The 71,299-nt window shown below is 43.9% G+C and overlaps 6 protein-coding genes across 10 annotated transcripts; all 6 read left to right on the top strand.

Annotated features, from left to right (window-relative positions):
• The first annotated feature begins 11,067 nt into the window (after positions 1-11,067).
• On the top strand, positions 11,068-11,601 carry LOC118634117 (keratin-associated protein 9-1-like). Its single transcript, XM_036268434.1, has one exon. It carries the CDS (start codon positions 11,068-11,070, stop codon positions 11,599-11,601), a length of 534 nt encoding a protein of 177 aa, XP_036124327.1.
• Positions 11,602-20,889: 9,288 nt separating this feature from the next.
• On the top strand, positions 20,890-21,408 carry LOC118634115 (keratin-associated protein 9-1-like). The gene has a single exon (XM_036268432.1). It carries the CDS (start codon positions 20,890-20,892, stop codon positions 21,406-21,408), a length of 519 nt encoding a protein of 172 aa, XP_036124325.1.
• Positions 21,409-30,672: 9,264 nt separating this feature from the next.
• On the top strand, positions 30,673-31,278 carry LOC118634226 (keratin-associated protein 4-3-like). The gene has a single exon (XM_036268609.1). It carries the CDS (start codon positions 30,673-30,675, stop codon positions 31,276-31,278), a length of 606 nt encoding a protein of 201 aa, XP_036124502.1.
• A 6,462-nt stretch (positions 31,279-37,740) lies between these two features.
• Positions 37,741-38,418, top strand: LOC118634225 (keratin-associated protein 4-3-like). Of its 4 annotated transcripts, none has more exons than XM_036268607.1 (2): positions 37,741-37,924; positions 38,084-38,418. In XM_036268607.1, the coding sequence occupies exons 1-2, from the start codon at positions 37,741-37,743 to the stop codon at positions 38,416-38,418; spliced, it is 519 nt and encodes a 172-aa protein (XP_036124500.1). The 4 variants fall into 4 exon arrangements, with proteins under 4 accessions (XP_036124500.1, XP_036124498.1, XP_036124501.1 ...); XM_036268605.1 differs by having other exon boundaries at positions 37,741-38,039; positions 38,139-38,418; XM_036268608.1 differs by having other exon boundaries at positions 37,741-38,056; positions 38,288-38,418.
• A 17,311-nt stretch (positions 38,419-55,729) lies between these two features.
• LOC118634114 (keratin-associated protein 5-5-like) lies at positions 55,730-65,296 on the top strand. Its single transcript, XM_036268431.1, has 3 exons — positions 55,730-56,323; positions 56,783-56,867; positions 64,659-65,296. The coding sequence occupies exons 1-3, from the start codon at positions 55,730-55,732 to the stop codon at positions 65,294-65,296; spliced, it is 1,317 nt and encodes a 438-aa protein (XP_036124324.1).
• A 5,078-nt stretch (positions 65,297-70,374) lies between these two features.
• Positions 70,375-71,022, top strand: LOC118633934 (keratin-associated protein 4-3-like). Of its 2 annotated transcripts, none has more exons than XM_036268178.1 (2): positions 70,375-70,558; positions 70,688-71,022. In XM_036268178.1, exons 1-2 carry the CDS (start codon positions 70,375-70,377, stop codon positions 71,020-71,022), a joined length of 519 nt encoding a protein of 172 aa, XP_036124071.1. The 2 variants fall into 2 exon arrangements, with proteins under 2 accessions (XP_036124071.1, XP_036124073.1); XM_036268180.1 differs by having other exon boundaries at positions 70,375-70,561; positions 70,778-71,022.
• Positions 71,023-71,299: the final 277 nt, after the last annotated feature.

The raw sequence follows: 71,299 nt of genomic DNA, 5'->3' as shown, positions 1-71,299 counted from the left end.
AGACTCACTAAGAAAAATAGTGATAGGACTCAAATGAACAAAATTAGAAATGAAAGAAACAATGCTACAAATGATATCACAGAAAACCTACCAAGAATAATTAATAAAAAAATAGAAAATCTAAACAGAATCATGCTAGTCATAAATTGGCTCCTTAAAAACCAAAAAACTCCCACAAATAAAAGTCCAGGAGCAGATGACTTCACTAGTGAATTCTATCAATCATTTAAAGAAGAACTAATGCCAATATTTCTCAAAATATTCCAAATAATAGAAGAGAGGAAAACACTTCCAATCCCATTCATAAGGACAGCATTACCCTGTTATCAAAACCAGGCAAGGACACCAAAGAAAGAAGTTACATGTTAATATCCCTGATGAACATAGATGGAAAATCCACAACAAAATATTGTCAAAGAGAATTCAATAAAAGATTAAAAGAACCATACACCATGGTCAAGTGGGATTGATTCCAGGGATATAAGGAGGATATGACATCCACAAATCAATGTGAGACACCACATTAACAGAATGAAGGATAAAAAATCATATTAGAGGCAGAAAAAGCATTAGACAAAATTCAATACCCATTTATGCTAAAAACATCAACAAAGAGGGTTTAGAGGGAACACACCTCAATATAATAAAGGTCATATATGACAAAGTCACAGCTAACTTCAAACTCAATTGTGAAAAGCTGAAAGCTTTCTCTACAAGATCAGGAACAAGACAAGAATGCCCATTCTTATTTAACATAGTGTTTTATTCAACATAATATTGCACTTCAAAAAATATCTTTTTTCTTTATTGATTTTGAGAGAGAGAGAGAGAGAGAGAGAGAGAGAGAGAGAAACATCAATGAGAGAGAACATTGATTGGCTGCATCCTGCATGACCCCCACTGGAGACTGGGACCACAACCTGGGCATGTGCCGTCACCAGGAATTGAACCTGCAACCTCTTGGTGCATGGGTCGATGATGCTCAACCACTGAGCCACACTGACCAGGCTAATATTGCACTTTTATTTAACACAGTATTGCAAGTCCTAGCCAAAGCAATTAGGTAAGAAAAAAAAAAAGTATCCAAATCAGTAAAGGAGAAGCAAAACTGACTCTATTTGCTGATGACATAATAGACATAGAAAAACATAAATACTCCACCAAAACACTGTTAGAACTAATCAACAAATTAAAAAAAAGTTGCAGTCATGAAATCGATATACAAAATGTTGCATTTTCACACACTGACAAACTATCAGAAAGAGAAATTCAGACAATAATTCCACTTACAATTGCATCACAGACATCATGCAGGAATAAATTTAACCAAGGAGGTGACACTGAAGGACATGAATGAACGAGATTGCAGATGGATTGGATAATGGAAGAATATTTATGCTCACAGAATGGAAAAATTAATATTAATGTCCACAATACTGAAAGAAAGCTAACATTCAATGCAATCATTATCAAAAGTTTAGTGGCATTTTTCAGAGAAATAGAAAAAAAAATCCTAAAATGTATATGGAACTACAAAATCCCTGAATAGCCAAAGCAATCTTGAGAAAGAAGAGCAAAGCTAGAGGCATCAGGCTTCCTGATTTCAAACTATGTTATAAACCTGTACTAATCAAAACAGTAAAGTATTGGCATAGAAAAAGAGACCCATAGATAAATGGAACAGAATACAGAGCCTAGAAATAAACCCACATATATATGGTCAATATCTTTATGATGAAGGAGCCAAGAACATAAATTGGGGAATGCAGTCTTTTCAATAAATGGTGTTGGGAAAACTGGGCAGTCACTATATACAATACATTACACAACATACACAAAAATTAACTGCAAACGAATTAAACATTTGAACATAAGACAGAAATACTTCGTTTATAGAAGAAAACATAGGTGGTAAGCTCCTTGACATGTGTCATGCTAATAATTTTTTAAAATATGAAACCAAAAGTGAAGGCAACCAATAAAACAAGTGAAAATATATTAAACTAAAAGCTCTGCAAAGCAAAATAATCCACCACAAAATGAAAAAGCAACCTACTGAATGAGAGAAAAGTTTTGCAAATCATATATCTGATAAGAGGCTAATTTCTAAATATATTAAAAAACTCATACAACTTTATCATAAAAACAAATAGACAAACAATTTAATTTAAAAAGTGGGCAGAAGGCCCTGGCCAGTTTGGCCCAGCGGTTAGAGCATTGGCCCTTGGACCAAAGAGTATTGGGTTTGAGTCTGGTCAAGGGCATGTAGCTCGGTTGCAGTTTGGTCCCCAACCCTGGTCGGGGTCATGCGGGAGGCAACCAATCGATGTGTCCCTCTCATCTCTCTCTCTCTCTCTCTCTCTCCCTCCCTCTCTCTCTCTCCCCTCTCCCATTCTATTTGAAGGTAAATGGAAGAGTATCCTCGGGTGAGGATTTTAAAAATTAAAATAAAATAAATCAAAAGTAGGCAGAGGAGTCGGAATAGACACTCTGCCAAGGAAGACGTACGATGGCCATGAGGCACACAAAGAGGTGCTCAACAACACTAGTGATCAGGGAAATGCAAATTAAAAACAAAATGAGATACCATCTCATGCCTATTACAATGAAAATAACAAAAAACACACAACCTAACAAGTGTTGGTGAAGATGTGGAGAAAAGGGAGCTCTTGCACACTCTTGATGGGAATGTAAATCAGAACAGCCACTATGAACACAACGGCGTTCCTCAAAAATCAAAAACAGAACTACCTTATGATCCATCAAATCCACTTCTGGGTATTCATCTGAAAAAAACAAAAACACTAACTCGAAAAGATATATGTCCCCCCATGTTCATTGCAGCATTATTTACAATAGCCAAAATATGAAAACAGTGATATTCGTTGATATGAATGGCTGATAAAAACCTAGCATGCATATATACAGAGGCCAGCAAAAGGAAGCTTACAGTTGTGAGTACATGAAACCCAGAATTTATTCTTGTGTTATTATTTATCATATTATCTTCCATACAATCACACACACACACACACACACACACACACACACACACAGAACACACACGAGTATTTTTCAGCCACAAATGAAAAAGGAAAACTTTTGTCTGCAACAACATGGACCTTCGGGGTATTATGCTAAGTGACATAGGTCAGACAGAGGAAGACAAATAGCATGTGATCTGACTTATATGTGGAATGTGGAAAACAAAACAAAACAGCTTATAGATACAAAGAACACACTGGTGCTGGCCAGAGGTGGTGGATGGGGGTGAGCGAAATGGGTGAAGGGGTCAAAAGACACAAATTTCGAGTTATGAAAATAATAGGTAGATGGAATAGATAGCATGGCAACTATAGCTAATAATACTTTTATGTACATGTCAAAGTTTAAGAGAGTAGATCTTACACGTTCTCACTCATCACAAGAATAAAATTTGTAAGTATAGATGCTGACGGATATGAACTAGAATCATTGTGGTGACTGAAATACATACAAGTACGAATCATTATGTCCTACACCTGAAACGATTATAAAGTTATACGTCAGAATACCTCAACAAAAAGACAAGCAAGCATAGATACATACCACCGGAATTCACAAGGCTCGAGATAGCAGAAGCAGCAGGTGGCCCTGTAGGCAGTGCGATGCTGAGACTGCTCCATTCCTTCCACGCTGTCGACCGTGCGTTTTCCCTGTGACGTGGCGATTTCCCTCCAACAGATTTACCTAGGAAGAGAGAATGGGGCACGACAACATTTAAAAATGTATGGCCAGCCCTGGCCAGTTTGGCTCAGCGGTTAGAGCGTTGGCCTGCGGTACAGAGAGACCCGGGTTTGGTTCCCGCTAAGGGCATGTACCTGGGTTGCAGTTTGTCCCCGGCCCTGGTTGGTTGTGCGGGTGTCAGCCACTCGATGTGTCCCTTTCACATCGATGTTTCTCTCTCTCTCTTCCTCTCTCGCCCTCCCACTCTATCTGAACAAAAAATGAAAAAAGATGTCCTCAGGTGAGGATAAAAAAAACAATGTATGGCCAATTTCCCACATTTGTTGAAATATATCACTTTACACAACAAAAACACTTTAACCATCATCTATTTCACCTGTTTGCCTAAACTTATAGAAGAAAGAATATGCCAGTTGGATCTCTCACCTGAGATACTGACCCAGTGAGAAAACTAGAAGGAACATGAATGGATCGATGCTCTGAAACCCAGGGTCGGCTTCTGCCTCTCTTCTCCTGTTTTCATGCTGATTTGCATTAGAAAAAATAAATGATATGTGCTCTATCCAAGAGCGTCTGATAGAGTAGGAAAGCAATTTCTAGTAGGTGCCCACAGACAAATATATGTTAGAGCCTTGAATTCGAATTCTGGAGATCAGAATTAGACACAGCAGGGCTCCAAGCATAAAGAACTCGTCGGCTCCTGCCATCCCAGGGCAGTTCCCAATCCAACACGGACAACAGCACCAGGCTTAGAAGAGACAACTGTTCTGACTTTCCCAAGACAGCACGGAGCATCACATGACCACACGATGGCAAATGACGACAAATGTGCCTGCGGAGGATTCCCGACTGTCTCATTTCTGAAAAAGGCTGTCAATTAGGATCCCCAATTAAGGAAAAGATCAAACAGTAATTTATAGAACCCTCAAAACACAAAGGGAACAAAACATAAAATTCCACAGTAATTACCCAAATGAGGAAAACAACAGAGAGGAAAGGCCTGCTTATTGGTCCCAACATTGGGGGTCCAGAGTATAAAAGGCTCAGAACAGAAAGAATCAACAGAATCTGAGAAACTCGCCTCTGAACAGAAACCCACCCTCCAGACCTGACAAAATGTGCTGCTCCTCCTGCTGCGGCTCTACCTGCTGTCAGCCCTGCTGCCGCCCATGCTGCGTGTCCAGCTGCTGCCGGCCCTGCTGCTGTAGCACTCCCTGCTGCGGGTCCAGCTGCTGCGGGTCCAGCTGCGGCGGGTCCTGCTGCTGCCAGCCGTGCTGCCAGCCAGTCTGCTGCTGCCCTGTGCACGTCCACAGAACCTGCTACCACCCCACCTGCTGCTGCGTGCCTGGGTGCATCACCTATGGCTGCGGATGCGGCTGTGGCCAGTCCTGCTGCTGCTGATCACCTTGCCAGACAGCCAGCATCTGCACACATCACTTCTGTTCACTGACTTGCCATTGTGGAAACACATGAGTCTTCTACACTGTGTGGACAACCAGCATGTGGGACCATAATTACTGTGACTCACCTGCCTGTTTGAAGATTCAGCTGGATGGAGTGCAGAGGACTCCCCTCAACCCTCTAGCTCCCGTGTGTGTGGCTCCTGTCCTCGATGTGCAGGCATGGTCTTGGCTTCGCTCTGAAGCCAGGATCAACGGCTCCCTCTAAATACTTAGTGAAACAAATCTTTATAACTTATTAATATGCTTCTGTAACTGAAAAACAATCTTTACAATCCTATTCCCTTACAATGTACTCATGATTCTTGTATAAGGCTTTCTTCTTTCAGGATACTTTGTCTGACTAGATGCAGGACTCTCCTCTCTGTGTTTCTTAATAAAGTCTAAACCAAAATTCACCCATATAGTGTGTTATTTCCTGCACAGCATTTCTGGTATCAGGATTTAAACACATTGCATACTTTATGCATCATCCATTCTGGGCATCATTATAGCAACCACAATTACTATCTAAAATTTAGGAAAAACAACTAGGTCATTGCAATGCCACGAGCTAGTGATGAACAGACTCAGGTTCAGGACTGGGTCTCTGTTCCTGCTCAAAGACACATTCACATGTGGAAGATGTAGAGTCTGAGCCTCGGGTTCCCACGCCCTTGGCAAGCTGTGGGGCTGTCACTGCTCAGTTGCGGTTGTCACCAGGCACGAACACAGCAGGAGACACTCCAGTACATCCCCACATCCATATGCTTTCTGTTCACGGTAATTATCACTCACCACATAGCAACTGCTTTCTCTGCCTGCTACTCTACTGATATGAGGAGTCTAAACTGACCAGATGATCCTTGTAAAATTAGCTTATGTCCCTGACAAATAAAGTGCTTTCATAGGAGCAAAACTACCAATCCAGAAGAGCCTATGGCATGATGGGAAAGGCAGCCCAAAGCCCAGGTATGTCACAGGGGGTAAGTGAGAGGGTCACCTTTACTTTTATTCATTGCATTGAATCCATGTATTCTAACTTTTATGGATATATATGGTACTACATCATGTCACCGTAGGAATAGTCATTGGTTCAAAACATATACCACATTTAGAAGACAATATGTCAAAGCCACAGGTTGTCACCTCTGTGCTGGTGTCTGCTACACACCTAAACCACTTTTGATTATTTATCAGGCCAGCAATTTCTCTGTCATGGGAGGTATGGTAGGACCAGCAGGTCCATAGGACAAGTAGGTCCATGGCTACATGCCCATTGTTGACCTCGTTCATCATAAAGTGGGTCCCTTGGTCCAAACTGTTGCTGTCCAGAATCCCATGGCCGTGTCCTGGAAGCTGGCGGATGGACTGCAGACGGGGACGACAATGCCACACGCCGAACGTGCGACCATAGGAAGGAAGACCTGCTGTGTGTCGATGTGGAAGTGCTACAGTGCAGAACACTGGTTCTGTGAGTGTTTGTTGTCCCGAGTGACATTACAGAGAAGGGTTCAACAGCGTTCTGTGCTTATGACAGCAGCACACAGCAGCGCAAGCTGTGGGCAGAGGGAGCCTGTGCTGTTGGTCCACACTAAGCCTCTGCCCCTCCACCGCGGCCACCTTGCTCATGCTTCCTGGGAAGGGTGGGCACCTGAGAAGGGACCCAGGACGCGCTGTATCCAAGTCATAGTTGTCAGTGCCTGCTCAGCGGTGGGCACTCTGCGGGGGGCATTAGAGTGGAACACAAGGAACCCTTCTGCCCACGGACCATCTCCACCTACATGGTATTCTCCAGAGGCCTGTATTCCGACCTTGCTCTTTCCGGGGCTCAGACCAGTCAGTCAAGCCTTTCACCACTTGCAAATAGCCAATTAACATTATTTCCTTAGGCCATTGTTTATTTGAAAATTACAAACATATATAAATAGTACTCCTTGTAGGACTCACAGTTCCTTTCATCAGGAATGTTTGCTCTGTCCACTGTCTTTCTAACCAGAAATTGATCTGTTGTTGTAAAAACTCTCCATCAGGCATAAAATCTGCTATTGGGGTGATCAATTGATGAATTTTAAGGTATTGCAAGTCCATATATAACATGAATTTTGTTTTTTCAGAAATAAAATGGAATGGTCCTACGAATTCTCAGCCTTGTGCTCATTCATCACGGAGTCAGCACTACACTCTGCTCGTCTCCCTGGATGTGCGAAGACACATCGTTATTCCTCGTTTTGGATGTTTACAATGAGTAAAGCAGAGGTCAGTTTGAGTGAAGTCAGGGTACAGAGATAAGCAAAGGAGACATACATCTTAGATTGTTAAAGGAAAGAAACTGTTCTCTACTAAAAATAAGGGTGATGAACTGGTTTGTGTTTGTGACATCCACTGAAAGTATAAGAACTGTGCTCTCTCCAAGAAGGTATCTGCCAGCAGACTGGCCGATCCAGTAAAAGAAGGGAAATAGAGGAAGAAATATTTCCAGATTAATCCATGTGTGGACATGATATATAAGAGGTAGTTGAAAAATAGAGAAATATTTGTAAGGCATGATCGCACCGTATGTGTGAGAAATGATTCATGAGTGAGCATAAGTGTACACTGTATTTCCCCCCAAATGCAAAGCTAGTGATGGGCGGAATAGGAATTTGAGAACTCTTCCTTATGATTTATATCCCACGACCAGAATCTATTGTACCCAAGTTCTACAACAGACAACTTATGTTTGATGATAAAATCGGAGATAAATAGATGCACAATCTTTGTACAGAAATTGGAAACTAAAAGAACCTTAGAAATCAGTACAGATGCAAATAGTAAGAATCATAACAGTTGTCCATACATCTCAAGGGTATTATTATATTCCACCAAACCGGAATCCAGGAACAACTAGAATAGTTAGAGAAATCACTCTTAACGTCATCTTCACAACAGAGATCTAATTGACAATGTCAGTTTCATGGTCCTTGAGAAAAACTGAGCACCGTAAAATCCATGCCGTCAATAGGGAAAGGCTGTCCTTAGTCAGAAGTGAGTCCCATGAGGCGGGGAAACACCTGGCAGAGATCAGAGTGCAGGGAAGGTGATTTTGCAGCGCGGACCACAGGAGACAAGGTGTCTGATGGGAGGGGGAGCTGCTGGGCAATGCCGTTCTGACTGTCCAGTCACAAGTGATCCCAATGGGCAAAAGGTGCAGGAGGCCCAGGAGGGCAGATGCTCACATCAGGAAGCTCTGTGTATGGGAGATGTTAGCAAATGGGATGGGCTGCCATGGGGTGGGTGCTCACATCACTGGAGGTATCGAAGCATCAACTAAACAACCAGTTGGCAGATATTGGTTATCATGTCTTTGATTTCCTGCATCTATGAGTGAATTCTATCAGGGGACTCTAAGGGTACCTTCCATGGCTGAGTCTCTCTGAGGTTCCTAAATTCTTTTTCTTGCTTAAGCTCTGTAACTGACTGCTTGCTTATTGCTATCATTCTCATCAGTTCATAAGCATCCAAGGGCATAACACTGAAACAATTATTACAGGGTACTATGAAAGCATGTTATCCATTCATCTAGGAGAACAAGAAGCTCTCTCCCAAAATGCTTTCAAGTTGGTTTTTATAACTGTGACCAGTTTATGAGGGGCTGGGTTTGAGATGTGCAGACTCAGACATCTGATCTCATTTACATACAAAGGATGAGCCTCCCGCCCCTGAGGCATAACAACTTTTTTGATTCTCATAGCCTGATATACCAATAATTAGTCACAATTATACTGTAGTAGCTGTAGTTTTCATAGTCTATTAGAGCAGTTGTTTCTCAGTACACAGATGCTTAGCAGGATAGTCCAATAAGAACTGGAAGGTTACCTTCTGACCAAAGAATCAGAAGAAACAATTTAGAAGAACAAAATGTTTAGTGGCACCTCCTGCATTCATGTCAAACACCTGCTCTGGCCTGAGGGACCAGAGACTCAGGGGCAGTGTCCCTCTCCCCTGGCGGTACTGGCTGGGCACTGCCCCTTCTCCCTGCGTGCCTCTCCTGACGCTGAACCCCCGGGGTTGACTGCCGCACGCCCAGATAAGAAACACATTCATTTGTCTATGGCCTCATCCAGGCCAGCAGGTCCTCTGCTCATCTGGTAACATGCTTCCTCTTTAAAGTGTCTTGTGTAAACCGGTTATACTACCAGTTGTGTCATGAAGGTCAGCTTTAGAAGGGCAAGGCTATCATATGTGGGCAATACTGCTGTGCATGTAAAATGTCCCCCAAAATTTATTAATAATAAGGGAGTTTGGTTTAAGATCAACATACAAACATGAGTTGTTTTTCTATATGTCAGAAACAGTTAAAAATTAACATTTCAAGCATAGCATACACTAAATAAATGAAATGCCCAGGATAAGCTCTGTTTGTTGATGTTTATCCAACTGAAATGTTTATGCGTGTTTTCCGAAGGACCTCCACAGCTCTGTTCTTACTAGCCCCAAACATAACCCACAGGCAGGGGTGGATAAAAGTAGGTTTACAGTTGTTCTTATAGAAAGGAACACAATAATTAATGAATAATAATATAATCAGAAAACTCTGTTTTGTGTATTCACAACTGTAAACCTACTTTTGCCCACCCCTGTATACATCAATATTGAACAAATTAATTGTGTCTCATTCATTCAGTGGAACATTACACAGCAAGGTGAATGAATGAACTAAACATGGGTCAGTCTTACAATCATTACGTAAAGAGAAGGTAGCCAGTTCTTTACTATTTCATTCATATAAAGTTTAAAAGCAACCTACACTGAAACATCACTGGGAATGAGTGAGCACTTTAATCTGAAGAAGATGGGATTCTATTCTCAACCCCGTGACACGGGTGTGTTCACTTTGATATCATCTATCAAGTTGGAAATAACAATTTACCAGTTTGAAATTATATATTTGAGCACTTTATAGGTAAATGTTAAACCATAGACATTTTTTTTTTCCAAGTTCTCATCAGTAGATGAATGGATAAAAAAGCTGTGGTACATATACATAATGGAATACTATGCAGCTGTGAGAAAGAGAGATCTCTTACCCTTTGAGACGACATGGAGGGACCTGGAGAGTATTATGCTAAGTGAAATAAGCCAGTCAGAGAAAGACAAGTACCACATGATCTCACGTATTTGTGAAACATAATCAACAAAATAAGGAGTCAACCAAAAGAGATCCAGAATCATGGAAGTAGGGAACAGACTGACAAACCTCAGAGGGATGGGGGGTGGGAGGGGAGGGAAGAGATAAACCAAAGAATGTATATGCATATATGCACACCCCAACTGACACGGACACTAGGCTGGGGAAGGTAAGAAGGGGTGGGAGCAGGAAGGAGGGGGCCAGTGGGGGAAAAAGGGGGACATCTGTAATATTTTCAACAATAAAAAATATTTTGAATTGGTTAACTCTCAAAGATACTTCAGGTATCATTTCTCCTCATCTAAATACTTCATTAAAAAAAAGAGTAATATAGTTAGTGGCTGATGTGACTCTCTAGTAAACAGATTAGGCAGAGTCACCAACTGCTCTGACCTGCCCAGGCCAGCAGGAACTACACAGATCACGGGACCCGACTATAGTTGACGCAGAAATATGCTTATAATGTGACCATTCCTTTTTATCTAAGAGTTATTTTCAATTCAGAAATAGATCAAGAACTTCATTTGAAAAGATTAATTACATGTATAAAACAACTTCCTCTTTTAAATTTCTAAGGAGATTGTGGAAAACAATGTAAACAAGAACAAGGAAAATCCTGGTCATTGGTGCCAACACTTGGGGTCCTATGTATAAAAGCCCCAGGATCGAGGGGGTCATCAGAATCTGAGAAACTCACCTCTGAGCAGGAGTCCACCCTCCACACCTGACACCATGTGCTGCTCCCCTTGCTGCCAGCCCACCTGCTGTGGGACCACCTGCTGTGGGACCACCTGTTGCCAGCCCAGCTGCTGCTGCCGCCCATGCTGCATGTCCAGCTGCTGCCAGCCCTGCTGCCGCCCATGCTGTGTGTCCAGCTGCTGCCAGCCCTGCTGCTGCCAGCCCTGCTGCCGCCCATGCTGCGTGTCCAGCTGCTGCTGCCAGCCCTGCTGCCGCCCATGCTGTGTGTCTAGTTGCTGCCGCCCGTGCTGCATGTCCAGCTGCTGCCGCCCGTGCTGCGTGTCCAGCTGCTGCCAGCCCTGCTGCTGCCAGCCCTGCTGCCGCCCGTGCTGCGTGTCCAGCTGCTGCCAGCCCTGCTGCCGCCCATGCTGCATGTCCAGCTGCTGCCAGCCCTGCTGCCGCCCATGCTGCATGTCCAGCTGCTGTCAGCCCTGCTGCCGCCCGTGCTGCGTGTCCAGCTGCTGCCAGCCCTGCTGCTGCTGCCGCCCATGCTGCGTGTCCAGCTGCTGCCAGCCCTGCTGCTGCTGATCATCTCGCCATAGAAACACCATCTGGACACAACACCTCTGTTAACTACTGAGCCATTTGGGACAATTTACTTCCTTGACTTTGATGAGAACCAGCATGTTATCACCAAAATTTCTGTTATTCATCTGGCTATTTAGAAACTTCTGAATCAGTGCGATGTGGTGCAGAGTGTCCCTCAGTCCTCTTCCTCCGGCGTCTGTGGATCACCCGCCAGTTTTGCACATCACCCTCGACGAGCAGTCACATTCTCGGCTACAAATTGGGGTCAGGATCTCCTGCTCCCTCTAAGTAACTTACTTCATAACTTTTTAATAGCGTCCTGCAATTAATCAATATCTTCACAATCACATTTTCTTTTTACTATACTCATAGTTCTTTATCCTTTTTCTTTTCATTATCACTTTGTAACCTCTCCCTGGATGGAGGGGTCGCACTTATATATTTATTAATAAAATCTATACCAGTTTTGTATATCCCACATTGTGTTCTCTTTTACTGGACAGTATTCCTGACGTAGGAACTCATATACCTATTGCACATCATGTGCACCATCCGCTAGAGCTGCTAAGTGGACCTCCCTGAATTAGCATTCACAGTTTTAGATGAGAAAATCGCATTCTGTAATGTCATGTAGCTCACAATGGACATGCTGGGATCAGGACAGGGACCCCTGCTCCCGCTCAAGGACCCCACTTTCACGTGTCAATACAAGCAGCACTGATTCCGAGTACTGAGGACTAGTGAGATGTGCAACTGATGTTCTCCCTCAGCAAGGGCAGGAATAGTCCCTCCTCTGTACAGACAATGTCTGTTTACGACACTCCTCCCAAGTCGGTCCCCACACCTCCACACCTGCAGCTGTACGCCATGGCAGCAGGGGCAGCAGGGAGCAGGGGCAGCAGGGAGCAGGGGCAGCAGGGGCAGCAGGGGCAGCAGGGAGCAGGGGCAGCAGGGAGCAGGGGCAGCAGGGGCAGGGGCAGCAGGGGCAGCAGGGGCAGGGGCAGCAGCGGCAGCAGGGAGCAGGGAGCAGGGGCAGCAGGGGCAGGGGCAGCAGGGGCAGGGGCAGCAGGGGTAGCAGGGAGCAGGGGCAGCAGGGAGCAGGGGCAGCAGGGAGCAGGGGCAGCAGGGAGCAGGGGCAGCAGGGGCAGGGGCAGCAGGGGCAGCAGGGAGCAGGCAGGGCGCAGGGCAGCAGGGAGCCGGGGCAGCAGCAGGGGTAGCAGGGGAGCAGGGGCCAGCAGGGGAGCAGGGGCAGCAGGAGCAGGGGCAGCAGGGAGCATGGCAGCAGGGGCAGCAGGGAAGCAAGGGGCAGCAGGGAGCAGGCACGCAGTGAGCAGGGCAGCAGGGGCAGCAGGGAGCAGGGGCAGCAGGGAGCAGGGGCAGCAGGGAGCAGGGAGCAGGGAGCAGGGAGCAGGGGCAGCAGGGGCAGCAGGGAGCAGGGAGCAGGGGCAGCAGGGAGCAGGGGCAGCAGGGAGCAGGGGCAGCAGGGAGCAGGGGCAGCAGGGAGCAGGGAGCAGGGGCAGCAGGGAGCAGGGGCAGCAGGGAGCAGGGAGCAGGGACAGCAGGGAGCAGGGGCAGCAGGGCAGCAGGGAGCAGGGGCAGCAGGGGCAGGGGCAGCAGGGAACAGGGGCAGCAGGGGCCGGGGCAGCTCTCCAGAGTGCAGGGAGCTTTCTAGTCTCAGGTGCGGCTCATCTGCATCCAGTGACTGTTAGCATCCTGTGTCCTCATGGCAGTCCCATCAGACTAAGTTCTCCTCAATTAAATACTCCTTCTCCTGAGTATCTATCAGCCGAGCAGGGAATTAAGTGACCCCCCGCCCAAATCAACTATATATAATATTCCTCCAATGTATGGCAATTTGACCTCTTGGACCAAATGATGTTTTTGTTTTTGTTTTGTTTTTTAATCGAGTGAGAAGAAAATCAGGAATTGAGAAACAACACAATGAATTTATGAATGTTAGCAACCCATAACCTTTGATGCCTATAAGGGAACAGAAGAACCGCTTGTTTCATTTATTTAGTTTTTGTGAGGCGACTATGAGACATCTGAGGAAACAGAAAACTTGTGATTTGAAGGGACTCTGAGGACTTTGAGAAAGAAGAAAAGGAGAAGATTCTGTGGGCTCACAGGAGTCATGAGACAGAAGCCGGCACTTTTTGCCCTGGGCAGTGGTGCTGCTGCATCATCCAGTGAGTTCAGGCTTCATTCTGCGTCTGAAAGGAATGTAAGCGTTGGGATCTGGCCTAACCCCTAGATGGTAACAGAGGGACCTTTGAGACCCTCACGGGGTCCTTGTCAAGGACACATGCCAACGTCTGGGACTGTGTATCTGACCTGTTCCGAAGAGCCTGCCAAGACCCAACCTGCTGACTGCCGGCTCTTGCTTATTTGGGTGACTGAGATGAAGAAGTAGCATGTTCTGGATCACCTACTATTTGCTAGATACTCATGAAATATTTGATGTCCACATTTTTAATTCTTGAAAAAGATTTCAAGAGTGGTACCTCTGTTCTCATTTTAGAGAAGAAGAAATTAAGACTGAGAGAGGTAAGTTAAAGTCATAGTGTGCCTTTCTCAGAAAATACATCCCGAGAAAAGATCCCAGTGAACACGGTTTATTTCGACGCGCAGCTCACGCGGGCAGAGGACTGAGCCAATGATGCAGGCAGAGGTCGCGTGAAGCCGGTATCACAGCTTGCAAGTAAAGCTTAAACTTCAGGGGAAACATTCAGAAATGCTTCAAACATGTACTTTGGGATTGTCCTACTTGATGAACAAGGAGCTGAAGTCTTTATTAAAAGGTCTGCAGAACCAGATGGATGTTTCCGTAGGCGACAGGCACGGACAGCATGCCTTTCTGCGGCTGCATGGAGAGAGCCCCAAACATAAAAGCTCCCAGGGCAGAAGGAAACTGGTCTGAGCACACTAAGTCCAAGACGTGTGGGTGGCTGTCTCGGTGAGTCTGTGGTGTGATAACAAACGACGGCAGAGTGGGTGGTTCAAACAGCAGACTCATTTCTCCGAGTTCTGCAGGCGGTGCAGTCCAAGATCCAGGTGCTGGCAGGTTAGGAGTCCGGTTGAAGGACCTCCTGGTTTGCAGATGGTCGGTTTATCGCTGTATCCTCCAATGGCAGAGGTGGGGGTGCTCTGGTCTCATGGGGTGGGGGGCTTGTCCTCGTAACCTTATCCAAACCGCAAAGAGCCCACTTCAGATGCCAACACACTGGGGATCATGGTTTCCATATAGGAATTTTGGGAGGAGACAAACATTCAGTCCAGAGCAGCGAGGGATTGAAAACTTTATGTATTATCTGCCCTTGGTCCTGTTGGGCCAATCTCTGCTGCTTCAAGGTGGTGGACAGCCACACTTTCTAAAATGGAAAGAACAGGCCTGGCCAGTGTGGCTCAGTGGACTGAGCGTCGTCCCATGGACTGAGAGGTGCTGGGTGGATTCCTGGTCGGGGCACACGCCCGAGTTTCAGGCTTGATCCCCAGCGGGCAGCCGATCGATGTTTCTCTCTCTCTCCTCGATGTTTCTATCTCTGTCTCCCTTCCTCTCTCTCTAAAACAATAAATAAAAACATATTTAAAAAAATTATAAAATGTAAAGAACAGGAGGCAGAGGAAGAGTAGGGAGGACAGAAATAGGAAGAAAGTACACCTCCAGGAACTAGAAGAGGAACAAGGGAGACCCAATCTTACTAACAGGAAGAACGTTACAAAGATCAGAGTGAAATAAACAAAACAGTGGCTAAAAAACAAGAGAAAAGATCAGGGAAACTATGCGTTGGTTTTTTGAAAGATCAACAAAATTAACATGCTAAACTCAGCAAGAAAAATCAAGAGAAGAGACAAATAAAATCAGAAATGAAAGAGGAAACTTTTTTTTTTTTAATCCTCACCCAAGGACATTTTTCCATTTTTTGTTCAGATAGAGTGGGAGAGAAAGAGAGGGAGAGAGAGAGAGAGAGAGAGAGAACATTGACGTGAAAGGGACACATCGAGTGGCTGCCACCCGCACAGCCAACCAGGGCCAGGGACAAACTGCAACTGAGGTACATGCCCTTAGCGGGAACCGAACCTGGGTATCTCTGGACCACAGGCTGACGCTCTAACCGCTGAGCCAAACCGGCCAGGGTGAAAGAGGAAAATTTTTAAGTAATACAGAAATACAAAGATCATAAGAGAATTCTACAGACAATTCTATGCCAACAAATTGGACGATGTGGAAGCTATAGATACATTTCTAGTAACATAAACCTACCAAGACAAAATCATAAATAAATACAAAATTTAAACAGAGTGTTTACTTGTAACATGATTGAATCTATAATCAAAAACCTCCCAACAAACAAAGGTCCAGGAGCAGATGGCTTCCCTATCAAATCCCTCCAAGTATTTAAATAAGAATTAATACCAATCTTTCTCAAACTCTTTCACAAAGTAGAGGAGGGAACACTTCTAAAACCATTTTCCGAGGTCAGTATTACCTCGCTACCAAAACCATACAGGGACACCACAAGAGAGGAAAATTACAGGCAAACATCCCTGATGAACAAAGATGCAAAATCCTTAAGAAAACCTTAACTAACAGAATTCAACAGCACATTAAAAAGATCAAACACCACGATCAAGTGGCATTTACTCCAGGAATGCAAAGATAGTACACTACGTATCTGCAAATCAGGGTGACAGCACATACACCAAATGAAGTACAAAATCATATAGGGTCACCTCAATAGACAAAGGACTGGACAAAATTCAACACCCAATTTTACTAAAAAGTCTCGACAAAATGGGTCAGAGGGAACGTACCTCAACATAATAAAGGCCACATATGACAGGCACACAGCTAATGTCATACTGGTGAAAAGCTAAGATCAGGATCAAGATAAGAATGCCCACTCTCGCCACTTTTATTCAGCTTAGTTTTGCAAGTCTTAGAGCAATTAGTTAAAAAAACCCCACAAAAACTTAAAGTTTAAAAAATAAAGGCATCCACATCAGACAGGAAGAAAGAAAACTGTTTGCAGATGACATATTATATATAGAAAAACCCAAAGACACCACCAAAAAAAAGTTATAACTATTGACGTAAGAATATCCAAACCTGTAGAGAAACTTTTAAGAGTTTATTTGAGCCAAATTAATGACCATGCTGGGAAGCAAGATCTCAAACGCTCTGCACAATGACACCTATAGTTATTTGGAATTAAGGAGGGAATTTAGGGACAATTATACGAAGTTGGGAGAAAGCAAGTTGGGGAAATCTCTGTGGTCAGAATACAGGATCTTTAAGATTATGTGCTTGCTTGAGGGTGGTCTCCAAGGGGTCTAAAAAGGGGGCTTACTCCGGCATTTCAAAGGTATGCTAATTACACGCACGAGAACAATGAGTAGGGCTTGCTTAAGGTAAAGATAAACCTTTTACTGAAGAAGTTGTAAAAGTGGAATGTGACTATCCACAGAACTAATCAACAAATTAAGAAAAGTTGTAAGATACAAAATCAACATACAAAAATCTGTTGTGTTTCTACACACCTATCATCAACTATCAGAAGGAAAAATTAAGGTAATAATTCCATTTATAATTGCATCAAAGAGACTAAAATGTCTACGAATAAATTTAATCAAGTTGGTAAAAGACATGTACACTGAAAACTAAGAGACATATACAAAAGAAATTGAAGGGACACAAATCATGGAAAGATATTCTGCACTCATGGATTTAAAAAATTAGTATTGTTAAAATACCCATACTACTCAAAGCCATCTACAGATTCAATGCAATCCCTATGAAAATCCCAATGGCATTTTTCACAGAAAGAGAAAATACAATACTAAAATGTATATGAAACCACAAAAATCCAGATTTGGAGCTAAAGCCATCTTAAGAAACTAGAGCAAATCTGGAGGCATCATGCTCCCTGATTTCAAACTAGATTACACATCTATAGTAATCAAAACAGCATTGTATTGGCATAAACACAGACACACAGATCATGGAAACAGAATTCAGAGCTAAGAAACAATTCCACACATATATGGTTCATATAGTTATGACAAAGGAGCCAATAACACATAATGGGGAAAAGACAGTCTTTTCAATAAATGGTGTTAGAAAACATGCAAAAGAATGTTACTGGACCACTAGTATGAACTATACAAAAAATTAACTAAAAATGGATTAAGGATTTGCATGTAATGCCAGAAATCATCAAACTCCAAAGAGAAAACAGGCAATAAGCCCCTTAACGCCAATCCTGCAAATGTTTTTCTTAGATATAATATCAAAAGCAAAGGCAACAAAATAAACAAATGGAACTACATCAAACTAAAAAGCTTCTACACAGCAAAGGAAAACATCAACACAATGAAAAGGCAACCTATTGAATGGGAGAATACATTTGCAAATCATATACTGATAAGAGGTTAATATTCAGAATATATAAAAATCTTATACAATGATAGAAAACAAACAATTTAATTAAAAGGTGGCAGAGGATCTAAATAGACATTTTGCCCAAGAAGACATACAATTGGCTAAAGGTACATGAAAAGATGCTCAACACCATTAATCATCAGGGAAATGCAAATTAAAACCACAATGAGATATCACCTCACAACTCTTATAATGATAATGATAATAATAATAATAATAATAATAATAATAAAGACAGGGGGTAACAAGTGTTGGTGATGAAGGAGAACTCTTGTGCACTGATAGTGGGAATGTAAATTGGTGCAGCCACTGTGGAACACAGTGTAGAGCTTCCTCAAATTTTAAAAAACAGAATTACCATATGATCCAGGAATCTCACTTCTGGGTATTTACCTGAAGAATAAATCTGAAGAAAACAAAAACGCCAACTTGAAAAGCTATCTGCATTCCATGGTCACTGCAGCAGTCTTTACAATAGCCAAGATATGAAAACCACCAAATGTCCACTGATGTATGAATGGATGTAGAAAATATGAAAAGAAATATTATTCAAACATTAAAAAAAAGAAAAACTTTTCATCTGGGACATCTAGACTTTAAGGGCATTATGCTAAATGATGCATATCAGACAGAGAAAGACAAATAGCATGCAATCTGTCTTATATATGGAATGTAAAAAACCAAAGCTGAGCTTATAGGTAGAGAACACATGGGTGGTAGCCAGTGGTGGGGTGTACAGGGGGGCAACGGGGGTGAAGAAGGTCATGAGATACAAAATCCCAGTCATGAAATGAATTAGTCACGGGGATGTAATGTACAAAATGCTGACTATGTTAAATAGTACTGCACTGCATATTTGAAAGTTGCTAAGAGGACACCGATGTTAACTAGACTTACTGTGGTGATCCCTTTGCAATACATACAAATATCAAGTCAGTATGTTCCACACCTGAAATTAAGACACGGTTATACTTCAATTATACCTCAATGGAAAAAAAACCTCAAGCTTCGATATATCCAGTGAGGGTTCAAAAGGCTCACGCTGTCAGGGAGAGCAGGAGACACCAGTGAAAGGCAGAAACTGCTGAATTCTTTCTACACTCCCCAGTGTGCTCCCTGTGACCCAGCAAGTTCACTCCTACAGATGCACGTAGAACAGGAAGAGATGGGGCAGAAAAACATTTTAAAATTTTGAGACGACATGAAGAGACCTGGAGAGTACTGTGCTAAGTGAAATAAGCCAATCAAAGAACGACAAATACCACATGATCTCACTAATTTGTGGAACATAATGAACTAAATAAGCTGATGAACAAAATCGACCCAGAGACAGGGAAGTAGGAAACAGACTGATGGACCTTAGAGGGAAGGGGAGAGATGAGGACAGCAAGAGATAAACCAAAGAACTTACATGCATATGTGCATAGTCAGTGGATACAGACAACAGAGCAGTGAAGGTGGGGGAGGGGTGGCAAGAGTGGGGAGGAAGGAGTCCATGGGGAAAAGAGGAGGGATATCTGTAATACTTTCAACAATAAAGATAACTTTAAAAAATTGATGGCTGGCCCTGGCTGGTTTGGCTCAGTGGTTAGAGTGTCGGCCTGCGGTCCAGAGAGACCCGGGTTCGGTTCCCGCTAAGGGCATGTACCTCGGTTGCAGTTTGTCCCTGACCATCGATGTTTCTCTCTCTCTCTCTCTCTTTTCCTCTCTCTCCCTCCCACTCTATCTGAACAAAAAAATAGAAAAATGTCCTCGGGTGAGGATTAAAAAAAAATTGATGGCTGGTAATTTTCCACATTTGTTGAAATATATACATTTACATATTTAAATATACCTTGCCCTGGCCGGTTTGGCTCAGCAGTTAGAGCATCGGCCTGAGGACAACCGAGGAGTTGCAGGTTCAATTCCTATCCCTGGTCCATGTCATGTGGTAGTCAGTCAATCAATGTGTCTCTCTCACATTGATGTTTCTTTCTCTCTTCATCCCACTCTATCTAAAAATCAATGGAAAAATATCCTCGGGTGAGGATTAAAAATAAATAAATAAATAAATAAATAAATAAATATTCCCTGGCTGGCATCTTAGCTCACCTGCTGGGCTCAGTTTATAAAAGATAGTATGTGTAAAATGAGATCTCTCACCTGAGAAACCGACCCAGTGAGATAACAGAGATGGAACAAGAATGGACTGATGCTCTGAAACCCTGGGACAGCTTCTGCCTCTCCTCTCCTGTTTGGGGGCTGATTTGCGTTACAAAAGCCAAGAGCCAACCGTCCTCTACCCAGGTGTCTCCGAGGGAACTGGGACACGTTCCAGTAGGAGGCCTCAGATAGGTACAGGCCACAGCCTTGACCTGACCTTCTGGGACCTCAGACGTACACTCAAGCAGGGCTTCATTCATCACAGAACCCATCAACCCCTGGCCGCTCAGGACATCTCCCAGTCTACAGGTGGCCAAAGGAACAAACCTGAGGAGAGACCGCGGCTCTGACCTTCTTCAAACCAGCAGGAAGTAATACAGGACCAGATGATGTCACATGACCAGAAATGCTGCTGGGGAGGATTCGTGAGAGTCTCATTTCTGGGAAAGATTATTAAGTAGTATTCCCAATTAAGGAAAGATCAAACAGTAATTTATAGAACCCTCAAAACACCAAGGGAACAACTTCCTCCTGGACAATTTCCCTGTGACTACAAACACAAGGTAAACAACAACAACAAAGAAAGTCCTGCTTATTGGTCCCAACATTGGGGGTCCAGAGTATAAAAGCCTCTGCACAGAAGACATCATCAGAACCTGGGAAACTCACCTCTGAACAGGAACCCACCCTCCAGACCTGACACAATGTGCTGCTCCCCTTGCTGCTGTCAGACCACCTGCTGCAGGACCACCTGTTGCCAACCCAGCTGCTGCTGCCGCCCTTGTTGCGTGCCCAGCTGCTGCCGGCCCTGCTGCTGCTGCCGCCCATGCTGCGTGTCCAGCTGCTGCCGGCCCTGCTGCTGCTGCCGCCCATGCTGCGTGTCCAGCTGCTGCCGGCCCTGCTGCTGTAGCACTCCCTGCTGCCAACCCAGCTGCTGCGGGTCCAGCTGTGGCGGGTCCTGCTGCTGCCAGCCCTGCTGCTGCTGCCGCCCATGCTGTGTGTCCAGCTGTTGCCAGCCCTGCTGCCGCCCATGCTGTGTGTCCATCTGTTGCCAGCCCTGCTGCCGCCCATGCTGCGTGTCTAGCTGTTGCCGGCCCTGTTGCTGCTGCCGCCCATGCTGTGTGTCCAGCTGCTGCCGGCCCTGCTGCTGCTGCCGCCCATGCTGTGTGTCCAGCTGCTGCCAGCCCTGCTGCCGCCCATGCTGCGTGTCCAGCTGCTGCTAGCCTTGCTGCTGTAGCACTCCCTGCTGCCAGCCCAGCTGCTGTGGGTCCAGCTGCTGTGGGTCCAGCTGCTGCGGGTCCAGCTGCTGTGGGTCCAGCTGTTGTGGGTCCAGCTACTGCCAGCCAGTCTGCTGCTGTCCTGTGCATGTCTACAGAACCTGCTACCACCCCACCTGCTGCTGCGTGCCTCGTTTCATCACCTATGGCTGCCGATGCGGCTGTGTCCAGACCTGCTGCTGTTGATCACCTTGCCAGACAACCACCATCCACATAAACCTTTTTGTTAACTGACTTTCTGATGGGGGGAATCAAAATTTCTTCCCAGATTTTGCTGACACCAGCACGCGGGATCCTAATTTCTGTGACTCTTCCACCTTTTTTAATGTTCTGAGTCATCCGGCTGGTGTGGCTCAGTGGTTGAGCATCGACCCGTGCACCAAGAGGTTGCTGGTTCAATTCCTGCTCAGGGCACATGCCCAGGTTGTGGGCCAAATCCCCAGTAGAGGGCATGCAGGAGGCAGCCAATCTATGTTATTTCTCATCTCTCTCTCTCTCCCTCTCTCTCTCTCTCTCTCTCTGCCCCCCACTCTATCTGAAGATAAAAATGAAAAAATGTATCCTCGGGTGAGGAATTAAAATAAATAAAAACAAACAAACAACAAACAAACTTGTTCTTTGCTATCATGTACATCAAATTCTTGTATGGCTTTTTTCTCTCTAGTATCTATTGACAAGAATAAAAAGAAATTAAATAATTTCCTGCACAGCATTTTATGTTCCCCAATTTTAAAGCAATTTGTCATTCTGACCAAAATATTATTAAGAGAATTCAGTTAAGACAAAGTTGGGAATGGAGGAACTAAGCAATAGGCACGTATGACTGTGAGTAATTCATAATACCAGGACCTCCTAAGGAAACACTTGTTGTGGGTCCAGCTGTTGTGTGTCCAGCTCCTGCCAGCCTGGCAGTTGGTGATTGCCCTGACTCAAGAAACACCATGTGCACACAACACCTTCTGTTAACTGACTTGCAATTTTGGAAACAAATTCAGTTTCAAATGTTGCTGAAAGCCAGCACGTGGTCTCGAAAATTTTTGTGAGTCGTCTGCCAGTTTAAAAGCCTGTCAATCAGTCTGACAGAGTGCGGAGGACTTCACCTGATTCTTTTCTTGCATCTTATTGATCATGAGTGCGTTTCGTGCACCCCAGATGTGCAGCGCCTCCCGAGTGTGTCTGATTCCACAGCATTCCTGATACGGAGACCTCGATGCCTACTGCACACCACATGCTGTCCCATTCTGAGCCTCACGGCCACTTCCGAGTCACATTCTCCACTTTTTCAGATGAGGACATTTCTCCGTGTCACGCAGCTAAACACACAGCCCCAGTGGAAGGGGGCCCTGCTCCTCTCAAGGACACTACATCTACATGTCGGGACAAGCAGAGAGGAGACCGGGACTGCACACCGCAGCACGTGCACTCGAGTTTCTCCTGTACCGATGGAAGTGCTAATCTCTTGCACACAGATCACCTTTGTGTTACAGATGTGCTCCCGCATCGCTGAGCAGGCGCCGTTTCAGTGAGGACAGCAGTGCATTTCAGTGAGGGGAACGCGGCGGCATCTGAGAGTCCTCGTGAATGCGGGGAACGTGTCTCCGGCTCCGACCAGCCCCTCATACAATCCATCTGCACCAAGCAGTTTGGAGCATCCGTGGTTGTTGATCAGGACTTGTTCTCGGCATCCTGCGAATACAATTCCTGCATGGTCTCCTCCTCCCGAGTACCGATTTCAGAACACAGAGGAATTGAGTAAGTCCCTGCAAAACACAGACCCTATATCGTGATCCCCAACTTTCAGCCAACTTGCTTCAGGTAGTTTTTAATGAGGGATGTTACCATCCTAAGGGCTTGACGTCTGTCCCTGCTGCTGGCAGCACTGTGGGTAGAGGCAGCGTGAGACAGAGCCCACGCTGCTGGTTCCGTGCAAAGCCTCGCACCGGCCGCTGTGACGGCGTCGCCTGGTCTATCATGCACATGCTGGGGCAGCCGAGGAAAGAGACGACATGAGTCATTCCAAACTCCTGATTGCCCAGTGCCTCCCAAGCGGCGATACTCTCTGGCAGGCATGGATGTGGCACCCCAGAGGGAACACTTTCTGTCCACATGCCTGGTTACATCTGCATGCTTCTTTTCCAGGTCTCTGCGTCTCTGATCTCTCACGCTTGCTCCTTACAGGTCCCTGATCAATCAACCATGCTCTCGCCACTTGCCACCAGCCCACGTCATCAATCCCCCGTCCACTTTTCTTCTAAACAAAATGTGTGACCAGGTGTCCCGCTCACAGTTCTCTTCGCTGGGAGTATTTTCACGTCCTTTTCAGGCCAGGAGCTGTTGATCTAGTTTAGTAAACATCCCATGTGTGGTATAATGGCTGCTACTGGGGCTATCCGGTGATAAAACTTAGGGACTTTCATGGTCAGGTGTCAGAGTCCATCAGGTTTCTGCAGGAATAGACGGAGCTGTGAACAAACACGCGTTCTTCAGTCACGTCCGTCCGCCCGGAACTCTGGGTGTGCTACAGCTCCTGGTCAGTGCCTCCCTCTGGGGGTCTCGTCTGCGAATGTGAGACACAGCTTATGCTGAGTTAGGGACGTGGGCGTAAACAAGAGAGGCAAACCCCAACTATGGAGGAAAAAGAAAAGGCAAATAAACTATTCTTTACTATTACAAATTATGAATAAAAGTTGTTTTGTGTTATCCCTTGAAAATATAAGAATCATGATCTCTTATGAAGGTATCTGCCCACAGACTGGCTGGTACAGTAAAGGGGGGGAATAAACAATTCCACGGGAACCCATGGGGGGAGGTGGGAAAAAGAAAGAAATACACAAAAGGAGGATGGCCCTGTGTATGGGACACTTTCATAAGGGTGCATACATACATCCTGTCTTTTTCTCCAAATACGGTTACTGAGTAGCAGAACGGGAATTTAAGGACTCTTCCATGTGATTTTAAGTCCCATAACCAAGATCTGTTGTCTTCTTTCCACAATAGAGAACATGTGGTTGCAGATGAACAGATGCATAGTCTGGGAGGGAACTAGTACAGACAGCAGATGATGCAAACTAGCAGAGACTTTACCAAACCGGCCCACACACAGGTAGGCTCGGTAATGGGGTGAGGTGGGAGCTAGACGTTCTATACAAATTTTCCTAGGTTTACCTCTAGAAGTTCCACAGTTGTAAGCTTTACATTTAGATATATGATCCATTTTGAGTTGGTTTTGTATAAAATGTGAAGTATGGACCCAAGTATTTATTTTATTTATTTTTTTTGCACATGGATATTTAGCTGTTCCAACCCATTTGGTCAAAAGATTACACTTTTTCTGCATATTAATTTGACAACTTTTCAAAAAATAAATGCATAATGTATGTCTGAACCTATTTCTGGAGCTTAATTTTGTTAAATTGGTCTATATCTTTAATATTTCACCAGTGCCCCCTACAAAACAGCTTTAATTTTGAAGTCAGATGGTTCATGCGATTCCATGCAAGTTACTTTGCTTCCCTCAACACTGATTTCCTCAGGTCTTATATGGGGGAGGCACACCCACTTTTCAGGCTGCATGAGAATGAGAGATAATGTAGAGAAATCATCTAGCTCAATTTTAGCATATAGTAGGATCTTCAACAAATGTCAGTAATTCTTCCCACCTATTTTCTATGTTGGAAAGTTTAGTAACCTGGCCGAGAATTCCAGGTACAGCCTCCAGACCACCGGTTCTCAACCTGTGGGTCGCGACCTCTTTGGGAGTCGAACAACCCTTTCACGGGGTAGCCTAAGACCATCGGAAAACATATATTTCCAATGGTGATTCATAACTAGCAAAATTACAGTTATGAAGTAGCAACAAAAAAAATTGTATGGTTGGGGGTCACCACAACATGAGGAACTGTATTAAAGGGTCGTGGCATTAGGAAGGTTGAGAACCACTGCTCTGGACAGATCACACTTTCTGTCACAACCAGTGTGCCAACTAACCCAAAGCATCTTCGCATCTCTTAAGAGGTGAGCATGAAAAAAACTTCTTGTTTTCCTCCCAGAGCTGTATTAACCCTCACTAGCTAATACAGCGATTCTCTTTGTTACTTTTCAACCTAAGACCCAGGTTTCCTTAGTTTGGAAAACAACCTACTGCCCATCTTGACTTTGAATAGTGCATCCTTCCTGGTTTCTTTTTCCTGAAAACTCTGATTTTTATTTCCACTAGCTTATGAGTCTTCATCTCAGAGAACATGGGGAGTTGTACTGTTTCCTTTTATGGCCTAGAGATTATGATTGGATCCAAGGGTTACATGCCCAGTGCATGGTGACCTCAGTTCTCAGGACTCTAGAAAGGTATCTTTCTTCAGCAATGTCCGGATCAAATTGCCTCAACATTGGGGAGCTTAGGAAATATGGCCTGAGCTGGGGTGCTTGGCAAGGGTGAATATGAATCCCAATTTCTTTTGGGATAAATGAAATAATCCCAATGCCTATTCTAGGCAAGGGGAGGGCCAGCAATACCAATCACACTCACATTTCTTTCTGCTCACAGGTTGCCCCAGTCACGGTGCAGAGCTTAGGACGCAAGTGTCTTGCAGGAACAGAAACGTTGGCAAAATGGTGGATGGAATATGTCTTGTCTCTGGTGGGCAAGTCGGTCGGCAGCAGGAAGGCAGGCAGCAGCTGGACGCACAGCAAGGGCAGCAGCAGCAGGTGGACTGACAAGAGGTTGGGCAGCAGCAAGGCTGGCAGCAGCCTGACCCACAACAGCTGGACCCACAGCAAGTGGGCTGGTGGCAGGTGGTCCTACAGCAGGTGGGCTGGCAGCAAGGGGAGCAGCATGAGTGGGTCATGGCATCAGGTGTAAAAGGTGGGCTTCTGAGCAGAAAATAATTCTCTGAAGGTAAAATCTCCTCTACAAGATCACCATACACTGGTTCCCAAATTTGGGACCAATGAACAAAACTTCCCTGGTTATTATTTCTGACATTTTTTTTTAATCCTCACCTGAGGACATTTTTTCATTTCTTGTTCAGATAGAGTGGGAGGGAGAGAGAGAGAGAGAATCATCGACGTGAAAGGGACCCATCGAGTGGCTGCCACCCGCACGACCCAACCAGGGCCAGGGACAAACTGCAACCTAAGTACGTGCCCTTAGCGGGAACCGAATCTGGGTCTCTCTGGACCGCAGGCCAATGCTCTCACCGCTGAGCCAGGGCATCGGACATATTTTTTTATGATCCATAGATAATTGCCCAAGGAGGAAGGGTTCCCTAAGTACTATGGATTTTCTGAAAATAAATGATTGATTTTCCCCCTCTTAATTAATAGATGACCTGTAAGAACTTATTTCCGGAAATGGGAGAGATAGTCAACATCAAAGGAATTACTAACAATCATTTTTTTTTTAAGACAGAGTACATCCTCTGGTCACGTGCTGCATTGGAGAAGAGGCCAGAACCATTGTCACAACTACTTTTTCCTTCTATGCTCCTTATATTGGAATGCATTTCCGAAGATACAACATGTTGTTGATGAAACAGAGATGATGACTTCAAACCATATTTTAACACATTTTGAATTAGTTACCAAGGTTTTCATCTGTGTTGCACAAAATTCAACAATAGAATCATTTTACTAGATAGATCAGCAACTCCACACGGGTACTCATTTCTGCAGCAGGGACCACGCTCAACTATAACTGACGTGATCTTTTCCACACGGGGCTCCAGGTTTGCTGGCTGACCCGAGAGCAAGCCTGCCCTGGGGACACTATTTACATTTACTGGTAAGGAAACAGCAGTTCACCTGACAACTAAAATAGTTTGCTTTGAATTGCAGTTTAAAACTACAAATGCCAAGGAGTGTATTAAATGGAGGAACAAAAGGGACAATGACTCATCACATGTGTCAGTGGGGCAAAGCAAAATAAGGTGCATATTATTTGAACACTTAGCAATTTCCACATTTGAGTAACTTTTAAAAAGAAAGAGCCCTTTCTTTCGCTGGCAACAAGGCGGCCCCTGATCCAGCTTCGCGCGCTCTGAATGAAGCCCTCCAAGGCTTCGCGGTGCCTGTGCGGCCGCGGCGCCGCAGCTGAGAAGGTGGAGAAGCCCGCGTTTGCAGGCGCAGCTTATGGGTAACGGCCTTTTCATCATCATGATTTCTGTTGCGTCATCCAGGTTGTTGAGTAGTATTCCGTTGTACGAGTGTGCCACAGTTAACCACTCATTCATTGAAGGATATCTGGGTTGTTACTATGCTTTGGCTATTATGGATAAAATTGCTATAAATATTCACGAACAGGTAATTGTCTGGACAAAGTCTTATTTCTCTGGTAGAAATGCCCAAGATCGCAGTTCTAGGTTATACGGCAGTTGCATGTTTCGTTTTTGATTTTTTTTTTTTTTAATAGAATGTTTCGTTTTTAAAGCACCTGGCAAAGTGTTTTTCTAGAACGGCTGTGTCATTTTATATTTGCACCAGCATTATACCTTGATGTCGTTTCTCCACATCCTCACCAGCATTTCGTGTTACCTATCTTTCATTTCAGCCACTATGATAGGTTTATAGTGATATGTCATTGTGGCTTTAATTTGCATTTCTCCAATGGCTAATGATATTGAACATCTTTTTGTGCGCTTGTTTGCCATCATCTTCTTCAGTGAAATGTCTCTCCACGAATTACTCATGCTCTGATTTGACTGTTTACTTTTTTTTCTGTTGCATTTTTTTTTTTTTCTGTTGCATTTGAGAGTTCTTTATTTATTCTAGATACTAGTGCTCTGTCAGATATGTCGGTTTTAAATATTTTCTCCCAATCTGTATCTTGTCTTTTCATCCTTTTAATAGCACATCTTGCAGATCAAAAATTTTAATTTCAATGAAATTCAGTTTAGCAATTTTTCCTTTTATGGATTTTACTTTTGATGTCAACAGTAAGAACTCTTAGCCTAGTCCAAGATCCTAAGGATTTTTTCCCCTATGTTTTCTCCTAAACGTTTTATAGTTTTACATTTAAGTTTGTGATGCATTTTGAATTAATCTTTTTATAAGGCATGAGACTTAGGTTGAGGTTTTAATTTTTTCTTCTTCTTTTGCTTATAGATATCCAACGTAATCCTTTGTCAAAAAATCAGTTGGGCATATTTGTCTGATTCTGAGCCATCACTGTCTTTTAACTTGAGATTTTATTCCATTCATACTTATTCTGATAACTAATATATCTACCCTTGATTTTTAAAGAGCTTTATTGAGATGTAATTTAAAAACCATCGAGTTCACCCATTTTAAAGTATAGTTTGATGTTTTTAGAATCTAAGCAGGTTGTGCGACTATTATCACACCTGATTTTAGAACCCCTCATCTCCCTGAAAAGATACTTCATGTCCATCAGGCAGTCACTCCCCATGTCCCCAGCCTCCACCCCAGCTGTAGGCAACTACTGATCTACTTTCTACATAGATTTGTCTCTCTGGACATTCCAAATACATGGACTCACACAGTATGTGGTCTTTGGTGACTGACTTCTTTCACTTAGTGTATTGTTTTCAAGGTTCACCCACAATGCAACATGCGTCGATACGTAATTCCTTTTTATTGGCAAATAATTTGTTGCATAGATATACTACAACTATATAAACAAAATTATAATGTGTATAAAGTTAGTATTCACATAATTCACTAAAGGAACTTAAATGTTATACTGGAAAATATCCACTTAATACATTAGAAGGAAATAAGGAAGGGATATAGGAGAATAAACTTGTATCCAGGATATATAAAGAGTTCTTACAGCTCAATACTAAAAAATAAAAATAGCACAATTAAAAATTTACAAGCAATTATATCCATTATACTATATTTTGTTTATCCAGTCATTAGTTGATAGACATTTGAGCTGTTTCCTCTGCTTTGAATATTTGTATACAACTTTTTGTGGGGGCATATGTTTTCATTTCTCTTCAGTATGTATCTAGGAGTGAATTTCTGGGTCTCTATGCACGATAACTCTGGTAAGTTTCTGAGAAATTGCCGAACTGTTTTCCAAAGCCGTGCACCATTTTATAATGCCAGCAGCAATACGTAAAGGTACCAACTTCTGCACATTCTTACCAACACTTGTTATCACCTATCTCTGAAGTCCTAGTAGAGATAAGGTGGTATATTGTGGTTTTATTTACATTTCTCTAGTGACTAATGATGTTGAGCAACTTTGCATGGGCTTATAAGCCATTTGTATATCATCTTTGTACACATGACTATTCAAAGTCTTCGATTCTCATTTGCTCCCAAGTCACTAAGCCTTTGTTGTAAAAACCTAGGCTTATTATGCCACAGAGAACTGCTCCTATTCTATCTTCTTGAGAAGACAAAGTCTCAGCGTATTTCATTTTAGGCTTATTCTTACTGATGAAATTGCACCAGCAAGGAGTTGGCATAGAAGGTCATGACCCTGGGCTCCCCTGGGCACCTTCCCAGAACATCTTAAGGCAGTTTCTAAGCATCACTATTGGGAAGCTGTGTCACTTGGTTATTTCATAAAGAAGAAATATGATAAAGAAAAGATATGATAATTTCATGTGCTAAACAGAGCGATACTGCCAATAAGAATCAGTAATGACATGAAGAAACATGCCGAAGTGCATTACCTGGACTCCTTTCCCCATGCACCAGTCTGCCCCTGGGGTCATATCCTTCCTCACTGCTCAGGAATCATGCGCAGTCGGGGGTGGGCCCTGCTCCTCCCCGGAATCCCTCAGTATATCATTCTGAGTGGAAATATGTCATTTCCATCGACTTTCCCCAGCTGCGGTCCCATTTGCTCTGTGTCCTGAACTCATGACTCACAGCTTCGGCCTAGGTTGAGTCATGGAAAAGAGAAACATATGGACTCTTAGTAACAAGTGGTCAGTCCCATCCCAGCCAATTGGAGGAGACAACTGCAGTCCTGAAAATTAGATGATACGAACGAGGAAGAAACAGAATTGATTTGAAGAAAATATTTGAGTGAAGAAAGGAAAAATGCATTCTATCTAATTTTGCAAGAAAAAAAGTGGTTATAATTATCTAATTGAATAATTACTTACCTATTAAGATAAACAATATCAAGGAAAAATCTGCCTCAATGGGGTATAAAAGGGGATCTGAGGAAGAGATTCAGGAAACTCACTCTCTTGGAAACTCACTCAGAACATCCACCCCCTGCCACTGTTCAACATGGTCAACTCCTGTTGTGGATCCGTGTGCTCTAATCAAGGCTGTGGCCAGGAGACCTGCTGCAGACCCAGCTGCTGTGTGTCCAGCTGCTGCCGTCCCAGCTGCTGTGGTTCCTGTTGCTGCCGCCCCAGCTGCTGTGTGTCCAGCTGCTGCAGACCCAGCTGCTGTGGTTCCTGTTGCTGCCGACCCAGCTGCTGTGGTTCCTGTTGCTGCCGCCCCAGCTGCTGTGTGTCCAGCTGCTGCAGACCCAGCTGCTGTGGTTCCTGTTGCTGCCGACCCAGCTGCTGTGGTTCCTGTTGCTGCCGACCCAGCTGCTGTGGTTCCTGTTGCTGCCGCCCCAGCTGCTGTGTGTCCAGCTGCTGCAGACCCAGCTGCTGTGGTTCCTGTTGCTGCCGCCCCAGCTGCTGTGGTTCCTGTTGCTGCCGACCCAGCTGCTGTGGTTCCTGTTGCTGCCGCCCCAGCTGCTGTGTGTCCAGCTGCTGCCGCCCCAGCTGCTGTGGTTTCATCTGTTGCAGGCCCTGCTGCTGCCGTCCAGTCTGCTGCCAGACCACCTGCTGTAAAACAACCTGCTGCCGCCCCAGCTGCTGTGGTGGTTCTTGCTGCTGAGCTTCCTGCTCTGAACTTGAACTTCCTTGATCCAGTCCTTTAGTCCACAGAGAGAGTGTCCCACTCAACAAAACACGTGGCGCTTCCTGATGTCATGAACTTGCAACAGACCCATGGGCCGATTCGGAAACCGCTGGCCTCTATATTATTTTTATTCTCTTTTGTAGAAACATCTGATTAATCAGAATTTACAGTCAGATTCTGCATCAAAATGTTTTCCAATTTTGATTCAAAATGTTTTATACTTTTTATTCAAAATGTAGGAGTTTTCAAGTGTTCCCCTTATAGATATTTTCATTCTAATGTTTTTCTGTGGAACCCATTTCCATGTAGAATTGCTTGATGTTCCCCAATAAAACTTTTCGCATTCAAAGGCACTAAAATTGTTCATCTCCCATTATTTCTTAGTAATGAAATGTTTAATGGATATTGCTGTTTCTTTTCTGCACAACACAGGAGTTCCCAGGGGGACCCACAACAGAAATGGAAAAAGGGCTAAAGGGAGGCATTTAACACATGTAATATGAGAGCTACGGGTTACAACTACTACCAAAAAAGAAAACATCCTTAGGAAGCCATAATCCATCATTGATTTAAACCAATCTAAGTAGAGGCAGCTCAGTATAGAAGGTAGCCCCCGGTCTTGGGAATTGACGTTAGATCTGAATTCTGACTGTATCGCACACCAACTGTGTTTTTTGTTTTGTTTTGTTTTGTTTTTTAATCCTCACTCGAGGACATTTTTATGCATTTATCTTCCGATAGAGCAGGAGGGAGAGAGGGAGAAAGACAGAGAGAGAAACATCGACATGAGAGAGACACATGGAGTGGTTGCCACCCACATGACCCCTACTGGCCGGGACTGGGGATGAACTGCAACCGAGGTACATGCCCTTAGCAGGAACCGAACCTGGGACTCTTTGGTCTGTGTGCTGATGCTTGAATTGCTGAGCCAAACCGGCCAGGACCCAACTGTGGTCTTAAACATGCTACTTAAACTCTTTCAACCTAACACTGCTTGTCTCTAGAGAAAGCATCACAATACCCACCTATCAAGACTGTCATATATTATCAATCATCATGGAAATGCACATCAAAGCCATAATGAGATAGTACATCATTAAGATAAAAACAAAAGATACAAGTGTGACAAGGATGTGAGAAAAAGGAAACCCTGGTGCATTGTTGGTGAGAATGTACATTGGTATAGCTCTTACGGGAAATAGTAAGAAGGTTCCTCAGAGGATTGTAAATAGAACTACCACTGAATCCAGCAACCCTATTTCTGGATATTTATCTGAAGGAACTGAAATCAGAATCTCTAAGGGATACCAGCACTCCCATGTATGGCAACATTATTCTCAATAGCCAAGATATAAAAATAGCCAAGTGTCCATCAACAGATGAATGGATAAAGAAAATGTGATATCTATACCTTGTATACAGCAATAAAAAGGAAGCAAATACTGCCATTTGCAACAACATGGATGGACCTGGATGGTCATGCTAAGTGAAATAAGCCAGATACAGAAAGACAAATACAGTATAATCTCACTTATATGTGGAATCTGAAATCCTCAAACTCATTGAAGCAGAGAGCACAGCAGAGGTGGCCAGGGGCTAAGAGAAGGAGGAAATGAGATGTGGTTAAAGGGCACCGAGTTCAGTGATGCGGGGTCAGTCCTGGAGACCTATAATGCAGCATAGAGCATAGAGCTGACAATACTGTGTTGTATACTTAAAATTTTCTAAGGGGAATATTTTATGTTGTGCTCTTACACTTAACACAAAATAATTTTTAAAAACCTATATGTTTCTGACTTCAAGGCAACAGACCAGGATTTTCAGATTTTCCATCCTATTTGTAAGAACCTCTTATTTCTCATATAAACTGGATTAAAGGGAAAAAAATTAAAGTTGTCATAAAGATTCAATGAAATAAAGGAGCATATGAGACAAATAAACTCACGCTCCCTGTTATATCCAGTTAGTCTCATTTGACTTTTTATTCTGAATTAACTATGAATTCACAGGAAGTTGGAAAAAACAGTACAACGAAGTCCCATGTACCCTCCACCCAATCTCCTCCAACAGTCACATTTTATATAATTATAGTACATATCAAATTTAGAAATTCACACTGGTACACTCCACAGAACTTGTTCAGATTCCACCAGTATTACCTGCACTTGGTGTAGTGTTATGTAATTGTGTCATGTGTACAGATCTGTGTAAACACCATTGCACTCGGGATACAGAGCTGTCTGTCTCCATAAGTCTCCCACATTTTATCCCTTTGCAGCCACACCCACTCCCTCCCACTCGTCATCCAGAACCCCTGGCAACAACTACTTTGTTCTCTATTTCCATAATTGTATTTCAAGCGCATTCTACAAATGGAATCTTACAGTAGGTAATCCTTGGTAATGGGCTTTACACTCAGCATCCTTTCCTTGAGATCATGCAAGCTGTCCAGTGTATCAGTAGTGTATTCCTTTTCATTGCTGAGTAGTATTCCACAGTATGGATGTATCACCGTCTGTGTGTTCTTCCATTTACCTGTGAAAGACATCTGGGCTGCTTCAAGTTAAGCTAAACTGTTCCTTCCTTCCTTCCTTCCTTCCTTCCTTCCTTCCTTCCTTCCTTCCTTCCTTCCTTCTTTCTTTCTTTCTTTCTTTCTTTCTTTCTTTCTTTCTTATTTGAAAATATTTATTGAGGCTTCCTACTTGCAGGCAAATACTGCTACTTTGCAGGTGCAAGGCACGCTGTCTGATTTTAATACTCTTGGATATAGTAAATTTATCTCTTTTCTTTTTCTTTTATGGCTTTTAAATTTTTATCATAAACCTAACTATTTTCTTCTATAACTAAAGGGTTCTGATATTTTAGTCTTCCTTGCAAGAGAATCACTATTTCTTTTGAAAATCTAAATGTAATTTTTGGATAATCACAGTTTATAACCCAGTTAAATTCTGAACTGCAGACAGGCATGGAGCAGGCGAAATGTGGTGCAAGAAGTATAGAGACACAGGTTGTACTGATGTCCATAGCCTACTTAGTTATGTGAAACATTTAGAGGGCACTGGTAGTTTTAGAAGTAACCTAGAAATATAGCTGTGGAGAAAAATAATTTCCAAGAGGTCATATCACTTTTCTAAGTCATAATTTATCTCAGCAAGATTATCATTAGCACATGTATTGCAGGGTGTTTTATTTTCAATTCTATGCTTCTTTGGATGAGCACAAAGGCACATTTCCTATATCCTATAGCAATAAATACAATAAAAATGTGATTTTACGTGACTAAGTCTGAGACCAATTATAAATTACAAAGCAAAAACATGAACATAAACAGGAGACAGAAAGGAGACCTAGGTGTAGTGAAGGAAAAGAGAATTTTGAATTTGAAACGGTCATAAATTAAGGATTTAGAACTGCCTTTTCAAACAGTGAGGTGTGCCGCTGAACAGAGTCCAGAAAGAGACCCAAAAGCCTATAGGAATTAAGTACCAAAAAAAGTGTCAGTTTAAAGTCACCCTGTCAGGGAGGAATTATTTTTTAAATGGTATATGTCAGCTACTTAAATTTAGGATAAAGAAAGAAGGAAACAAAGCAGAGATACTACTTCATTCATTTAACCAAAACAAACTTCATTAGAGTGAAAAACTCAACATAAAAACAAAACTGTTAAAGTTCTAAAGGAAATCAGGAGGGATTTCCAAACATAGTCTTAAGCTTATCCTAAGCAGCAGCAACAATAACAACACACACACACACACACACACACACACACACACACCATGAAGGAAAAAATTATAGCCAATTAAGACAAATATTCTCTGAACTGACTCATCAATAGGTCTGTCATCAGGACTTCTTGGGACATTCTTTCCCAAAACTCAAGGTCACACAGAAGTCTTAGAATTTTCTTCAGATTCCATAATAGGGCTCTCTATAGCCTTTACCCCACAACAACTTGCAATCTGCTTTTGTTCCCTCACCTTCCTGTGACAGAAAGGAGGCTCGGGACTTTCCCAATGAAATGTGCCTGGTTCACCAGAGTTATGTCAACGCAGACTCAGAACGCCAGCCACACCTCCCAGCAGAGGTCCAATCAGGAGCCCAGGTTGTCATCATCCTGGTTGGGTCCATCTAGAAATTTGAGCCAGAGCAGAACTGGAAACTGGCCAGGAATTTTAAAAGCAACACAAGGAGTTTGGTTTTATTAGACTTACAAGTTGCTTAAGGTAGTAAGGGATCCTCAAACCCACTTCATCCACTTACCTCCACTTGTTTCTTGATTCTTCCTCTGTAACCCCAGCTTATAGTCCAACCCCTCCACTGACTATCTGTGGAGGCAGCATGCCATGAACCACACTCACCATGGTGACTCAAGTATGATTCTCTCCGTGACACACCCACTCAGCCTGTATCAGCCCATTACAGCAATTTGGGGAAAGTCAATCTCTCACGTGCAGCAACCATATGACTAGCTGACTAGTGTTTCAAAAATGAGAGGTTCTGAGAGTTCAGTTGCCTTCATATACATTTTACTGTTTGGAGTTAAGAAAACACAGGAAAAAAAGACACATACTATCAAAACTGTTTTTGTATTATATCCTGCCAAACAGGTATCAGTTTCCACTGTACGATGGTTCTGGGTAGCCATGCCTTCTCGGATTAGTCATCCTGAGAACAGAGCCAAGGACATCCCAACTTGGTTGAGCACTTTCTCATAAATGTGGAAATGGAAAATATAATATGAGAGTCTTTTCATGAAATTATTTGGAGGCCATGAAGTAAGGGGAGAGTGAATACGTTGAAAGACAAAACCATGATTCGAAAAGCTTCAGACATCCTTGCACAAGACACGAAATCTCACAGGATGAAATGTCAGAGCCTTTCTGAGATCTAGATGAGTAGTTATTAATGCAACATGGCACCTGAGTTGGACTGGGAACATAGATATACTTGGGAGAATTGACTTGAACCACCCATACACCCCAGTGGGGTAGTGCCTTTCAGCACCTCTTCCCAGGAAGAGCAACAATAATCCGAGCCATGTGACTCCTGGTATCAGGTAGAAGAGCAGATTGGGAACAGCTGGACGACAGCTATCCCCTGCAAATCTGCAAGGAGTGAAGCAGTTTGTACTGAAAAAGACATACGTGTTTCACAGGCTCTAAGTCCACATTTACTGCCAACCAATATTGCCATTAAATTCTGATTGCTAATATAGATACATTAATAAACATGTCTATATGTCAGCCTTTGAAAAGGAAATTCTGCCATTTGTGATAACATGGATGGACCTGGAAGATATTATGTGAAGTGAAATAAGTCAGTCACAGAAGGACAATCACCGAACAAATCTACTCACATGAGACATCTGAGAGTCACATTCCTGGAAGTAAATAAAATGGTGGTTTCCAGGGGCGGGAGGAGGGAAATGAGTAGTTGTTCAATGGGGAAACTTTCAATTATACAAAAGAAACAAGTTTTAGAGATCTTCTGTGCAATATTGTGCTTATAATAACAATACATTGTGGTGCATTTGAAACTTAATAAGAGCCCTGGCTGGTTTAGCTCAGCAGCTAGAGTGTCCGCCCACAGAACAAAGAGTCCAGGGTTCAAATCCGGTCAAGGGCACATGCCTCATTTGTAGTTCAATCCTTGGCCCTATTCGGGATTGTATAGGAGGCAACCACTTGATGTGTCTCTCTCACATCAATGTATCTCTCTCTCTCTCTCTCTTTCTCTTCCTCCCTCCCTCCCACTCTATATGAAGATAAATAGAAAAAAGTACCCTCGGGTGAGGATTAAAAAGCGAAATAAAGCTTGTAAAGAGACTAGATCTCCTGCTAATGTTCCCCATCTGAATGTCTAGAAAAGGTACCATGATTCACACCCAGGAGGGGAAAGTCCTAAAATCCTCACTTTCATGCCAGTGATGTTGGTTCACATTCAAAACTTCTCTGCCCACCTGACCCACAATGAATGAGCCATCAAACTAACATGCAGCTCTATCCTCCCAAGTCATCAGAAAGAATGTGGCTTATTAGAGTCTTTATCACCCAAGGGGACACACGCTGGGCTGTGCAACATGAGACCAACACACACACCGGCTAAAGGCACAAACCACATGACAGATTTCTTGGAGGAAGCTGAAGCAAGAGGGACACATAAGAGGTGATTCGGGAAGAGCTGAAGTGATGGACCCTGAAACATCAGAAAAGGAAACAATGTTTCCCATCCATCTTCAAAAGGTTAAACAGGAAAACAAACTTGGCTGCTTTGATAATTGCCTGCTAATTAGGACAAACAATGACAAGGAAAGAGCTCTGCAGCTGATGACAGCAGCCCCTTAGCAGGGTATAAAAGGGGAGCTGGGGCAAGCAGACTTCCAAACCTTCCAAACCCACCTTCCTGAAAACTCACTCAGAACCTCTACCCTCTGCCACCATGGTCAACTCCTGTAGTGGATCCGTGTGCTCTGACCAGGGCTGTGGCCAAGGCTGTGGCCAGGAGACCTGCTGCCGCCCCAGCTGCTGCCAGACCACTTGCTGTGGGACCACATGCTGCCGCCCCACTTGCTGTGGCTCCAGCTGCTGTCGCCCCATCTGCTGCCAGACCACCTGCTGCCGCCCTAGCTGCTGTGGCTCCTGCTGTGGCTCCAGCTGCTGCCGCCCCTCCTGCTGTGGCTCCAGCTGCTGCCGCCCCTCCTGCTGTGGCTCCAGCTGCTGCCGCCCCATCTGCTGCCAGACCACCTGCTGCCGCCCTAGCTGCTGTGGCTCCTGCTGTGGCTCCAGCTGCTGCCGCCCCATCTGCTGCCAGACCACCTGCTGCCGCCCTAGCTGCTGTGGCTCCTGCTGTGGCTCCAGCTGCTGTCGCCCTTCCTGCTGTGGCTCTAGCTGCTGCCGCCCCATCTGCTGCCAGACCACCTGCTGCCGCCCTAGCTGCTGTGGCTCCTGCTGTGGCTCCAGCTGCTGCCGCCCCTCCTGCTGTGGCTCCAGCTGCTGCCGCCCCATCTGCTGCCAGACCACCTGCTGCCGCCCCACTTGTTGCATCACTACCTGCCGCCCCACCTGCTGCCAGACCACCTGCTGCCGCCCAGTCTGCTCCAGTGGTTCCTGCTGCTGACCGCCCTGACCTGTGCCCACTCATTTTTCATCAACCAATCATAATGTAGTCCAATGAACTGAGTCTTGAGAGGCCAATAGTAAAACCTCAGTTTTAACTGATTCTTAAACTGATTTGGCCTCCAAATATACTGCCCCCACCATGTTACTACCTCTTTCCCAAATGAACACAAAGTTAGAATTTTCTCTGAAATCTTTTAACCAATATGTATCCCAATTGATATATTCCTTCCCTGCCAGATTTTCTCATATGAAGCCAGTCCTAAAACTCAAATAAATCTTAGTTTGCCATGCATACAACTATAAGATCATTGTGTCTGATTATTCCTTCTTGACTCAAAATTCTTAGCTGTGAATTGCTCCACTGTTCTTCTCTGCAGAGAGCAGACTATAGCTGGTGATATTAGGATTTCTAACTGAATTCTCTTATTTTTTGTTTATAAGAAGATGATTTCTTCCAGCAAGCACCTGGAATTCTCTGAGAGCTTTCTCTGGATGGAGAGCAAGCTCAGGGCAGCCAGGGACTTAAGTCGGTAGGAGCAGGGCTCAGCCAGGGGACGGGAGCAGTGGATAAATGCTCCAGCATCTTTCCCCTGCAGTGGGGCAAGTCGTACCAGTCTCTAGAGGTCGTCAGTGGAATGAACCCCAGCTGCCGAAGAGTAAGCTTTTCCCACATCATTCTATACTGGCTCCTATCAATTGCCTGGGTCACTTCCCAGGTTCCCTGAAGTGCTTCTTAGTATTCTCTCCCTAATATACCATTGGATTTGAAACCATCTGGGGTCTGCTCCTGAGGGCACCCAATCTAAGACACCAGTGTTCCAAATATCATTACCAGGGCCCTGAAAACATTTTGTTACAGTCAAGTCTTGTCAACTAAACTGCTAAATCTTTGGGACCTTTACTATTTCTTGCCATTTGTGCACACTTGTTTGTAGATGACTAATCTTCCCTTGTTTTTCTCATATCATTATGTCTGAGAGACAGGACACAGCACAAGGAACATGGCTCACAATGTCTGCAACTGTCACCCTAAAGGAGACTGCAGTCATGAGTAACCACACCAACCTGTATGTCTTATGTTGGATTTATTATGAGCAGAGCCTGACACTAGGATTCTTGCACAAGTGATGTTGAAGGAAGTGTTTTCAGGAGAAATCAGTGAGAAGCAGAGTGAAGCAGGATAGGGTATTAAAAGAAGATAGGCCAGATCCATCCCCAGGCAGCAGCAGCACAGATCAGCAGCTGAGACCCATCCCTAGTGGCATCAGCAGAGGCTAATTAGGAGCAGGGCTCCAACCTAAGTAGCAAGACTCGGGCAGCTGAGACCTGCACCTGACAACTGCAGCAGCAGATTTGGAGTGGAGCCTTCCCCCAGCAGAAGCAAAGTCCCTGGAGCTGAGCATCCTCAGCCCCCAACAGCAGCAGAGGATTGGGAGCTGAGAGCACCCCCTGGCAATAGCAGCAGTAGTAGCAGTAGCAATGCAAACTGGGAGCTGACACTCATCCCCAGTAGTGACTGGTCAGGAGCTGAGACCCACCCCAAGAGTGCCTAACCCAACAGACCAATACCAGCCACCAGTTGTCAATCCTCCAGGACCCACAGCAGGCAAGAGGCACCACACATCAAAAGAGTCTGGGAGGCACAGCAGCCTTATGTGATACACATAGATCTGCCTACACATTCCAACATCCCTCCCTGGGCCAAGAACTGCCAGACTGCTAAAATAGTGAGACAAAGAAACAACACCCAAATGAAAGAAAAGGAGGTATCACCAAAAAAGGAACTACAGGAAATGAAAGCAATTTGTCAGATAAAGAATTTAAAGCAATGATTTTAAGGGTACTCAAACAATTTAGTGAGAACTATAAGCAACTTAATAAGAATTATGAAGACCTAGTAGGAACTACATCAGCCTAAAAAAAGAGGTAGAAGCTATGAATAAAAATAAAGAGGAAATAAAGCACGACATAGCTGTTATTAAAAATACCTTAGAAGGATCCAATAGTAGATTAGAAGAAGCTGAAGACCAAATCAGCAAGTTAGAAGACAAGGTAGAAAAAAATACCCAAATGGAGCAGCAAATAGGAAAAATAAATAAAAAGCAGGAGAAGAGTTTACGGGAGTTTTGGGACAATACAAAACATAACAGCATTCACATCATAGGGGTACCAGAAGGAGAAGACCCAGAGAAAGGAATAGAGAACCTGTTTGAAGAAATAATGACAGAAAACTTCCCTAAATTGGTGAAGGAAAGAGTCACATAAGTTCAGGAAACACAGAGAGTTCCAAGCAAGATGGACCCAAAGAGACCCACAGCTAGACACATCCTAATAAAAAGACCCAGAGCAAACATTAAAGACAAAGAAAGAATCTTAAAGGAAGCAAGAGAGAGACAGAAAGTTACCTACAAGGGAGTTTCCATTAGACTGTCAGCTGATTTCTCAATAGAAACACTGCAGGCCAGAAGGGAGTGACATGAAGTATGCAAAGTAATAAAAGGCAGGGGTCTGAATCCAAGACTACTCTATCCAGCAAGGCTATCATTCAAAATTGAAGGAGAAATAAAGAGCTTCACAGACCAAAAAAAGCTAAAGGAATTTACTACTACCAAACCAGCACTGCTAAAAATGCTAAAGGGACTGTTGTAAGAAGAAGAAGAAAGGGGGGGGGGGGGGACATGGGAATAAAATAAAAATGGCAACTAATAAGTATCTACCAATAATAACCTTAAATGTAATGGCTTAAATGTTCCAATCAAAAGACATAGGGTAGCTGATTGGATAAGAAAACATGACTCATATTTATGCTGTCTATAAGAGACCCACCTCACAACAAAAGACTCACACAGGATGCAAGTGAAGGGATGGAAAAAAATATCCCAATCAAATGGAAATTTAAAAAAAAAAAAAAAAAAAGCTGCTGTAGCAATACTCATATCTGATAAGATAGACTTAAAAACTAGAGCCATAATAAGAGACAAAGAAGGTCACTACATAATATGAAAAAGATCAATCCAACAAGAGGAAATAACCCTGGTAAACATATATGCACCAAATACAGGAGCACCAAAATATACTAAAAAACTTCTGGAGGACTTCAAGGGAGAGATCAATAGCTACACAATTATAGTGGGCGACTTTAACACCCCACTGACACCACTGGATAGATCTTCTAGACAAGAAATTAACAAGGACACAGCATCCTTAAATGACAAACTAGATCAGTTGGACTTAATTGATATTTACAGAACATTTCAACCCAAAGCTGCAGAATATACATTCTTCTCAAGTACACATGGGACATTCTTGAAGATAGACCATATGTTAGGACACAAAGTAAGTCTCTACATATTCAAGAAGATTGAAATCATATCAAGCATCTTCTCAGATCACAATGGCATAGAAATAGAAATCAATTATAATAAAAACATTTAAACACATGGAGGCTAAATAGCATGTTATTAAACAAAGAATGGGTTACCAAGGAGATCAAGGAAGAAATTAAAAACTTCCTGGAAACCAATGAAAACAAACACACAACGCAAAATCTAAGGGACACAGCAAAAGTGGTCTTGAGAGGGAAGTTCATAACACTACAGGCCTACCTCAAGAAACAAGAAAAATTCCTAATTGACTTTCTAACCCTAAAACTTAAAGAACTAGAAAGTAAACAAAAGGAAAAACCCAGAGCAAGTAGAAGAAAAGAAATAGTAAAGGTCACAGAAGAAATAAATGACATAGAAGCTAAAAAAAAAAAAATTCAAAAGATCAATAAAACAAAGAGCTGGTTCTTTGAAAAGATAAACAAGATTGATGGGCCTTTAGCCAGACTCACCAAGAATCAAAAAGAGAGGACCCAAATTAACAAAATCAGAAATGAAAGAGAAGTAATAACATACCACAGAAATACAAAAGATCATTAAGCCCTGGCCGGTTTGGTTCAGCGGTTAGAGCGTTGGCCTGCGGTCCTGAGAGACCTGGGTTCGGTTCCTGCTAAGAGCGCGTATCTCGGTTGCAGTTTGTCCCCGGCCCTGGTCGGTTGTGCGGGTGGCGGCCACTCGATGTGTTCCTTTCACATCGATGTTTCTCTCTCTCTCTCTGTTCCTCTCTCTCCCTCCCACTCTACCCGAACAAAAAATGAAAAAATGTCCTCGGGTGAGGATAAAAAAAACAAAACAAACAAACAAAAAACAAACAATAGATCATTAAAAAATACTATGAACAATTATATGACAACAAATTGGACAATCTAGGTGAAATGGGCAAATTTCTAGAAACACCGGTCTTCCAAAACTGAACTGGGAAGAGATAGAAAACGTTCACAAACCAATAACAAGAAGGAAATTGAAGATGTAATCAAGAAACTCCCAGCAAACAAAAGCCCAGGCCTGGATGGCTTCATGGGGGAGTTTTACCAAACAATCAAAGAAGATCTAACACCCATTCTCCTCAAACTATTCTAAATAAATCCAAGAAGAGGGAAGACTTCCAAACTCATTTTATGAGGCCAGCATAATCCTAATTCTAAAACCAGATAAAGACACGACAAAGACAGAAAACTACAGTCCAATATCACTGATGAACACAGATGCCAAAATCCTTAACAAAATATTAGCAAATTGGATCCAGCAATACATCAAAAAAAAATTATTCATCATGACCAAGTGGGATTCATTCCAGGGATACAAGGATGGCACAATATTTGCAAATCAATAAATGTGATACACCACATAAACCAAATGAAAGATAAAAACCATATGATCTTATTAATAGATGCTGAAAAAGCATTCAACAAAATCCAGCATCCATTTCCCATATAAGCGCTCAGCAATGTGGGAATAGAGGAATCATATCTTGCCATAATAAAGGCCATATATAAAAAACCTACAGCCAACATCATATTCAATGGCAAAAAACTAAAAGCATTTCCCTTAAGAACAGGAACAGGAAAGGGATACCCATTTTCGCCACTCTTATTTAACATAGTACTGGAAGTCTTAGCCACAGCAATTAGATATGAAGAAAGAATAAAAGGAATCCAAACTAGAAAGGAGGAAGTGAAACTCTCACTACTCACTGACAACATGATATTGTAACATAGAAAACCCTAAAGACTCCATCAAAATCTACTAGATTTAACAAATGAATTTGGCAAAGTAGCAGGATATAAAATTAATGTCAAGAAATCATTGGCATTCTTATACATCAATAATAAATTCACAGAAAGAGAAACTAAAAAAAAAACACAAAAAAAAATCCTATTTGCCATCAAAGCAAAACAATTAAGATACCTAGAAAAAACCTTAACCAAAGAAGTAAAGGACTTCTTTGCAGAAAACTACAGATCATTGAAAAAAGAAATAGAGGGAGATATAAAAAAGTGGAAACACATACCTTGTTCATGAATTGGAAGAATTAACATCATTAAAATGTCCATACTACCCAAATCACTCTATAGATTCAGTGCAATCCCTATCAAAATACCAACGACATATTTCATAGAACTAGAACAAATACTTGAAAAGTTTACATGGAACCAAAAAAGACCCCGAATAGCTACAGCAATCTTTTTTTTTTTTTTTCAAATCTTTATTGTTGGATGTAAAATGTATTACAGATGTTCCACATTTTTCCCCCATTGACCCCCTCCTCCCCCCTCCCGCCCCCCTCCCACCTTTTCCCGCACTATTGTCTGTGTCCATTGGTTATGCATATAAGTTCTTTGGTTTATTTCTTCCCACCCTCCCAATCCCTTTCCCTTTGAGGTTTTTCAGTCTAGCAATGAATTTGTGCTTCTTAATCCCTTCACCTTTTCACCCATTCCCTCAACCCCCCTCCCATCTGTCAACCAACAAAATGTTCTCTGTATCTATGAGAATGTTTCTGTTCTACCTGTTCATTTTGTTTGTAGATTCCATTGTTGATAGATATGTATTCATTGCCATTTTGTTTGTTCATACCTTTTATCTTTTTCTTCAAAAAGACCCTTCATCATTTCATATAATAACGGTTTGGTGGTGATGAACTCCTTTAACTTTTTCTTGTCTGGGAAAGTTTTTATATGTCCATCGATTCTAAATGACAGCTTTGCAGGATAGAATAATTTTGGTTGTAGGTTCTTGGTTTTCATCACTCTGAATATTTCTGGCCACTCCCTTCTGGCCTGCAAAGTTTCTTTTGAGAAATCAGCTGACAGCCTAATGGGAACTCCCTTGTAGGTAACTAGCTGCTTTCTCTTGCTGCTTTTAATATTCTCTCTTTGTCTTGAACCTTTTGCATTTTGATGATGATGTGTCTTGGTGTGGGCCTCTTGGGGTTCATCTTGTTTGAGACTCTCTGTGCTTCCTGGACTTGTATGTCTGTTTCCTTCACCAAGTTAGGAAAGTTTTCTGCCATTATTGTTTCAAACAGGTTTTCGATTTCTTGTTCTCTCTCTTCTCCTTCTGGCACCCTCAAGATGCGAATGTTGGCACACTTGAAGTTGTCCCAGAGGCTCCTTACACTATCCTCATTTTTTTGGATTCTTTTTTCTTTTTGCTGTTCTGATTGGGGATTTTTTGCTTCCTTATATTCCAAATCAATGGTTTGCTCCTTGGATTTACATACTCTATTATTGAAGCTGTGTAAATTATTCTTTATTTCAGTTAATGCCTCCTTCAATTCTAACTGTGTATCCATGATTTCTAACTGGTCCTTTTTTATGCTCTTGAGGCCCTCCCTAAGTTCACTGAGGTTCTCACTAAGTTCATTGAGCATCCTTATAAGCAGTATTTTGAACTCAGTATCTGTTAGGTTGCTTATCTCCATTTCACTTAGTTCTTTTATTGGGGTTTTGTTCTGTTCTTTCATTTGGGACCTGTTTCTTTGTCTCCTCATTTTGGCTGCCTCCCTGTGTTTGTTTCTGTGTATTACTTAATGAGAGGTATGGGGCTAGCTGAGACCAGATGCTGTTCGTTTGAAAGAATTTAGAAAAAACCTGAAGCAGGATCCTAGACCGGTCAATCCTATGGTTAAGCAAGTGGCAACAGCTTGGGTGGGCTTGAAAGTTGGGCGGGGCGGGGCCTCAGGGAGTCACCAGGGCGGGGCTACCAGTGTGAGCCAGGTTGCTGGAGTCCCAGATATGGCTTCTGTCTGCCGCCCCCGGGAAGGGCTCACCAAAGGAACAAAGGCCTCTTACAGCATGTTTGTCTCCGAGAAAGCCCCCTGTCCAGCCCTTGCTCCAGTGCCAAACAGCTCAGTTCTTCCCTGTATGTCTCTGGCGCCCCTGGAGCTGCCTCCCCTCCAAGCTTAGAGGGAGAGAGTCTGATAAGTCCGTGCGCGGGCCCTTTAAGGAGCTGCCTGGGACTCCAGCCGCCTCAGCCTCCCTGAGCCTCAGTTTCCGCTGGTTTTTCCAGCCAGAAGTTATGGGGACTTCTCTTCCTGGCACTGGAACCCTGAGCTGGGCACCTGGTGTGGGATGGGGACCCCTCAGTCCTCAGGAAGGACCTTCCCAGCCGCGGGAGCCTCCTGATTTTTATCCGCCACACTTGGGTGTGGGAGCAGCCTGTCCCGCCGCCTTCGCACCGCCGCCGCGCCACCCCTCACACCGCCGCCCCTCCTACCAGTCTGGATGTGGCTGCTGATTTAATTCCGTAGTTGTAGGACTTCCATTCAGCTTGATTTCAGGCGGTTTTGAATGATGGTTGTTCTGTAGTTTAGTTGTAACTTTGATGTGGTTGTGGGAGGACGCTATACCGCGTTTACCTGCGCCGCCATCTTGACCGGAAGTCGCTACAGCAATCTTGAAAAAGAAGAGCAAAGTAGGAGGGATCACATTACCAGATAACAGTTTATACAAAGCCACTGTAATAAAAACAGCCTGGTACTGGCACAAGAACAGGCATATAGACCAATGGAACAGAACAGAAAACCCGGAAATGGACCCAAGGCAATATGCTCAATTAATATTTGACAAAGGTGGCAAGAGCATACAGTGGAGTAAAGACAGCCTCTTTAATAAATGGTGTTGTGAAAATAGCTACATGCAAAAAAAAAAAAAAGAAACCAGACCATCAACTTACACCATACACAAGAATAAACTCAAAATGGATAAAAGCCTTAAATGTGACTCATGAATCCACAAAAATCCTAGAAGAACATGTAGGCAATAAAATTTCAGACATCATATGCAGCAGAAATTTCACTGATACGTCACCTAAGGCAACAGAAACAAAGGAGAAAATGAACATATGGGACTACACCAGACTCAAATCTTCTGCAGAGCAAAAGATACAATCATCAAAATGGAAAGGCAACCCACTGTATGGGAGAGTATAATTACCAATGATATATCAGATAAATGGTTAATTTCCAATATATATAGAGTGCTCATACAACAAAACAAAAGAAAGACAAAGAACCCAATTAAAAAACGGGCAGAGGAACTGAATAGACACCTCTCCAAACAGGACATACAAATGGCTAAGAGACATATGAAGAAATGCTCAACATCACTAATCATCAGAGAGATGCAAATTAAAACAACAATGAGGTATCACCTCAAACCTGTCAGAATGGCCGCCATCAACAAATCATCAAACAACAAGTGTTGATGAGGGTGTGGAGAAAAGGGGACTCTAGTACACTGCTGGTGGGAATGCAGACTGGTGCAGCCACTATGGAAAACAATATGGTGTTACCTCAAAAGATTAAAAATTGAACTTCCATTTGACCCAGTGATCCCACTTCTAGGAATATACCCTAAGAAGCCTGAAACACCAATCAGAAAGAATATATGTACCCCCATGTTCGTAGCAGCACTATTTACAATAGCTAAGATCTAGAAATAGCACAAATGTCCATCAGTAGACGAATGGATAAAAAAGCAGTGGTACATATACACAATGGAGTACTATGCAGCTGTAAGAAAAAAAGATCTCTTATCCATGGAGATGACATGGAGGGACCTGGAAAGTATTATCCTAAGTGAAACAAGCCAAGCAGAGAAAGACAAGTATCAAATGACCTCACTTATTTGTGGAATATAATGAACATAACAGTCTGAGGAATGGGGTAGTCCCAGAGAGGTGGAAGTGGGGTACAGACTGACAATCCCCTAAAGTGGAGGTAGGGGAAGAGATTAACCACAGAACTTATATGCTTGTATGTATGAACAATAGACATGAACAACAAAGGTGGGAACAGGGTGGGAAGGGGGGGAGGGGGGAGGCAGTGGGGGGAAAAGGAGAAACATCTGTAACAAAAATAAATTAATTTTAAAAAATTTAAAAAATTAATAAATAAAAGAAGACAAGGCAAAATATGGTCGCAGTGGACTTCTATGATCATCTGACCTCGCAGATGAGGGCGTGAACAGTACCACAGACCTTCCCTCCTGAAGGCCTGGTGCCGGGGGCTTTGCACTCCTACATCAGTTACCACTAGCTCTGCACCGCCCTGATAGGGAGAAGGGGTGTAGAGCCACACCAGCAGGTGGGAGGCTCCTTGAGGTCAGAACATTACCTGGAGAACACGGGCTTGACCAGTCTTAGCTACCAGCAGCCCATACTCACACTAACTTGGGCATGGGGTACTTATGGCAAAAGGATCTGTATAGGATCTTACATAGTCTATTCAGGGACCTGTTCAGGTCCATGTATTTTTCTCATTAAACTCACCCCAACTGGTTGGTTACGATTTCTATAGAAACTTACAAGATGAGGTTTGTGGGCAGCTGCTGTTCTAGTTGACCTGCCTAGTGGAGGGACCCACTCCAGTCCCTGAGGATTCGGGGTCCGTGGTTACCAAGTTCTCATGTGGCCACAGCTGTTGCACTTGCCCCAAATCAGTTAAAACTGGAACTAGAAACACCAGGAGTGCCGTCAGGAAATCACCTGCATGGAAGCGTCCTCCTGCTTGACCCCACTGCTCCTGTTTGCCTGCTCATCACCTGGCTCTAGAGGCTGAAAGAACTGGGGGACAGCCAGAGCGCTGTTCCAGTCTGACCTTCACTGTGTCTCCCGAGAGGTAGCTCTTTTTGCTCGAGCGAAGACATTTACATGCACAGAGCCTACGGTTATGGGGGAGGGAGGCATACATTCCCCCAAATGGATCCCTGGAAGTGAAGGTGAATGGGGCCACCCCTCCTTCAACCAGCATTTCTGGATTAGTGTGTTCTAATGAGGGACCATGTTGGCGTTCTGGGTGTCCACCTGTCATTTTACGCTGAGACCCTCTCTCCCAACAGCATCCAAATATAGGAGTATCAGTTTTTTTGAGGAAATGGCTGTCGATTCCTTTGGGAAAGGACTGGAGCGATAACTACTTCATATACTTCTGTGGTCCTTTATCTTGAAGGACTGGCCTCTTCTTTGGTGGGTCAGTGGATGGGGGTCTGAGAACTAGCTCAGATCTGGAAACTGGGTGAGGGATCATGATTTTCCCTTGGCGTCAATGACCTCAGCCATTTCTCCTTTATTCTGAAGTGTTTTAAACATACGCACACACACACACACACACACCCCGATATGCAAAGCTGTAACCTTCTTAGCTGTATATACCCTATTCTGAGGGACACCATGCTATGTTGTCCATATTGATAGATCACTGTGGGTCACACGTCACTCCCTGATTGTCATTCCAAAGTTGCTGCTCATTACACCTGCTATTTGGGGATATTATCATTCCTACTACTCCTATGGAGCTAAGTTCTGGGACAATACTCCCTATGAGAAGCTCCACCTTTGGAGAATAGACACTACTGAATTTCTCAATGTGCTGTGTCGTATACAGTGGACCCCCTGAGCCCTCCTAGGAAATATAGTCAGTGAGTTGGGTTTTGGAACTTATGACTAAATCTATTCTACCTTAGCCACTTCTCTGTATCTTTTGATCTCTTCCTCCTCATCACTGTTTGTGTGGTACAAGATAAAATGAAATGGTCATAAATACGAAAAGGAGATGAAGGTAAATGGTACACAAGTAAAACCATATTCCCTTTTACTGACAATGAACGTTATTTCACATTTCACTTTGCAATAACCACAGATGCACAGAATGCTGTAAAGAGCACAGCAGTGTCCCACACACCCCTACCCACTTTCCCCACTGGTCACATCTCATTTATAGTCCATATCCAACCTTACAACCTTACATAAGTACAACCCAGAGATCTTGTTCAGAATTTACCATTTTTCCATGCGTGAGCGTGTGTGTGCCTGTGTGTGTAGTTCTATGCAGTATTATCGTGTGTGCTGTATGATCTCATATAACCACCATCACAGTTAAGATACAGAGGTGTCCTTCTCCATAAGGCTTCTTTGTAGCCACACCCACTCCCTTCTCTCCCCTCGTTAACTTTTTGATAAAGAAAGGAGAGAACTAACACTTCATCTATTAAACCAAAGCATTCTGTTATTATGAAAAACTCCATGTAAAAATTAAATGGTTAGTGTACTAGAAGAAATCATGAAGAATTTTGAAACATAATTTTACGTTTATCCTAAGTAAAACAACACACATATACAGACCATGAAGAAAATATATATTCTAAATTAATACAAATAAAAATGATCTCCACTGAGTCATCAGTAGACCTAAGTCATCAGGGCTCATAGGGGACACGCTTCCAAAAATAGGTAGCCATATGGAATTCTTACAGTTTTTTCCAGACTCTATAGCCTTTACCCCACAACTTAAAATCTGCTTCTGCTCCCACCTCTTTCTGTGACAGAAAAGAAGCTCAGGACTTTTCAAGTGAAAAGCTGTATCCGATTCACCAGAGCCATGACAACGTAGACTCAGAACACCAGCCACGCCTCCCCGCAGAGGTCCAGTCAGGAGTCCAGGTTGTCATCATCCTGGCTGTTTCCACCCGGAAATTTGAGCCAGGGCAGAAGTAGAATCTGGCCAGGAATTTATAAAGCAACATGAGGAGTTTGGTTTTATTAGACAGATATGCTACTTAAGGTATAAAGATGATCCTCAAACACACTTCATCCAATCTCCTCCACCTGGTTCTTGATTTTTCCTCTGTAATCCCAGTTTATAGTTCAACTCCTCCATGGACTATCTATGGAGACAGCCATTCCATAAACCATACTCACCATGGTGACTCAAATTTGATTCTATGAGACACCCACTTATCCTATATTAGCCCATTACAGTAATTTGGGGAAAGTCGATCTCTCATACACAGCAATCATATGACTAGCTCACTAGTATTTAAAACAAAAACAAAAACAAAACACTGACAGATCATTGGTTGGCTCTTTATATACATTTCCCCATGGGAGTCAAGGAAAGTCAAGAGGGAGAAGGACACTAACTACCATATCTGTTTTTGTATTATGTCTTGCCAAGTAGGTAATAGTTTCTCCTTTAAGATGGTTCTGGGTAGCCACCTTCTTGGAATAGTCATCCTGAGAACAGAGCCAAGGACATCCCAACTTGGTAGAGAATTTTCTCATTAATGTGGAAATGAAAAATAAAATATGTGTGTCTTTTCATGAAAATATTTGGAAGCCATGGAGTAAGGGGAGAGTGAATATGTTGAAAGACAAAATCATGATTCGAAAAGCTTTAGACGTCCTTGCACAAGACACGAAATCCCACGGGATGAAATGTCAGAGCCTTTCTGAGATCTAGATGAGTAGTTATTAATGCAACATGGCACCTGAGTTGGAGTAGGGACATATATATCTAAATTACTTGGGAGAATTGATTTGAACCACCCACACACCCCAGTGTGGTAGAGCCTCTCAGAACCTCTTCCCAGGAAGAGCAACATTAATCTGAGCTATGTCACTCCTGGTATCAGGTAGAAGAGCCGATTGAGAACAGCTGGACGACAGCTATCCCCTGCAAATCTGCAAGAAAGATTGAAGCAGTGTGTGGTGAAGACATAGTTATTTACATGATACAATTTCAGCATGTCACACTTATTGCCAAACACTGTTGCCATTAAACTACCTCTGAATGCCAACATTGATACTTTGATGAAAGTGTGTATTATTCAGCCTTAAATAAATCCTGCCATTTGAGACAACATAATGGACCTAAAGGACATTTCGCTAAGTGAAAGAAGTCAGTCACAGAAGTACAAATACTTAATGATTCTACTCTTAGAAATATTTAAAACAGACAACCACATCAAAATGTCACCTAAACTACAGAACAACTATCTTGCAAAAACACCTGAAATCAGGCTGAATGGAAGCCCTACAACAAAATTAAATAAGCCACATAGAGACTGGTAGGAGGGGCGGAGGTGAGGACGGGCTGGTCCTACACCCATGTGTGGTGGACAAAAATCAGGAGGGACACCTCGGCTGGGAAGGTCCTCCCTGAGGAGCAAGTAGTCCCCACCCCACACCAGGTTACCAGCTCAGGGTTCCGCTTCCAGGAAGAGAAGTCTCCATCACTTCTGGCTGTAACAACCAGCAGGAACTGAGGTTGAGGGAGGCTGAGGCTTCTGGAGCCCCAGGCAGCTCCACTTAAAGGGCCTGCGCATAGATTTACTCAGACTCACTCCTTCTGGGCTCCAGTATTGGGGACACAGCTTGAAAAGCACCAGCCACAAACGGGGGGGTGGGGAGGACTAGAGAGGCAGCTTTCTCCTGGACAGACATGCTGGCAGAGGCCGATGTTCCTTTAGTGAGCCCTTCCCCCACTAGGTTGGCAGATGGGCACCATATCTGGGACTCCAGCAACCTGGCTCATACTGTTTGCCCCACCCTGGTGATTCCCTGAAGCTCTGCCCCACTCGACTGTCAGGCCCACCCAAGCTGTTCCCAGTGGCTTTACCATCATAGCAATGGCCTGTCTTGGCTCCTGTTTCAGATTTTTCTAAAATCTCTCAAATAAGCAGTATCTCAGAGAGTCCCATACCTCTCCCTGAGTGGCTCCAAGCCTGGCACTAGAGCAGCCAGCCTTGGTTCACAACTTGGCTTTGCCTGGGCACCTCCAAGCCCAGCACAAGAAGCAGCCATCTGCAGATCACTTTGTAGCTTATGCCTGGTGGCCTCAGGTAGAACACAGACAGTGGCTGACCTTGCCCCAGACGCAGTACACCCAGTAGACAGCTTCAGACCACATCAAAACACCACCACCAACCACCTCCACAAGTGACACACTCAAGGAATGGACTCAGTGGTACCAGAACCTTGTTGAAGTAAGTCTAGATCTGTGTGGTGGGCCCCTGCACAGCTGATCACCCAAGGTAGTCAGAGATCAATGGATAGTGAGCACAGTCAGTTCTTGAAGCTGATCAGCCTGAGTAAAACCCTCCCATTGATGTGCCAACAGCATTCAAGACTCAATTACAACAGAAGGGTGTAAAGTCCACATGAGTGGTGTACCTCAAGGGCCCAGGTGGGTGACCAGAGAGGTTGTGCCACTGGACTCTACAGGACACCTACTACAATAGGCCACCCTAGGAAGCTTAGGAAACATAGCAACTCTACCTAATACATGGAAACAAACACAGGAAAGCAGCCAAAATGAGGAGATAAAAAACATGTCCCAAATGAGAGAAAAGAACAAAACTCCAGGAAAAGAACTAAACAAAATGGAAATAAGCAATCTAACAGATGCAGAGTTCAAAACACTGCTTATAAGGATGCTCAATGAACTTAGTGAGGGCCTCAAGAACATAAAAAAGGACCAGTCAGAAATAAAGGATGCACAGTCAGAAATGAAGAAAGCTCTAACTGAAATAGGAATAATTTTGCAAAGATTCAATAGTAGAGTAGGTAATGCCATGAAGCAAACCATCGATTTGGAATACAAGGAAGCAAAAAAACATCTAATCACAACAGCAAAATGAAAGAAGAATCCAAGAAAATGAGGATAGTGTAAGGAGTCTCTGGGACAATTTCAAGCATACTAACACTTGCATTATGGGGGTCTTCGAAGGAGAAGAGAGCGGGTAAGAAATTAAAAACCTATTTGAAACAATAATGACAGAAAATTTCCCTAACTTAGTGAAGAAAACAGACATTCAAGTCCAAGAAGCACAGACAGTCCCAAACAAGATGAATACCAAGAAGGCCACACCAAGGCACATCATAATCAAAATGCAAACTGTTCAAGACAAATAGAGAATCTTAAGAGTAGCAAGACAAAAGCAGTTAGTTACCTACAAGGGAGCTTCCATGAGACTGTCAGCTGACTTCTCAAAGGAAACTTTGCAGACCAGAAGGGAGTGGCAAGAAATATTCAGAGTGATGAAAAGCAAGAACCTACAACCAAGAGCATTCTATCCTGCAAAACTGTCATTTAGAATCGATGGACATATAAAGAGTTTCCCAGAAAAGAAAAGAAAAAGGAGTTCATCATCATCAAACCAGTATTACATGAAATGTTGAAGGGTCTTCTAGAAGAAAAAAAGATAAAAAAATGAACAATAAAATGGCAATAAATACATATCTATCAACAATTGAATCTACAAGCAAAATGAACAAACAAAACAGAAAGAGATTCATAGATAACAGAGAACATTTTGTTGGTTGCCAGATGAGAGGGGGGTGGGGAGAATGGGTGAAAAAGGTGACTGGATTAAGAAGTACAAATTGGTTGTCAGACTGACAAACCTCAAAGGGAAGGGGTGGGGGAGAGAAATAAATTAAAGAACTTCTATGCATATGTGCATAACCAAAGGACACAGACAACAGTGTGGGGAAAGCAGGAGGGGGCCGAGAGCAGGGAGGAGGGGGTCAATAGGGGAAAAGGGGGAAGATCTGTAATACATGCAACAATAAAGATAAGTTTTTTAAAAAAGATTTATTGGATAAGCTCTAAAAAGGCTGAAACAGCCCTGGCCAGTTTGGCTCAGCAGTTAGAGTATCAGCCCACGTACCAGAGAGACTCGGGTTCAGTTCCCACTAAGAGCACGTAACTTGGTTGCAGTTTGTCCCCAGCCCCACATGGGGTCATGTGGATGGCAACCAGTTGGTGTGTGTCTCTCACATCGATGTTTCTCTCTCTCTCTCCCTCCCTCTCTCCTTCCCACTCTATCTGAAGATAAACACACACACACACACACAAACACACGCACACAAAAATGTCCTCGAGTGAGGATAAAAATAAGGCCAAAACTAACAGGAATGGACTTTGCCACAGTTATACATATTCAAAATGAAAGTTATTTTGAGAACAGTGCAAGTCGCTATATGCTTTGATACCCTAGAGACTTGAAATGCCTAATAGTATGTTGGAATCTTAAAGAAGCACTGTGGGTGCATTAGAGGAAGGGGAATTATAATTCAGACCTGTTATTAAAAAGGTCGGCACAAACTAAAAAAATAAATTTAAAACAGTCAAATTCATAGAGGCAGAGAATAAAATGGCAGGTGTAAGGAACTTGGGTAGGAGGAAATGGGTAGTTGTTGGTCAGTGGGTATAAAGTTAAAGATGTAGAAGATGAATGGATTTTAGAAATCTGCTCTACAGCATTGTGCCTATAGGTAACAATAACAGTGTGATGAACGTACAAACTTGTGAAGAGGGTAGAGCTCGTGCTAAGTGTTTTTAAGACACATGAAACAAGGGGACATAAAAACTCTTCAGTGGTTTCTCCCTTAATTATGGAAATAGTATTACGGTGCATGCATAAGTCCAAATTCATCAAAATGTATATATTGGACTTGCAGTTTTGTTTTGTTTTTTCATATTAAGTATAACTCAATAAACATGAGGGAAAAGAAGAAACATCAAATTTCATGACTTAGATTTTCTCCTGGAACTGTTGTTTCCTTGTTTCCCATCAATGGGCCATGATTCACAGTCGGGAGCGGAAAGTCCTAAGTCTCATGCTCATGCCAGTGACTCCGTTTCACATTCAAAACTTCTCTGCCCACCTGACCCACAATGAATGAGCCATCAAACTAACATGCAGCTTTATCCTCCCAAGTCACCAGAAAGAATGTGGCTTATTAGAGCCTTTATCACCCAATGGGACACACGCTGGGCTGTGCAACACGAGACCAACACACACACCGGCTACAGGCACAAACCATGTGACAGATTTCTTGGAGGAAGCTGAAGCAAAAAAGACACATAAAAGGTGATTCGGGAAGAGCTGAAGTGATGAATACTAACACATCAGGAAAAGGAAACAATGTTTCCCATCCATCTTCAAAAGGTTAACCAGGAAAACAAACTTGGCTACTTTGATAATCGCCTGCTAATTAGGACAAACAATGACAAGGAAAGAGCTCTGCTGACAGCAGCCCCTTAGCAGGGTATAAAAGGGGAGCTGGGCCAAGCAGACTTCCAAACCTTCCAAACCCACCTTCCTGAAAACTCACTCAGAACCTCCACCCTCTGCAACCATGGTCAACTCCTGTAGTGGATCCGTGTGCTCTGACCAGGGCTGTGGCCAAGGCTGTGGCCAGGAGACCTGCTGCCGCCCCAGCTGCTGCCAGACCACCTGCTGTGGGACCACATGCTGCCGCCCTTCTTGCTGTGGCTCCAGCTGCTGTCGCCCCATCTGCTGCCAGACCACCTGCTGCCGCCCTAGCTGCTGTGGCTCCAGCTGTGGCTCCAGCTGCTGCCGCCCCTCTTGCTGTGTCTCCAGCTGTTGTCGCCCCATCTGCTGCCAGACCACCTGCTGCCGCCCTAGCTGCTGTGGCTCCTGCTGTGGCTCCAGCTGCTGTCGCCCCTCCTGCTGTGTCTCCAGCTGCTGCCGCCCCATCTGCTGCCAGACCACCTGCTGCCGCCCTAGTTGCTGTGGCTCCAGCTGTGGCTCCAGCTGCTGTCGCCCCTCCTGCTGTGTCTCCAGCTGCTGCCGCCCCGTCTGCTGCCAGACCACCTGCTGCCGCCCTAGTTGCTGTGGCTCCAGCTGTGGCTCCAGCTGCTGTCGCCCCTCCTGCTGTGTCTCCAGCTGCTGCCGCCCCGTCTGCTGCCAGACCACCTGCTGCCGTCCAGTCTGCTCTAGTGGTTCCTGCTGCTGACCGCCTTGACCTGTGCCCACTGGTTTTTCATCAACCAATCATAATGTAGTCAAATTGAACTGAGTCTTGAGAGCCCAATTTTACAACCTCAGTTTTAACTGATTCTTAAACTGATTTGGCCTCCAAATATACTGCCCCCACCATGTTACTACCTCTCTCCCAAATGAACACAAAGTTAGAATTTTCTCTAGAATCTTTCAACCAATATGTATCCTAATTGATATGTTCCTCTCCTGCCAGATGTTCTCATATGATGCCTATCCTAAAATTTAAATAAATCTTAACTTTTCATGCATACAAATATAAGAGCAACGAGTCTGATTATTATTCCTTCTTGACCCAGAATTCTTAGCTATAAATTGCTCCACTGTTCTCTGTAGCTGGCGATATCAGAATTTCTAACGGGATTCTCTTATCTCTTGTTTATACTAGAAGCCGGTTTCGTCCAGCAAGCACCTGGATTTCTCTGAGAGCTTTCTCTGGATGGAGAGCAAGCTCAGGGCAGCCAGGGACTTAAGTCGGTAGGAGCAGGGCTCAGCCAGGGGACGGGAGCAGTGGATAAATGCTCCAGCATCTTTCCCCTGCAGTGGGGCAGGTCACACCAGTCTCTAGAGGTCGTCAGTGGAATGAACCCCAGCTGCCTAAGGAGTAAGCTCTTTCCACATCTTTCTATACTGGCTCCTATCAATTGCCTGGGTCACTTCCCAGGTCCCCTGAAGTGCTTCTTAGTATTCTCTCCCTAATGTACCATTGGATTTGAAACCATCTGGGGTCTGCTCCTGAGGGCACCCAATCTAAGACACCCGTGGTCCAAATCTCATGACCAGGGCCCTGAAAACATTTTGTTACAGTCAAGTCTTGTCAGCTGAACCACGAAATCTTCGGGACATTTTCTATTTCTTGCCACTTTTTCACACTTGTATGTACATGACTAGTCTTCCCGTGTTTTTCTCCAGTCATTGTGTCTGAGAGACAGGACACAGCACAAGGTACATGGCTCACCATGCCAGCATCTGTCACCCTAAAGGAGACTGCGGTCATGGGGAACCACCCCACCCTGCATGCCTCGTGTTGGATTTATAACGAGCAGAGCCGGACACTAGATTCTTGCACAAGTGATGTTGAAGGAAGTGTTTCCAGGAGAAACCAGTGAGAAGCAGAGCGCAGCAGGATAGGGTATTAAAGAAGACAAGGCAAAACATGGTCGCAGTGGAATTCTATGATCATCTGACCTCGCAGATGAGGGCGTGAACAGTACCACAGACCTTCCCTCCTGGAGGCCAGGCGCCGGGGGCTTTGCACTCCTACATCAGTTACCACTAGTCTGCACCGCCCTGATAGGGAGAAGGGGCGGAGAGCCACACCAGCAGGTGGGAGGCTCCTTGAGGTCAGAACATTACCTGGAGAACACGGGCTTGACCAGTCTTAGCTACCAGCAGCCCATACTCACACTAACTTGGGCATGGGGTACTTACGGCAAAAGGTAATATAGTCAGTGAGTTGGGTTTTGGAACTTATGACTAAATCTATTCTACCTTAGCCACTTCTCTGCATCTTTTATTTTTTTTAATCCTCACCCGAGGACATTTTTCCATTTTTTGTACAGATAGAGTGGGAGGGAGAGAGAGGAAGAGAGAGACAATCATCAACGTGAAAGGGACACATCAAGTGGCTGCCACCCTCATGACCAACCAGGGCTGGGGACAAACTGCAACCGAAGTACGTGCCCTTAGCGGGAACCGAACCCGGGTCTCTCCGGACCCCAGGTCGACGCTCTAACCGCTGTGCCAAACCGGCCAGGGCCTTCTCTGCATCTTTTGATCTCTTCCTCCTCATCACTGTTTGTGTGGTACAAGATAAAATGAAATGGTCATAAATATGAAAAAGAGATGAAGGTAAATGGTACACAATTAAAACTATATTCTTTTTATTGACAATGAACCTTATTTCACATTTCACTTTGCAATAACCACAGATGCACAGAATGCTGTAAAGAGCACAGCAGTGTCCCACACACCCCTCCCCCTTTCCCCACTGGTCACATCTCATTTATAGTCCATATCCAAACTTACAACCTTACACAAGTACAACCCAGAGATCTTGTTCAGAATTTACCATTTTTCCGTGCGTGAGCGTGTGTGTGCCTGTGTGTAGTTCTGTGCAGTACTATCGTGTGTGCTGTATGATCTCGTGTAACCACCATCACAGTTCAGATACAGAGGTGTCCTTCTCCATAAGGCTTCTTCCCCGAGCCACACCCACTCCCTTCTCTCCCCTCGTTAACTTTTTGATAAAGAAAGGAGAGAACTAACACTTCATCTATTAAACCAAAGCATTCTATCATTAAGAAAAACTCCATGTAAAAATTAAATAGTTAGTGTACTAGAAGAAATCATGAAGAATTTTGAAACATAATTTTACGTTTATCCTAAGTAAAACAACACACATATACAGACCATGAAGAAAATATATATTCTAAATTAATACAAATAAAAATGATCTCCACTGAGTCATCAGTAGGCCTGAGTCATCAGGGCTCCTAGGGGACACGCTTCCAAAAATAGAAAGCCATATGGAATTCTTAGTTTTTTCAGACTCTAAAGCCTTAACCCCACAACTTCAAATCTGCTTTTGTTCCCTCATCTTTCTGTGACAGAAAAGAGGCCCAGGCCCAGCCGGTGTGGCTCAGTGGTTGAGCATAGACCCATGTACCAAGAGGTCGCCGGTTCGATTCCTGGTCAGGGCACATGCCCAGGTTATGGGCCTGATCCCCAGTGGGGGGATTTCAGGAGGTGGCCTATCAGTGTTCTCTCTCATCCATGTTACTATCTCTTCTCCCTCTCCATTTCTCTCTCTCTCTAAATATCAATAAAGAAAAGAAAAGAGGCTCAGGACTTTTCCTATGAAAAGCTGTATTCGGTTCACCAGAGCTATGACAATGCAGACTCAGAACACCAGCCACACCTCCCAGCAGAGGTCCTGTCAGGACCCCGGGTCGTCATCATCCTGGTTGTTTCCACCTGGAAATTTGAGCCAGGGCAGAAGTAGAATCTGGCCAGGAATTTAAAGAACAACATAGGAGTTTGGTTTTATTAGACTTACAAGTGGCTTAAGGTAGTAAAGGATCTTCAAACCCATTTCGTCCAATTACCTCCACCTGGTTCTTGATTCCTTCTCTGTAACCCCAGCTTATAGTCCAACCCCTCCACTGATTATCTGTGGAGGCAGCCATGCCATGAACCACACTCACCATGGTGACTCAAATATGAGTCACTCATGTATCCTATATTTGCCCTTTACAGTAATTTGGGGAAAGTCAGTCTCTCACATACAGCAATCATATGACTAGCTCACTAGTGTTTAAAACAAAAACAAAACACTGACAGATCATTGGTTGGCTTCTAATATACATGTTCCCTTTGGGAGTCAAGGAAAACCTAGAGAGAGAAGGACGCTTACTATCATATCTGTTTTCGTATTATGTTTTGCTAAATAGGTATCAGTTTCCACTTTAGAATGGTTTGTGGGTAGCCATTCCTACTCGGATTAGTCATCCTGAGAACAGAGCCAAGGATATCCCAACTTGGTTGAGAATTTTCTCATAAATTTGGAAATGAAAAATAAAATGTGTATCTCTTTATGAAACTATTTGAAGGCCATGGAGTAAGGGGAGAGTGAATATGTTGAAAGACAAAATCATGATTCGAAAAGCTTCAGACATCCTTGCACAAGACATGAAATCTCAGTGGATAAAATGTCAGAGCCCTTCTGAGATCTAGATGAGTAGTTGGTAATGCAACATGGCACCTGAGTTGGAGTGGGAACATAGATATCTAAATTACTTGGGAAAATTGATTTGAACCACCCACGCACCCTCATGTGGTAGTGCCTCTCAGCACCTCTTCCCAGGAAGAGCAACATTAATCCGAGCCATGTCACTCCTGGTATCAGGTAGAAGAGCCGATTGGGAACAGCTGGACGACAGCTGTCCCCTGCAAATCTGCAAGGAAGATTGAAGCAGTGTGTGGTGAAGACATAGTTATTTACATGATACAATTTCAGCATGTCACACTTATTGCCAAACACTGTTGCCATTAAACTACCTCTGAATGCCAACATTGATACACTGATGAAAGTGTGTATTATTCTGCCATTTGAGACAACATAATGGACCTGAAGGACATTTCGCTAAGTGAAAGAAGTCAGTCACAGAAGTACAAATACTTAATGATTCTACTCTTAGAAATATTTAAAACAGACAACCACATCAAAATTAAAACTAAACTACAGAACAATCATCATGCAAAACCACCTGAAACCAGGCTGAATGGAAGGCCTACAACAAAATTAAATAAGCCACATAGAGACTGGTAGGAGGGCAAAGGTGAGGACCAAGGTCCTGCTGCTCCTACACCCATGTGTGGCAGATAAAAATCAGGAGGCATATCTCAGCTGGCAATGTCCTCCCTGAGTAGCAAGGGGCCCCCACCCCACACCAGGTCACCAGCTTGGGGTTCCAGTGCCAGGAAGAGAAGTCCCCATCACTTCTGGCTGTAAAAACCAGCAGGAACTGAGGCTAAGGAAGGCTGAGGCTTCTGGAGCCCCAGGCAGCTCCTTTTAAAGGACCTGCCTACGCACTTACTTGGACTTGCTCCTTCTGGGCTCCAGCATAGGGGAGGCAGCTTGAAAGGCACCGGTAACATACATGAAGAACTGAGTTGTTTGGCATCGGGGTGAGGGCTGGAGAGGCAGCTTTCTTCTGGACAGACATGCTGGCAGAGGCCGATGATCCTTTGGTGAGACTTCCTCCATGAGGCTGGCAAACAAGTGCCATATATGGGACTCCAGCAACCCGGTTCACACTGTTTGCCCTGCCCTGGTGATTCCCTGAGACCCTGATCTATCCAACTTTCAGGCCCACCTAAGCTGTTCCAAGTGCTTTACCATAGAAAGGGTTTGTCTTTTCTCTCGTTTCAGATTTTCCTAAATTCTCTCAAACAAGCAGCATCTGACCTCAGAGAGCCCCATACCTCTTCCTAAGTGGCTACAGGCCCGGCTCTAAAAGCAGGCAGCCTTGGTTCACAACTTGACTTTGCCTGGGCATCTCTAAGCCCAGCACAAGAAGCAGCCATCTGCAGATTGCTCTGTAGCTTATACTTAGTGGCCCCGGATAGAACACAGGCAGTGGCTGACCTTGCCCCAGAGCCAGCACACCCAGGGGACAGTGTCAGACCACAGCGAGCATCACCACCCAACCACCTCCACAAGTGACACACTCAAGGAATGGACTCAGTGGGTACCAGAGTTTGCTGAAGTAAGTCTAGCTCTGTGTGGTGGGCCGCTGCATAGCTGATCCTCCAAGGTAGTCAGAGGTCAATGGATAGTGAGCACAGCCAGTTCTTGCAGCAGATCAGCCTGAGTTAAACCCCCACTTTGACGTGCAAACAGCATTCAAGACTCAATTATAATAGAAGAGTGTAAAGTCCACATGAGGGGTGCACCTCAAGGACCCAGCTGGGTGACCAGGGAGGCTGTACCCCTGGACTCTACAGGGCACCTATTACAATAGACCACCCCTAGGAAGCCTAGGGGACATAGCAACTCTACTTAATACATAGAAACAAACACCGAGAAGCAGCCAAAATGAGGAGACAAAGTAACATGTCCCAAATGAAAGAAAAGAACAAAACTCCAGGAAAAGAACTAAATGAAATGGAGATAAGCAATCTAACAGATGCAGAGTTCAAAACACTGATTATAAGGATGCTCAATGAACTTAGTGAGGGCCTCAAGAGCATAAAAAATGACCAGTCAGAAATAAAGGATGCACAGTCAGAAATGAAGGAAGCTCTAACTGAAATAAGAATAATTTTGCACAGATTCAATAGGAGAGTAGATAAAGCCATGAAGCAAACCATCGATTTGGAATATAACGAAGCAAAAAATACCCAATCAAAACAGGAAAATAAAAAAAGAATCCAAAAAATGAGGATAGTGTATGGAGCTTCTCAGACAATTTCAAGTGCACCAACATTTGCATTATGGGGGTGCCAGAAGGAGAAGAGAGAGGCAAGAAATTGACAACCTATTTGAAACAATAATGACAGAAAAATTTCCAAACTTGGTGAAGAAAACAGACCTACAAGTCCAAGAAGCACAGACAGTCCCAAACAAGATGAATACCAAGAAGGCCACACAAAGACACATCATATACAAAATGTAAACTGTTCAGGACAAATAGAGAATCTTAAAAGTAGCAAGACAAAAGCAGTTAGTTACCTACAAGGGAGCTTCCATATGACTGTCAGCTGATTTCTCAAAGGAAACTTTGCAGACCAGAAGGGAGTGGCAAGAAATATTCAGAGTGATGAAAAGCAAGATCCTACAACCAAGATCACTTTATCCTGCAAAGCTGTCATTTAGAATCGATAGACATATAGAGTTTCCCAGACAAGAAAAAGCTAAAGGAGTTCATCACCACCGAACCAGTATTACATGAAATGTAGAAGGGTCTTCTTGAAGAAAAAAAAGATTAAAAATATGAACAATAAAACGGCAATAAATACATATTTATTGACAATTTTATCTACAAGTAAAATGAACAAGCTGAACAGAAAGAGATTCATAGATACAGAGAACATTTTGTTGGTTGCCAGGTGAGAGGGGTGTTGGGGCAAAGAGTGAAAAAAGATGACTGGATTAAGAAGTACAAATTGGTTGTTAGACTGACAAACCTCAAAGGGAAGGGAGGGGGAGAGAAATAAACCAAAGAACTTCTATGCATATGTGCATAACAAATGGACACAGACAACAGTGTGGGGAAAGGCAGGAGGGGGCGAAGAGCAGAAAGGAGGGGGTCAATAGAGGAAAAAGGAGGAACATCTGTAATATATTCAACATAAAAGGTAAGTTTAAAAACAAAAGATTTATTGGATAAGCTCTAAAAAGTCCAAAACTAACAGGAATGGACTTTGCCACAGTTATACATATTCAAAATGAAAAGTTATTTTGAGAACTTTTTAAGTCGCTATATGCTTTAATACCCTAGAGACTTGAAATGCCTAATAGTATGTTGGAACCTTAAAGAAGCACTGTGGGTGCATTAGAGGAAGGGGAATTATAATTCAGTCCTGTTATTAAAAAGGCCGGCACAAACTCGACAGCCAGAAAGAAACAGAAAGATACAAAGAAAGACAGAAAGAAAGAAAGAAAGAAAGAAAGAAAGAAAGAAAGAAGAAAGAAAGAAAGAAAGAAAGAAAGAAAGAAAGAAAGAAAGAAAGAAAAAGAAAGAAAGAAAGAGAAATATTTAAAGTCAAATTCACAGAAGCAGAGAATAAAATGGCAGGTGTAAAGAACTGGGGTAGGAGGAAATGGGTAGTTGTTGGTCAGTGGGTATAAAGTTAAAGATGTAGAAGATGAATGGATTTTAGAAATTTGCTCTACAGCATTGTGCCTAGAGGTAACAAAAACAGTGTGAAGAACTTAAAAACTTGTGAAGAGGGTAGAGTTTATGCTAAGTGTTTTTAACACAACTAAAACAAGGGGACATAAAAAATCTTCAGTGGTGATGAACAGGTTTTTCCCTTAATTATGGAAATGATATTATGGTGCATGCATACGTCCAAACTCAACAAAATGTATACATTGGACCTAAAACTTTTTTTTTTTTTTTTTTGCATATTAAGTATAACTCAATAAACCTGAAGGAAAAGAAAAAACATCACATTTCATGACTTAAATTTTCTCCTGGAACTGTTGTTTCCCATCAATGGACCAGGAGGGGAAAGTCCTAAGAGTCTCATGCTCATGCCAGTGACTCTGTTTCACATTCACAAATTCTCTGCCCACCTGACCCACAATGAGTGAGCCATCAAACTAACATGCAGCTTTATCCTCCCAAGTCACCAGAAAGAATGTGGCTTATTAGAGCCTTTATCACTCAAGGGGCCACACGCTGGGCTGTGCAACATGAGACCAACACACACACCGGCTAAAGGCACAAACCATGTGACAGATTTCTTGGAGGAAGCTGAAGCAAAAAAGACACATAAGAGGTGATTTGGTAAGAGCTGAAGTGATGAATACTAACACATCAGGAAAAGGAAACAATGTTTCCCATCCATCTTCAAAAGGTTAACCAGGAAAACAAACTTGGCTACTTTGATAATCGCCTGCTAATTAGGACAAACAATGACAAGGAAAGAGCTCTGCAGCTGATGACAGCAGCCCCTTAGCAGGGTATAAAAGGGGAGCTGGGCCAAGCAGACTTCCAAACCTTCCAAACCCACCTTCCTGAAAACTCACTCAGAACCTCCACCCTCTGCAATTATGGTCAACTCCTGTAGTGGATCCGTGTGCTCTGACCAGGGCTGTGGCCAAGGCTGTGGCCAGGAGACCTGCTGCCGCCCCAGCTGCTGCCAGACCACCTGCTGTGGGACCACATGCTGCCGCCCCTCTTGCTGTGGCTCCAGCTGCTGTCGCCCCATCTGCTGCCAGACCACCTGCTGCCGCCCTAGTTGCTGTGGCTCCTGCTGTGGCTCCAGCTGCTGTCGCCCTTCCTGCTGTGGCTCCAGCTGCTGTCGCCCCATCTGCTGCCAGACCACCTGCTGTCGCCCTAGCTGCTGTGGCTCCTGCTGTGGCTCTAGCTGCTGCCGCCCTAGCTGCTGTGGCTCCTGCTGTGGCTCCAGCTGCTGCCGCCCCTCCTGCTGTGGCTCCAGCTGCTGCCGCCCCATCTGCTGCCAGACCACCTGCTGTCGCCCTAGCTGCTGTGGCTCCTGCTGTGGCTCCAGCTGCTGCCGCCCCTCCTGCTGTGTCTCCAGCTGCTGTCGCCCCATCTGCTGCCAGACCACCTGCTGCCGCCCCACCTGTTGCATCACTACCTGCTGCCCCACCTGCTGCCAGACCAACTGTTGCCGCCCAGTCTGCTCTAGTGGTTCCTGCTGCTGACCGCCCTGACCTGTGCCCATGTTTTTTGTCAGCCAGCCTTAACGTAGTCCAACTGAACTGAGTCTTGAGAACCCAACTGTAAAACTTCAGTTTTAACTGATTCTTAAACTGATTTGACATCAAATATACTGCCCCCACCATGTTACTACCTCTCTCCCAAATGAACACAAAGTTAAAATTTTCTCTGAAACCTTTCAACCAATATGTATCCCAACTGATATACTTCTTCCCTGCCAGATAATCTCATATGAAGCCAATTCTCAAACTTAAATAAATCTTTATTTTCCAAACATACAAATATAAGAGCATCGAGTCTGATTATTATTCCTTCTTGACCCAAAATTCTTAGCTGTGAATTGCTCCACTGTTCTCTGCAGAGAGCACACTATAACTGGTGATATCAGGATTTCTAACTAAATCCCCTTATCTCTTGTTTATAAAAAGATGATTTCGTCCAGCAAGCACCTGGAATTCTCTGAGAGCTTTCTCTGCATGGAGAGCAAGCTTGGGGCAGCCAGGGACTTAAGTCGGTAGGAACAGGGTTCAACCAGGGGACGGGAGCAGTGGACAAATGCTCCAGCTTCTTTCCCCTGCAGTGGGGCAGGTCGTACCAGTCTCTAGAGGTCGTCAGTGGAATGAACCCCAGCTGCCTACGGAGTAAGCTCTTTCCACATCATTCTATATTGGCTTCCATCAATTGCCTGGGTCACTTCCCAGGTCCCCTGAAGTGCTTCTTAGTATTCTCTCCCTAATGTACCATTGGATTTGAAACCACCTGGGGGTCTGCTCCTGAGGGCACCCAATCTAAGACACCCGTGTTGCAAATCTCATGACCAGGGCCCTGAAAACATTTTGTTACAGTCAAGTCTTGTCAGCTGAACCACGAAATCTTCGGGACATTTTCTATTTCTTGCCACTTTTTCACACTTGTATGTACATGACTAGTCTTCCCGTGTTTTTCTCCAGTCATTGTGTCTGAGAGACAGGACACAGCACAAGGTACATGGCTCACCATGCCAGCATCTGTCACCCTAAAGGAGACTGCAGTCATGGGAAACCACCCCACCCTGCATGCCTCGTGTTGGATTTATAACGAGCAGAGCCTGACGCTAGGAATCTTGCACAAGTGATGTTGAAGGAAGTGTTTCCAGGAGAAGTCAGTGAGAAGCAGAGCGCAGCAGGATAGGGTATTAAAGAAGATAGGCCAGAACATGGTCGCAGTGGAATTCTATGATCATCTGACCTCGCAGATGAGGGCGTGAACAGTACCACAGACCTTCCCTGCTGGAGGCCTGGTGCCAGGGGCTTTGCACTCCTACATCAGTTACCACTAGTCTGCACCGCCCTGATAGGGAGAAGGGGCGGAGAGCCACACCAGCAGGTGGGAGGCTCCTTGAGGTCAGAACATTACCTGGAGAACACGGGCTTGACCAGTCTTAGTTACCAGCAGCCCATACTCACACTAACTTGGGCATGGGGTACTTTTTGCAAAAGGTAATATAGTCAGTGAGTTCGGTTTTTGGCTTTATGAGTAAATCTATTCTACTATACCCACTTCTCTGCATCTGTTGAACCCTTCATCCTAATTTGTGTGTTGTGTGGTGCAAGATAAAATAAAAAGGTCATGAATATTAAAAGGTGATGAAGGTGAATGGTATAGAAGTAAAAGCATATTCTATATTGATGGCAATGAACCTTATTTCACATTTTACTTTGAAATAACCACAGATGCACAGAATGCTGTAAAGAGCACAGCAGTGTCCCGCATACCCCTGCCCAGTTTCCTCACTGGCCACATTTTATTTATAGTCCATATCCAAACTTACAACCTTACATAAGTACAAACCACAGATCTTGTTCAGAATTTACCATATTTCCGTGCGTGAGAGTATGTGTGCATGTGTGTGTGCAGTTCTATGCAGTATTATCATGCGTGCTCTATGATTTCATATAACCACCATCACAGTGAAGATACAGAACTGTTTCCCTGGCCAGTTTGGCTCAACAGTTAGAGCATCAGCTCATGGACCAGAGAGTCCCAGGTTCGATTCTTGCTAAGGACATGTACCTCCATTGCAGTTTGTCCCCGACCCTGGTTGGGGTCATGTGGGTAGCAGCCAATCGATGTTTCTCTCCCTCTCTCCCTCCCTCTCTATCTGAAGATAAATATAAAAAATGTCCTTGAGTGAGGATTAAAAAGAAAAAAAGATACAGAGGTGTCCTTCTCCATAAGGCTTCTTCATTGTAGCCACACCCACGGCCTTCACTCCCCTCATTAACTTCTGGATAAAGAAGGGGAGAAAGGAGAGAGCAAACACTTCATTTATTAAACCAAAACATTTCATTTGGATGAAAAACTCCATATAAAACTGAAACTGTTAATGTACAAGAAAAAATCATGAGGAATTTTGAAACAAAATTTTAAGTTTATCCTAAGGAACACACACACACACACACACACACACACACCTCATGAAGAAAAAATATATGCTAAGTTAATATAAATATAAATGATCTCTACTGAGTTATCAATGGGCCTCAGTCATCAGGGCTCCCAGGGGACATCCTTTTCCAAACATAGGAAGCCATATGGAATTCTTAGAGTCTTTTTCAGACTCTATAGCCTTCACTTCACAATTTCAAATCTGCTTCTGTCCCCGCCTTTTTCTGTGACAGAAAAGAGGCTCAGGACTTTTCCGGTGAAAAGCTGCATCCGGTTCAGCAGAGCCATGACAACGCAGACTCAGAACACCAGCCACGCCTCCCAGCAGAGCCCCAGTCAGGAGTCCAGGTTGTCATCATCCTGGTTGTGTCTACCTGGAAATTTGAGCCAGGGCAGAAGTGGAAACTGGCCAGGAATTTAAAAGCAACATGAGGAGTTTGGTTTTATTAGACTTATAAGTCACTTAAGTTAGTAAGGGATCCTCACACCCATCTCATCTAATCTCCTCCACATTGTTCTTGATTCTTCCTCTGTAACCCCAGCTTATAGTCCCACCGCTCCACTGACTATCTGTGGAGGCAGCCATGCCATGAACCACACTCACCATGGTGACTCAAGTATGATTCTGTGAGACACCCACTTACCCTATATCAGCCCATTACGGTAATTTGGGGAAAGTCCATCTCCCCCAAGCAACAACCATATGAGTAGCTCACCAGTGTTTAAAAAACAACAACAGCCACGAAAAACCACTGAAAGATCATTGGCTGGCTCCTTATATACATTTTCCCCTTGGGAGTCAAGGAAAGTCAGGAGGGAGAAGGACACTTACTACTGAATCTGTTTTTGTATTATGTTTTGCCAAATAGGCATCAGTTTCTACTTTAGGATGGTTCTGGGTAGCCATTCCTTCTCTGATTAGTCATCCCAATAACAGAGCCCAGGACATCCCAACTTGGTTGAGAATTATCTCATAAATGTGGAAATGAGAAATAAAATATGGGAGTCTTTTCATGAAAATATTTGGAAGCCTTAGAGTAAGGGGAGAGTGAATAAGTTGAAAGACAAAATCATGATTCAAGAAGTTTCAGACATCCTTGCACAAGACATGAAATTCCACAGGATGAAATGTCAGATCCCTTCTGGGATTTAGATGAGTAGTTATTAAGGCAACATGGCACCTGAGTTGGAGTGGGAACATAGATATCTAAATTACTTGGGAGAATTGATTTGAACCACCCACACAGCCTAATGTTGTACTGACTCTCAGCACCTCTTCCCAGGAAGAGCAACATCAATGCGAGCCGTGTCACTCCTGGTATCAGGCAGAGGAGCCGACTGAGAACTCCTGGACTACAGCTATCCCCTGCACACCTGTAAGAGAGATTGAAGCAGTGGGTGGTGAAGACAGATATTTAGATGGTACAACTTCAGCATGTGGCACATTGCCGACCACTGTTGCCATTAAACTATGAATGACAACAATGATACATTGATGAAAGTGTCTATCATTCAGCCTTAAATAAATCTCTGGTTTCCGACAACACAAATGGTCCTGAAAGACGTTACGCTAAGTAACATAAGTTGGTCACAGAAGTACAAATATTGCATGATTCCACTCATTGAAATATTTAAAACAGGCAAGTTCATAGAGGCAGAAAATAAAATGGCAGGTGTAAGGAAATGGGTGGTTGTTGTTCAGTGGGGTATAAAGTTAAAGATAAATTAATTTTAGAAATCTGCTGTACAACATTGTGCCTATAGTTAACAATAACAGTGTGATAAACTTACAAACTTGTGAAGAGGGTAGAGCTCATGCTAAGCGTTTTTAACACACATAAACAATGGGACATAAAAACTCTTCAGTGGTGATGAATCGGTTTTACCTTAAATAAGGAAATGGTATTATGATGCACGCATAAGTCCAAATTCATCAAAATGTATACATTAGACATGTGCAATTTCTTTGTATACTAGGTATAACTCAATAAATCTAAGAGAAAAGAAAAAACGTCAAAATTTCATGACTTACATTTTCTCCTGGAACTGTTGTTTCCCACCAATGGGCCATGATTCACAGCCAGGAGGGGAAAGTCCTAAAATCCTCATGCTCATGCCAGTGACACCCTGTTTCACACTCAAAACTTCTCTGCCCACCTGGCCCACAATGAGTGAGCCATCAAACTCACATGCAGCTTTATCCTCCCAAGTCAGCAGAAAGAATGTGGCTTATTAGAGCCTTTATCACCCAAGGGGACACACGCTGGGCTGTGCAACACGAGACCAACACACACACCGGCTAAAGGCACAAACCACGTGACATTTCTTGGAGGAAGCTGAAGCAAGAGGGACACATAAGAGGTGATTCGGGAAGAGGTGAAGTGATGGACCCTAACACATCAGGAAAAGGAAACAATGTTTCCCATCCATCTTCAAAAGGTTAACCAGGAAAACAAACTTGGCTACTTTGATAATCGCTTGCTAATGAGGACAAACAATGACAAGGAAAGAGCTCTGCAGCTGATGACAGCAGCCCCTTAGCAGGGTATAAAAGGGGAGCTGGGCCAAGCAGACTTCCAAACCTTCCAAACCCACCTTCCTGAAAACTCACTCAGAACCTCCACCCTCTGCAACCATGGTCAACTCCTGTAGTGGATCCGTGTGCTCTGACCAGGGCTGTGGCCAAGGCTGTGGCCAGGAGACCTGCTGCCGCCCCAGCTGCTGCCAGACCACCTGCTGTGGGACCACATGCTGCCGCCCCTCTTGCTGTGGCTCCAGCTGCTGTCGCCCCATCTGCTGCCAGACCACCTGCTGCCGCCCTAGTTGCTGTGGCTCCTGCTGTGGCTCCAGCTGCTGTCGCCCTTCCTGCTGTGGCTCCAGCTGCTGTCGCCCCATCTGCTGCCAGACCACCTGCTGCCGCCCTAGCTGCTGTGGCTCCTGCTGTGGCTCTAGCTGCTGCCGTCCCATTTGTTGCCAGACCACCTGCTGCCGCCCTAGCTGCTGTGGCTCCTGCTGTGGCTCCAGCTGCTGCCGCCCCTCCTGCTGTGGCTCCAGCTGCTGCCGCCCCATCTGCTGCCAGACCACCTGCTGCCGCCCTAGCTGCTGTGGCTCCAGCTGTGGCTCCAGCTGCTGCCGCCCCTCCTGCTGTGTCTCCAGCTGCTGTCGCCCCATCTGCTGCCAGACCTCCTGCTGCCGCCCCACCTGTTGCATCACTACCTGCCGCCCCACCTGCTGCCAGACCACCTGTTGCCGCCCAGTCTGCTCCAGTGGTTCCTGCTGCTGACCGCCCTGACCTGTGCCCATGTTTTTTGTCAGCCAACCTTAACGTAGTCCAACTGAACTGAGTCTTGAGAACCCAACTATAAAACTTCAGTTATAACTGATTCTTAAACTGATTTGACAACAAATATACTGCCCCCACCATGTTACTACCTCTTTCCCAAATGAACACAAAGTTAAAATTTTCTCTGAAACCTTTCAACCAATATGTATCCCAACTGATATACTTCTTCCCTGCCAGATAATCTCATATGAAGCCAATTCTCAAACTTAAATAAATC

The sequence above is a fragment of the Molossus molossus genome, unplaced genomic scaffold, assembly GCF_014108415.1.
Source record: "Molossus molossus isolate mMolMol1 unplaced genomic scaffold, mMolMol1.p scaffold_m16_p_19, whole genome shotgun sequence".
NCBI classification, from domain to species: Eukaryota; Metazoa; Chordata; class Mammalia; order Chiroptera; family Molossidae; genus Molossus; species Molossus molossus.
This window is presented reverse-complemented; position numbering and strand designations above follow the sequence as displayed.

Excerpts from the sequence above, each read along its gene's own strand:
- LOC118634117 (XM_036268434.1), top strand. The coding sequence starts at position 11,068 with ATGTGCTGCTCCCCTTGCTGCCAGCCCACCTGCTGTGGGACCACCTGC.
- LOC118634115 (XM_036268432.1), top strand. The coding sequence starts at position 20,890 with ATGTGCTGCTCCCCTTGCTGCTGTCAGACCACCTGCTGCAGGACCACC.
- LOC118634226 (XM_036268609.1), top strand. The coding sequence starts at position 30,673 with ATGGTCAACTCCTGTTGTGGATCCGTGTGCTCTAATCAAGGCTGTGGC.
- LOC118634225 (XM_036268604.1), top strand. The coding sequence starts at position 37,741 with ATGGTCAACTCCTGTAGTGGATCCGTGTGCTCTGACCAGGGCTGTGGC.
- LOC118634114 (XM_036268431.1), top strand. The coding sequence starts at position 55,730 with ATGGTCAACTCCTGTAGTGGATCCGTGTGCTCTGACCAGGGCTGTGGC. Across the intron at positions 56,324-56,782 it reads AGACCACCTGCTGCCGTCCA|AAGCCGGTTTCGTCCAGCAA; the intron begins GTCTGCTCTAGT and ends TGTTTATACTAG. Across the intron at positions 56,868-64,658 it reads CAGGGCAGCCAGGGACTTAA|AACCTCCACCCTCTGCAATT; the intron begins GTCGGTAGGAGC and ends AAACTCACTCAG.
- LOC118633934 (XM_036268178.1), top strand. The coding sequence starts at position 70,375 with ATGGTCAACTCCTGTAGTGGATCCGTGTGCTCTGACCAGGGCTGTGGC. Across the intron at positions 70,559-70,687 it reads CCAGACCACCTGCTGCCGCC|CTAGCTGCTGCCGTCCCATT; the intron begins CTAGTTGCTGTG and ends CCTGCTGTGGCT.